Source organism: Pyrus communis, chromosome 2 (genome assembly GCF_041283825.1).
Source record: "Pyrus communis isolate YQ-2024b chromosome 2, ASM4128382v1, whole genome shotgun sequence".
In the NCBI taxonomy this organism is placed as follows: domain Eukaryota; kingdom Viridiplantae; phylum Streptophyta; class Magnoliopsida; order Rosales; family Rosaceae; genus Pyrus; species Pyrus communis.
This window is the reverse complement of record NC_142566.1, coordinates 5,946,123-6,008,454: the sequence shown is the minus strand read 5'-3', so window position 1 is coordinate 6,008,454 and position 62,332 is coordinate 5,946,123. Positions and strand designations below refer to the sequence as shown.

General features: G+C 33.0%; 2 protein-coding genes, 1 long non-coding RNA gene and 1 pseudogene across 4 annotated transcripts; 2 read left to right on the top strand and 2 right to left on the bottom strand.

Annotated features, from left to right (window-relative positions):
- The first annotated feature begins 17,761 nt into the window (after positions 1–17,761).
- On the top strand, positions 17,762–20,200 carry LOC137747975 (transcription factor bHLH91-like). The gene is made up of 3 exons (XM_088683290.1): positions 17,762–19,017; positions 19,226–19,657; positions 19,850–20,200. Exons 1-3 carry the CDS (start codon positions 18,019–18,021, stop codon positions 19,955–19,957), a joined length of 1,539 nt encoding a protein of 512 aa, XP_088539416.1. The 5' UTR covers positions 17,762–18,018; the 3' UTR covers positions 19,958–20,200.
- Positions 20,201–22,111: 1,911 nt separating this feature from the next.
- Positions 22,112–23,186, bottom strand: LOC137747976 (pentatricopeptide repeat-containing protein At1g08070, chloroplastic pseudogene; annotated as a pseudogene).
- A 1,066-nt stretch (positions 23,187–24,252) lies between these two features.
- Positions 24,253–31,092, bottom strand: LOC137747318 (glucosamine inositolphosphorylceramide transferase 1). 2 transcript variants are annotated; one of them, XM_088683281.1, is made up of 4 exons: positions 30,463–31,092; positions 30,019–30,153; positions 26,345–26,512; positions 24,253–26,100 (listed from the first exon to the last, which is right to left on the bottom strand). In XM_088683281.1, the coding sequence occupies exons 1-4, from the start codon at positions 30,805–30,807 to the stop codon at positions 24,418–24,420; spliced, it is 2,331 nt and encodes a 776-aa protein (XP_088539407.1). In that variant the 5' UTR covers positions 30,808–31,092; the 3' UTR covers positions 24,253–24,417. The 2 variants fall into 2 exon arrangements, with proteins under 2 accessions (XP_088539407.1, XP_068343511.2); XM_068487410.2 differs by having other exon boundaries at positions 30,019–30,141.
- Positions 31,093–37,605: 6,513 nt separating this feature from the next.
- Positions 37,606–38,574, top strand: LOC148698417 (uncharacterized). Its single transcript, XR_015967052.1, has 2 exons — positions 37,606–37,762; positions 37,878–38,574. It is a non-coding gene; the product is annotated as an uncharacterized LOC148698417 (long non-coding RNA).
- The last annotated feature ends 23,758 nt before the right edge of the window (positions 38,575–62,332 follow it).

Below are 62,332 nucleotides of genomic sequence, written 5' to 3'. Positions count from 1 at the left end.
TTGTCTCCCTCTGTTTTGGCCTCAAGAAACTTTATGCCACTTGAAAAAGGTTTCTTTCTTCCTTTTTAATTTCCCTTTGTTTCTTTGCATCCTTTTCTCTTTCTTCATTTTATGATACCTAAAAAAAAAGATTATGACAACGTTAATATTTGATTTGATTAGTATTTTCATTTATACAAGTGACGACGGAGAGGGAGGAAGAGATCGAACATAAAATTTTGGGTGCAAAGGTGAATAATTCTTAACTACTTAAGGCTTAAGTTATACATTCTTTGAAAATTTTATCAGTGTTTTGACGGGTAAAGAGACATAATAAGGTGTAACCCAATTATTGTTAGACAAATGATAAACATACACCATTTTTAGCCTTTTATAAGCATCTGTTCAATCATGTTTGTTGCTTTTGTTTAATTTAATCAGCTCGATGACTAGAATTAAAGACAAGTCTGTAAGAAATTAAAAAAATTGTGTGTGAGATTCACTTCCATTTTATTATTGAAGAATTTAGATAATGTACCAAAGTTTATGCAAGGTTCACGCAAATTGTGGTTAGTCTTTAAGGAGAGAGTTTAGGTAGGAGCTGTGTTTTTTATACAAATTGTAATTACCGATTGCGTGAAGAACCCCACCTCTATTCTCTTCCATGCGAACCGTCAGCCCAAACTTACTATTCCAACCGTTTAGCATTTAACCAAGAACATTGGGAAGAATTTTTATTTCGTTTTCATGGATCCCTTATTTAACTTTAGCTTTCATAGTGAAAGAAAACACCACCATCTTCTATTGTGAGATGCAATTTTGAGAATTAAAAACTATATTTACATCTCATTTTATATCTTTAGGAGACACATATTTAACCTCTCTGTCAATCACCGTCTAATTAGACATTAAGTGTTGGTGTGCCATAGACTTGACTCACATTTTAAGCACTCTTTGACTACTAATTTCAATGTTTAGTACTTTACTCTTTTAACCTTTTATGAAATTGGCAGTTAACTTCTGCATAAAATATTAAAATGTCAGCTTAGTGTATGCCACAACTGTCAACACTCAAAATTAAGAGGTCAACTTTAGATGGTCGCGGGTTAGCGATCATCAATCGTAGTTAACTTAGAAGATATGATCAAGATTAATAGTAGGATGAACACAAAGATATATAGGGATCACCTATAGACAGGACTACATCCACTGTAGTCTGTATATATATTTGTGTGAGGTTACAAATGTTACATCAAATGGCTCAAAGCTTTTACTTGGCATGTGGAAAACCCAAGAATAGTAAGTTTTCCCCATTCCATTAGACCTCCTTCTTCTTCATCCTCTTTTCCTTTATAAGGTTTTCCCCATCCCATTAGACCTCCTTCTTCTTAATCCTCTTTCCTTTATATAGACCAATGCTACCTTCCGAACAAATATCCAGTCTTGGTCAATGGATCTTCATTCAATGGTGTCTATTCGTAGAACGCTCTAAAATGTGGTCGTCTGTAGAGCACCTGGGAATGCTGTCGTCTGTAGAGCACTTGGGAATGTGGTTATGAGTAAAGTACCTGGGGAGGTGGTCGTTTGTAGAGCACCTGCAAGGTGGTTGTCTATAAAGCACCTGGAGAGGTGGTCGTCTGTAGAGTACATAGGGAGGTGGACGTGGTGTAATATGCCAAAACTAAAACTTGGTGACTTATTTATACAAATTTTGGGCCATGATTTTCTGGGGCCATGACAGATGGCACCTCGGGTGGCAAGAATGGCTGGAACGCTTATTGCCCCTAGAGAGTAGTTAGATATCCTTAGTCCGGCAGGCTAGGCTTATGGCCTATTAAAGATATTAATTGTCTCTCAAGTAAGGAAACCCTAACTCAAGTCAAATTAGAATATAATGAGAATTAGGCAATTAAATCATAATCAAAGGAGAATTGATATCTCCTAGATAATCTCCCGATTTAATGGAGATTACTTCCCTACAAAGACTCTCAAGATCTATAAATACTCTAGCCTGGGTATTTATCAAGGGACTTGATTCTGGATTCTCTAATCAATCACAGTAGAAGATACAACTCTCTTATATTCTCTTTAAGCCTGATATAGGATCATCCTACATACACGTCACCATCGATGTGTACACATGTCCATGAAGAACTCATCTCCTAAAATGCCCTACCATAGACTATTCGTCAAGAATGGTTCATGATGTTTTGCACATCACACCATTGTTTCTTAGAACTACACCTGTGGTTTAATTCTCCTTCCTAGAGATAAGTAGGCAATCCAATTTGGATTCAACCACACACCCCCACCCATCAACCCCATTCTCTCCTCGTCGGAAATGATGGACAATCGTAATGAATTTGACCTCCATTGACGGGTATGTGCAAATTTGATTCCAACATAAATGATGTTAAAATCTTAGAGTGTAAAGTGTATTTAACATTTTTTAACAGAAAACTTTTTCAATCAATTGCGCTTCTAGAATTATCTTATTTGGAAAAAAAAAAAAAAAAAAAAAAAAAAAGCAATTGAGTATTACTTTTAATCTTCTGCTCCGTACATACACAGGGGCTTTAGCCTTTGCAGACTAGTATAACATTTGGGATTAAAATTATATCTTATTCTCTCGCATTTTTTATTTTGTCTTTGTCGTTTTATATAAAATTAACATATGATGTTAATGTGCCTTAAGAGAAGGAGAAAAAAGAGGAAATATAATCCTACTCCTAACATTTGACCCTTATAAAAAGAGGAGGAAAAAAAAAAAGAAAAAAAAAAGAAAAAAAAAAAAAAAGGGAAGTAAAAAGAACGATGACAAGTATAGCAGAATTACCAGAATAGCACATGCAAAACCTGTGAAAGTTGGAGGGTATGTTTGGCTAAGAATAGTACAAGGTAAACGTTAAAGGGCAGGGAATGACTCAGTCTCCCCTTTCAGAGCCAGTACATTACGTATGAGTCTATGACCTTATCCATGCTGGTTAAACTGTTCACGCCTTTTAATAATTTGAAAAAATGACAAGAAGTTTTCAAATCTCTTTTGATTTTTAAAAATTTTGAATACTCTATTTGCTGTCAATTTTTCTTCTAAATTTTAATTTCAATAATGTGATGTGAAGGCGGTACTCTTCTCGTTGAACTAAGGAAATTGGTAATAAAAGTTTTAACGTCACCATGGATGTTCTTTAAAAACAAAGATATTGCCTTTTTATAATAAATAAAATTCAATTCTACCCATCAAAATGATTGTTCTACCCATGTGTTTGAAAGAACTAGCAAGATATATTTGCTAGAATTAGCCATATGGAGTGCCTTTTAAATGAATTTGTTTGAAATTACTATATGCAAAGAATCATTTCAAATCCATTTATTTCATTCATTTCTTTCTTCTCCAAATCGTAGCAAAGATTGACAGTCTAAACAAACAATTTATCTCATTATGTTACCTGAATTCCTAAATTTGAATCACTCAATCCAAATGTGCTTTTCAGTTTGCATGTTTACTCTTGAGAGAGTGAATTCCAAGCCAACAAGCAAAATGTTATATCTAATTGTTGAAATGATCTTGAAACTTATCAGAGCAAGTTATATCCATGTGTCAAGCCAATAGTCTGCATACTCAAATATCACACTTGGGCTGGAGTATGTTTTAGCTTAGTGCAGAATTTGGAATTAAAACTTTTAACCCATCACTCTTCACTGATCACTCTTTGGCTAATGTAGTCGTACTAGTAATAAAACTGCCATATGTTATAATAATTATAGTTTCCAAAGCTTGTGGTACTCTTTGTAGGAGGCAAATTGAGATAAGTTAATAATTTAATGTCCACAGCCAATTTTACAGGCACCAAACTGTACTCTTTGTAGGAGGCAAGTTAGTTGTGTCGTTTTATATACTTCCTTTCCTCAATTAGGACATGCGTGTACGTCCTAAACAAAAGGATAATGATAGAGAGATTAAATTTTTAAATTAAATTTGCAAACTAAATGACGTGTTACCAATAGAAAATAAGCCGTTAATCAACACTAAAATAATAATCCAATCATTAACAGTTACAAAATTCAGATTAGAAATTTAGTTTTCCTAGCATTATCCTAAACAAAACTCAAGGACCTTAATTAGCTCTCATAAGGTAGCCGACTAGCCATGCTCAACCTTAATATTTTGTAATTTGCACAATCTTGTCCATCTTTCAGTTTCATTATTATGGAATTAGTTAGATTATATATTTATATATATATATATAGAAGAGAGAGAGAGAGTAAACTTACATGCAATAATAGTATTATGTTGATCCATATTAAAAATACAATATCATGCAAAGAGAAATTTATAAATTGTATTATTGGCACGGAACATCACAGTAAAAATGTAACCATGACATGTAAGTTTTTATGAGGGATTTTTTAGTGTACTAGAAACAAAATCTGGTACACAAAGTATAATAATATAATTGGTTAGAAACTTGAAAAAAAAATTCTAACCAATTGTATTATGACACACATTGTACTGAACCGTGTTTTCGGCACACTAAAATATTTCTCCTCCTGTATAAAAGAGAGAGGATTTAAATCTTGGAAAGGGATCCTCTGGATCCCTTCCACCAAATCCTCTCAATCAATCAATTCGAACTCTTGAAATTTGATTCAACGGCTACAAACAGAAAAACCCTTTAAAAGTTATAATAACTATAATTGTTGGATCAAATTTCAAGAATCCAAATTGCTTGATTAATTGAGAGAATTTGGTGAAAGGGATTCAGAGAGGATCCATTTCCATAAATCTTAACTATTCAGGCTAATTATTAGTTAGTTAAACTATTAAAAGAAATAATTTCATTCTTGTTAAAATGTAGGAATGGTTGTCATTTTGTACTACGGTATAATGATATTCATCTTCACTTACTTAAATTCGATTTTCGTTAAAAACAAATTTAAACCACATAATGCTAACCGATTGTGAGGCTACAGTCCCTTAGCGTAGATAATACGGTTAAAAAAAAAAAAAAAAAAAAAAAAAAAAAGTAGGAATGGTTAGTTTGGGATGGCGGTTTTCATGGGAGAATTGAGAAGTGGGGTCCACAAAAACTGTAACTACTTGTTGTATGAAAAAATAGAGCTCATACCTAATCTCACTCTTGGGGAATGACCACAATTTGCGTGAATTTGTATATTCCGATCCTACAGGCTGCAGCCACCAGTTGGTGCTAAAGTTACCACCTGCTCTGCAAAAACTTCGGTACACCTATTCATAATTGCATTTCTACTATCATAAAACCATAAGAAAATTAATGAAAATAGTTTAAAATTTTTGAGTTTTAACAATAAAGACAAAATAAAAGGTAAAGTGAATAGTACCAAGATTGACATTTTAGTGTAAAAATGTGGTTTTTCATTAAAATGAACAGTATCATGAGCTTTTCGTTAAAGTTCCTAAAAACATTGGGTGTACACCTTTATTCATGCATCTATTTCTCCATCTAAAAACGGAAAATGCAATGTATAACTTATAGTTATTTTGCAAGAAAACTTATGGTGCATTTTCTGCAAATCAAAATTTGACGTTTTTGTAGGAATTATTTGTACACGTATCAAACTGTAATTTAAAAAAATAATGAAATGATCTTTTGATAATAATTAAAAATATAATTTTAGTTGAAAGAGACAGAAAGATACAGAGAAACTAAAAATAGGAAAACAAATAAAGAAAACCTTTTTTGAGTTCATTCGAACCAAAACTAGTATGAATCTTAGTGTTGAATTTTGTCCTAACCGACATGTAACAATGGAAAATGATCCTACATGACCATTGAGGATACGTTAGAACAATCAATATTGTAGAGGAGATTCAAATTCAAGATCTAAAATGCAAAAATAAATGTTCTTAACTATTCGAGTTACAAACTCGTTGCATAAACTAAGTTATATGTTTTGGTGTACGGCAAGGAACAAAGTCATCGTCCGTCTCTTTTTGATCGGTAATTTCAAAACAATATCCATGACGTTTCTTCTTTTAAACAAGCCTAAAGAACCCACCCCTTCACTCGGTGTATAAGATATTAGAAAAATTCTTGTAAAAGGCAGATTTAGATATTTTCACATATAAATATTCAAGGTTTTAGTTTATTATAGTAATTTTCATATTCTCATTTTATTTCCTTTATGTATTTCTTAACTTGTTCATCTCTATTGATTTTCTTTTGATTTATTTAATCGAACGACCAAAAGAAATAGAAAGGCACATAAAGAAAAAAAAATGAAAGCGAAAATCACTACTCTTGTAAGTCATCTCCTGCATTATTTTACATCAAACTCGTTATGAACAATTAAACAAATTTTATGACTTTTTCCCGAGTAACGGGAAAAATCCTTTACAGTCCCAAAGAAAATTATTAAGGCAAATCCCAAAATACATGTCATGGGAAGAGTACAAACAGTTACCCACCCTACCACAACATATTCCAAGTTCTCAATGCAAAGTTTTCAAACAATTTCATAACCAATGAGAAAGAAAAAGGCAAATGAAATAGAATGAGAGGGTGAAAGTAGACCTGGCAATTTATTACATAATTCGTTAACACGACACAAAAATAACGAGTTTCGAATCAACATGATAACTAATCGGGTCGTTATCAGGTCACATGTTAAGAACACGTTAATAACGGGTCCCTAACAGGTTTACACAAGAGTGACACGCGGGTAACCCGTTTTGACACGTTAAGAAAAAAAGGTATTCTGATGATTTTTATTTTTTAAACTACTAAAAAAAAAACTTTGACACACCCCAACCAAAATCAAGGCGTGTTGGCCGTCACGTGAGGGTGACGTAGCCATGTACAGTGTGAAAATGATAATGATATAAAGAAATGTGAATAACTAAGAACCAAGCTAACTAATTTACACTAACCAAATAAAAGTGCAATCCTGATATTTAAGTGTGGTTACACAATAATCAGAGCATAGGTAGCCAAAGTGCAGTCCAGCAGGGCAAGTACTAATTATACAATATTAGACGTGGTCCTACATTAATGATAATTTGTCAAAACCGCCGTCAATTCCTTGTAAGCCACCAACAAGCACTCCTACCTAAAACCTGGAGGGACACAAAACAGAAAGCGTCAGTGGGCAAAAACAAAGCTTTTCAAAACCAATTCACTTATCAAAAGTAATAACCCCTCGCTGTAAAACCTGTATAATTTCCTAGAAAATAGAATACATATGTATATCAAAACCATGCTCGAAATAGCAAAATCCACATATATGCCATGTCAAATATCTCAGCATAAAATATGTAAGCCAAGTGATATAAATCAATGCAAATGATATGTCAGCCGGAGTCACTTAATATGACCTGTACGGCTGAATCTATAGCTCATCCATCTAGCCGGGGTCACCTAATATGACATGTACAGCTTAACCAATAGCTCAACAAGTATGTCTGCACACGAGTCAGAACCACCTAAATTGGTCTGTACAACAGGACTGGGTGTAAATAAATACGCTCAAGTGCTACGATCATGTGAAGACTGTGCAAATGATCGCGGGTCACCTATGAGTCAGAACCACTTATAGTGGTCTGTACGATAGGACATGAAGGAAAAATTTTGTCCTAGCTAAGAACATGTAAGAACATTTGAATACATAGGCATACTAATAACACTTTAAAGTAGGCATGCATTAAAAAACAATTCATAAAACCCATGACTTTCAAAGCCTAGTATATGGTGAACCATAAGACTCTTTAACAATATTAAAGAGAATAAGAATTTAGAGATTCTTTACCCTTGAAGCTCATCCTTGATTACACAAGGGATTCACCCAAGTGGAGGGCCTTCAAGTCACCTCCTTGCTCCTTGGATCTTCCTTGTGATTTCCTCCCTTTTAGTGCTCCTTTTCTTCTTTGAGGATTTGAGGATTTGTTCTCCAAAAACACCAAAGGTTTGGTGTCTCTAAGTCTCCACACCAAAGATGTAGTGTGAAGATGAAATGGATGACTTAGGGAAGAAGAAGATTGCTAGATGTTCCTCCCCTAAGTGGCCGGCCTCTATGTAGAAAATGAGAGAATATGTTTCACCCAAATTCCATTAGAAAACCCTAGGTAGAAACAAAGCTATAAAGATGACTTTATACTTCATCTTTTAGGTTAGTGGCAAACTTGCAATTAAGCAAAAATTCCCACTACCCTTGATATGGCCGGCCTCCATTTGTTATTGGGCTTAATTGCCCATTTTGTTTTAGTTGTCATACAACTTAAACATAATGGGCCTTGTGGACCAAAACGTTTTTGTGCCCCGAAGCCCAAAACTAACTTAAACGCCCAATACGAACGTTTCGTATAATTAATTAACTATTTAATTAATCTTGACCATTCTTCAATTAAACCATTTAATTGCTTATCCATTTCATATAATTTCTTCACTTATATCCTTACTCGGTGTACGATCCATTAGGTTCCAATTAGCAAGGTAGTGGGCGATGTTACTCTTAACGATCGATTGTGAATTGAAACCACATTTCAATTCTCCCTTAAAATTAGTGTTTGCTAATCTTTAGGGCTTCCACAAACCATGGGTGACGCCTAGCAGCATGTCATGGTTACCCAAGCTAAGTAGAAGTGGTTGGAGAACCTATCCAGTTACAACTACAATGCAATACGGTCATTCTCTAATACAATACTCTTAATCACATTGTTTAAGTGATAGTTTGTTTCATGTCTACTATCCAATGTGATATTTCTCTATATGATTCAATTGAATAAGATTTGGAACAACCTTCCTTAGTCATATTCATATGCTTTGGCCAAAGACTCTCGAATCATATCTTAGAGTATTCTCCTTCCACCATGGAAGGTTAGAGATCCCTTGTTGTGCATTCATATGCCTACATGACTAGATAGCTTGACCCCAACAATGCCGTGGACACTCCAATGGAATGCCGTTGACATAATCAAAGATCAAGGACCTAACCATTAGACATCAATGATGCCTCAGGTCAAAGGACTACTTTGCATATTGCAACTATTGAGTTCTCACATGACATGTATGTTCGAACTCTCGTTTGATCGTTGTTTAGTGTACTCGATTACTCTTTCGAGCACCTATGTGTTTGCCTTAGTGTCCAACACCAAATGACTTGAGACTAGTTCATACTCACGCTTGAGTCGACATAACACATACTAACCTTAGCGGATTGTCAATGCCCAATTGGCAATCCTATGGCTAGGAACGTTTTAGGAATGAACATAAGAGAAAGGTCTCGTTAATTTAACTAACTTAAATCACTTGTCTCTTAGATCAAATACATTCCTTGGATTCCCTTATTGCTTAAACACAAGATACTATAAATAGTGATTAACAATAAGCTTTGCCCTCTATTAAACATATAAAAGTTTAACACAATAAGTATTCCAAAAAGCTATTACATCAAATGAGTGGCTTTGTGGGCATACTTCCAACAGGACAGTGCTCCTAACTTGGATCCAAGGTGAGCGTATAGTGCAAGAGGTGAACATCACGTGAAGGACTGTGCCCTGACCACGGCTAGGAGCACTAACACCAGGGTGTAGGTTTATGAGCTATAATACATCTCAACATAATCATGCAACTCACATCCATAATCTATAAACTCACCTAGCACTTACCTGAGCTTCTGCAACGTCAAACATAAATATGTGCAACTACTAAATGCATATTCTGAGTATAAAATATTTGGCATGGCATTTCAAAACATAAGTCCATTTAACTGAGTTTCTGGGAAAAATACCAAGCACATATATATATACTGAAAACCAAAAGCCCACTTACTGATATATGGCAGGGTCGTAAACCTCGAACGTCGCCTGACTGCTCTTGTCTTCTGGAAACGTCTCACCTATATGTGAAACAACTATTTTAACGTTATTTTAAGCACATAACCAAAACTAGGTAATAACTTCTCATACGTTGCTCAATTGGGGTATTTGAATAACCATCATGGCCTACTCAACCCCACGAACATCCTTATATTTTTAGAATAATTTTCTAAGTTCCCACGCGCCCTCACAGGTTAGCCAAGGCACGACTACACGCGCCGCCCACCCGCAAACACGTGCCTGGCACACTGACAGATTCCCTAACAGCGTTAAGGAATATTCTGTCAAATAACAGCATATACCGTTAATTTTACCTGACGCCATTAGCATATTCCGTCAAAATTGACGGAATATTCTCCTTCTTCTCCGATCGTTTGCCGGATTCCAGTGACGGCCACCGCTGCACTCGCCTATTTCTGGAAAAACTTAAAACTTGAATATCTTCGCCATTTCTCAACCAAATTTCATGAAATTCGTACCAAAATGAAGCTCTAAACGAGTAGAACTAGTTCTTACCACTTTTATGTCATAAACCCAACGGAAAATGGCCGGAAAAATCCTTGAAAAACCGGTTATTCCTGCAATCCCACAACCAAGCTCACACGTACAAACTTAACCAAAACTAGCCTAACATGCTAAAGAAGATGAATTCTTACCTTCTTAAGTCTTAAATCCAGCTAATATCTTCTCAATCACACAGAAGAAAATTCCACTCCTTGCCGGAGCTCGAGCATCTCGAGTTCTACTAGTCTTTTCCTCGAACCAAAGGCATGGCTCGACTCCAAGACTTGCAAGGAGTTCAAAAACAACCTCTACTAGCTCGATCTGTGAGAGATGAAGTTGGTAGAGAGATTGGAAGTACGGATTGCACGGACGAGGAAGACTCGAGAGAGAGAGAGAGAGAGAGAAGTCTATACGTGTGTGTGCACGTGTGTATGTGTCCGAATTGGGTATCCATATAAAATCCTTAAGCCCTAATAGGCTAAGATTCATCCAAAACAATCCCAAGTTTCAATTGGGTCCATAAAAGTAAGAAATGAAAATAATTAGTCCATTTTCTTAGCCCAATAATACATTCACAACCCAACTCTCAAGGGTAAAATAGTCATTCCATACTATCGAGGATAAAATATATTATATTTTGGGACAGGTTGTCACAAACTTACTATAAAAAACAATAGCTATAGTGTATATGTTGTGGATGCAAATTTCCGTCATCTCTTTCTTTGACGAAAATGCACCTACAAAATAATAACATATTTGATTAAGGCCAATAGCCTCACGTGCCTATGATGAATGGGAGGGGGGCTTTGCCTGAAGAATATCCGATGCCAAAGTTAGAATTCTGAAAAGAATGTATTTAGGAGTTTATGGGTAGCAAATAGCTTAGCATTTTAGTGCGATAAGAAAGGTATTTACAGGAGGGTGACCGATCATATATAGTGTAATTGTGTCAATAATTGCAAGATATTATATGAAATAATATCTTGCAACTAACATGGCAATTATTCCTAAATTAAATAGGAAGTTTTGAGAGTTACCTTTTGAATAAAATCAATAATGGAGTGATGAGAGGGATTTTAATAAATATCATATCGATCACCTTAGACTAGTCGAGATCGCTAGGTGGACAGCGTGAGCGGTTGGGCCACAGAAGTGGGCCGAACCACGTGTGGGGCACGTGGGCACAGTGTAGTCTGGCTTGTTTGGCCTTGGGTCAAGGGTGCATTGGGCTTGCATTGGGTTTAGAGCGCACTGGGCTCATGCTGAGTCGCGACTCTAGCTGCTTCTCAGGCTGCTCGGGCCGGTTCACTATGGGCGTGGCCCCGTGTAGGCTAAACTGGAGTTGGGCACTTCTACCTTGGCCTTGTAGCTTCTGGGTTTGCTGGGGCGCATCGATTTAAGCTGCTTCGCGCTAGGCTGGCTACCTTGTGGCACGAGCCTGGGTCAATTGTTGCAAGGTGGCGTGGGATTGGGCTTGCTACTACATGGCTGCTTACTCACCGTGGGCAGAAAGCTCGCCATGGACTGCCACGGTGGTGCCTTGTACGAGTAATGCCGATTTTCTAGCTATCGTGTTGAGTCTCGTGGATTGTCGTGGTGGGGCTATGCCGCGATCTCCATCACTTGGTCCGGATCTTAAAACATAAGAAGTTTCGTTCGTCATGGTTTTCAAATTTTCTTTCGTTGTACTTTTCTTTTACGTTTACTCAAAGAATTTAATAATTTTAGGAATAAGACCATACAAAAATCTACAAATGAACGAGAAATGAGAAACTTTGAATACGAGAGTCTTCTTCGAGTATGTGAATCAAACTCTCAATGAAAGCACAAATTTGTGGATGCAAATTTCCGCCATCTTTTCCTTTGATGAAAATGCACCTGCAAAATAATAACACCTTCGATCAAGGCCAAAAACCTCACGTGCCCATGATGAATGAGGGGGACTTTGGCCGAAGAATCTTTAATGCCAAAGTTAGAATTCTAAAAAGAATGTATTTAGGAGTTGTGGGTAGCAAATGGCTTAGCATTTTTGTGGGATAAGATAGGCATTTATAGGAGGGTGGTCAACCCTATTTGTGGAGAATGGCCGGCCATATATTGTGTAATTTGATGAATAATTGCAAGATATTATGTGAAATAATATCTTGCAATTAACATGGCAATTATTCCTAAATTAAATAGAAAGTTTTGGGAATTAGCTTTTAATTTAAATCAATAAGGAATTGATGGGGAGTGATGAGAGAGATTTGAATAAATACCATATTGATCACCTTTGACTCTTCCTTGATTGAGCGGTTATTGTCTGTTGCATGTGTGTGGAAATTCCGGTGTACCTCGAGGGTAATCTCGTCTTTCTTGTCCAAAAATCTACGTGTCACCTCCACAATTTTTTGGGATTATTTTTGGCTCTACATATGTATATATGGCATATTAAATATGTATTATTGTATTATTATTCGTTATATAAATTTGAAAATTTTAAGTTTTATTTATTTATTTATTTTTATGGCATACTATAGGTAAAGAGTGAGATTAAAATTATAGGGTAAATTACATTTTACCCCCTCAGGTTTCGGTGTAATTGCAACCTCATACAACATTCTTAAAACAGTTCAATCTCATACATTTATTATTATTTTCATTTCAATTTTATACATCCATTAGAAAATCTATTCAGTTAACCGTTAAGTGACGACATGGCAAATATGAAGTCCTCATTTATGCTGAAGTGGCTACCAAACGTGTACCACATGACATAAACAATTAATAAAAAAATTAAAATCTAATTTGAATATTAACATATTAAAATAATTAATTAAAAAAATAAAAAAAGTACAAATTCTTCATCTTCCCCATCCCTTCTCCCACCACCACCCCTTGCCCACTTTAGCCACCCCTTCTTCCGTAACCAACCCCCAACCCCGTCCCCCATCACCACCCATTCCCCCATCACTTCCACACCAAGCTTCTTCATCCAACAACACCACCATCCCACATCACCACCCCATTCCTCATCACTTCCGCACCAAGCTTCTCCCTTCAGCACCACCATCATCCCCCATCACCACCCATTTCCCCAACACTTCCACACCAAGCTGCTCCCTACAACAGCACCACCACCATCAATTTCTTCATCCGCAAAGCCCTAAGCAACCTAGAGACCCCCAATTTTTCCCCACCTTCATCACCACCTCAAACCCTTGCCTCAATTTCTTCTTCCAACTAGTGCCTTTCACCCTAGCCTCCTATGTCAGCCAGTAGCTTTCGCTCACTCTCTGTCGTCCCTTCGTCATTGTTCTCACACAAGACGACCACCTAAACACCCCCACCTCACCAGACAACTTACCGCCACCATCGACTCAGCTCCAAATGACTTACTCAACTGGGATAAGTTCAGTGACTCCGCTATCACGCAATCCGATAAGGAGCTCGACTCAAGCTCCTAGCACCCAATCTTCAAACCCGACCCCTTCAAGCTTGACCCAGCCATCAACCCTAACATTGCGCCCATGAACGACAACATTTTGGAGATCGAGAAGGTGCACAACTCGGGCTCCGGGCATCTCTAAAGATGACTAGGGCTAGAGATTTCTCTGAGGCCCATCATGCAATTGAATTACTTGGATTTGGGATCTAGGGTTTAATTGCAAATTGGGGAATTTATGATTTTTGGTTAAAGAAGGAGGTGCGGAAATGATGGGGCTATGGGTGGTGATGGGAGAAGGGTGGCTCAGATGGGCAAGGGGGTGGTGGTGGGAGAAGGGGTGGCTCGGGTAGGCAAAGGGGTGGTGGTGGGAAAAGAGGTGGGGAAGATGAAGATTTGTGATTTTTTTAAAATTTTTAATTTTTAATTTTTTTTATTAATTGTTTGGCCATGTGACACATGTTTGGCAGCCACATCAGCATAAATGAGGACCTCATATTTTCCACATCATCACTTAACGGTTAACTTAACAGATTTTCTAACGGATGTATGAAATTGAAATGAAAATAATAATAAATGTATGAGATTGAAATGTTTTAAAGATGTTGTATGAAGTTGCAATTGCATTGAACAATAAAATAATTTAAAAATACCAAACAAATTTAAAAAGAAAATTATACTAATTATTTACAAGTGCGAAAAATGTGAAAAATATGCAAGCACTCGTGATCGCATCATCTATGCTTTGCGGATAGATACATCGTAGTTTGAATTTTTAAAACCATACAAAACCCTCATGAATAGTATTTTTAAGGGAGTTCAAAATAAATAAAATTCATAATCATTAATGTACATATCCTTGAATATTTGGTATTTTGTAGTAATGTACTAATGACTTTACATTAGACTCTTATTTTGAGTATAAAAGTTTATTTTTTTCTTAATGTTTTAAAGTAATATTTATGTGACAATGTGGTACAGTATACTAATCAAGTATTATGCTTTCCATTATTTTTGGGTCGAATTTTGTTTTTCATTTTCATTATTTATTGATTTAAAATATATTTTTTAATGATTAATAGGTCAAGTCATATTACCTGATAATATTAACGGGTCGATTTCAAATCGGATCATATTATTTGTTTACTTTAACGGGTGTTACACAACATAACCCGTTAAGATATCGGGTATGTCATAAAAACGACACGAACATAAAAAAACGACACAAATACCAGATCTAGGTGAAAGTGCAAAATCGCGTGAGCAGAATCAAGAATTTCAGAATAGAGATTGTGGTTGGACCCTACACTGATGCGAATCTCAGTAACAAACTCCCAGCTAGTGCTGCTATGTGGCAAATTGGAAAGAGTTAAAATCTTTTTTGATCACTGTGTTTATGTAGCTAAAATCTATTTTGATCACTATGTTTCCAATTCATCCGATTTGGTCAATGTGTTTATCAGAGTTTGCAATCTTAGTTACTTCCGTTAACTTTCTGTTAAAAATCATATTAAAATATTTCTAATGAATTATAAAATAATAAAAAGTATATAATTGTTTAATTGTATTGTCCTGATAGTTGCAAGTATACTATATCACTCAAGTAGAATTCGAAAACATAGAAATAATACACCTAAATTCCAACTCGACTGACTTTTGCAACATAGCTGTGAACTCCAGTTTATTCCTCCTTGCTCTCGATTTCTCTTTCCCTTATTGTTAACGTTGAAAGTTTACAGTTAAAAATTGAAATAATAAATCTTTGGTGGGCTGGGATATGGACTAAAATGAAAAAGACTAAGAGATTTGAGTAGTTCTCCCTCTAAACGGGACTATACGTCTATTATATTGCTTGAATTGTATTGATTTCAAGACTACAAATAACGCTCGACAATTTACATGAACTCTCGCTTTTCTCAGTTATCCTCTCCCTTACAGGAGGATGCTCTTCAAAATGGCACGTCTTTTCAGAGTGATGTGTATTGAGCGCCTTGCTTGGTCTCGGTTATCCAACAACGTCTCTCTGAACGTCTCCACCACCTTTACGTCTTATCCTAAGCCTCTGATCTTGATTGCGAGTCGTCGCGTGGCCTAATTAACGTCTTAGTAAACTACCCTGAAACCTTACGCTATAAAGTTGTCAGGTTTTCCCGTGCCTCTGGCGGTAAAAAATCACTTTACATAACTGGTCAGGCTACGCTAGTCGGCGGTCTACTTAGCACTAAAGAGTATCATTTTCTAAGCCCCTTGGACCATGCGCTTCTTGATATTCCTTGGGCTTTGATTTTACCTTGAGCTTTTCGTGGTTTTTTTTTCAACCTGCACCATTATGTGGGCATAAAAGTACCCAACATTAACACTTTGTGTGTGTTGTGTTGGAAAAGTCTATCTAATAAGCGTGTAAATAAGATAATATTTAGGTATTCACTAGTGATTACATTATATTCTCATTTTTAATATTTGGTCTAATGATATTTTGACACATATTTTTATTTTTTTTAAAAAGAGTGCATATATATATATATATATTGAACATTTAAAAACAAGAAACACATTTTATTTTTTCACCAAGCCAAATAAAAAATAAGTATATATATAGTACTCACTAGTGAGACCGTAAGTATTATCCTTGAGAATATGGGTTGATGTATGTTGTGCCGTGACTGACACCAGCCCATATACACTATCGGGCAGACTTCACTAATCCAAATCTTCCACATTTTGCATGGGTCCAACACAGCTCACATGCACAATCTTCGGATTTTCTCGATTTTAACCATAAAATCCATGTTATTTTTTTAATTAAATTTTTTGCGCCTAAATTAAGTATGACTTCTTTGTGGCCTCAATTGTTAATTGATATGGCAATTGGCCATTTACCACAATGATAAAAAGAAGTTGAGTCATTGCATAATGACGTAGGTTCGAACCCATCAATAGCTAATGTAACATTTAATCTAATAAAAATTTATTGCTTGAAAAATAAAATTATTAATTAACAAGTATTTATAAACTGTTTTTTTAATTTTTTTTCATAAAATTAATATGTGAAATAACAATTGGAATCACAGAAAAATTACCCCCAATTTGAATGTAGAAAATATATTTTCGCAAACTCGTTATTTTCACATTGTTTTATTTTCCATAAAGTTCGCCCAAAACACATCAAAATCATGACTAGATATTAGATAAAAGAAATAGAAAATATATGTAAAATATCAACCTAACACACTTATTCCAAACAGTTTTAAAATTACAATAATTTAAAGGAAAAACTCGCCGCCACCACCCCGCAGCCCCAACAGAATGCCAACCCCAGAATTCAAGAGGAAACTTGTCAATTTACTCTTTTAAAATATATTCTAAATTTGTTATAATTTTAAATTTGATTAATGAATATTTTAAACAAAATTTAACGTGACTCAAATTGCAAACTTAGAGAAATACAGTGATTAAGGGCTAATTTAGTATTGTTGTGTTTTTTTAAAAAATTGTGTCTCTTATATTGTGAGAATAAACAGCTGTAAAATAAAGTTGTTGATGGCAACTTTTTTTTTTTTTTTCTAAAAGTACTTTTAATTAAAAAATAGTGTCTGAGTGTTTGGTAAATTTTTCTATAAATTGCTTTGAATATGTTAAATAACTTAAAATGATATAATATTTAATGTGATATAATAATTGTCAAGGATAATAATGTAAGGGCAAAGATTGTAATTTTGTAAAACATGTGGTAGTATATTTGTTATTTAAAAATTTCATTAAATGAACAGTAATTACTATGCTTTGAACAAAAAATATTTTTTTTAGAAGCATGGTCTACTTTTATTAATAGCAGTTGTTTTTAAAAAAAAAATTTGTTTTTTATGTTTTACCAAATACATTTAATGCTTCAGATTTTTTAATAAGCTATTTTTTATTGAAAGCACCCAATCTCAAACCAACTCTAAATTAATGAATTGAAAACACAATGATCAAAATAAAGTTTTAATTATAAACACAATGACCAAAAGATTTTTAACGCAATTGAAAAATCTCAGAGAAAAAGGAAGAGAGAGAGCACATAATGACAAAGAAACAATTCTGCCTTTCTCACTCCAGAGAGGAGAGAGGTTTGCAGTTTTAACCAGTCCTTTCTTTCTCCTACCAACACACACTCTCTCTCTCTCTCTCTCTCTTAAATTCCCTCTCTCTATCTTCCCCAGTTCTTGATTTTGTGAACAAATAAAGGAGGAGACACGGTTTTTTACCAAAACCAAAAATGTATCAAGACACAGTAGCATGCGACTTTGACCCAAACTCCATCCCTGAATCTGCAGCAGAGAGCGTGCTCGACCTCAACCCTCTTCCCCCACAACCACCGCCACAACAACCACCACAAGTTCTCATGCCTTCGTTAGACACCACCCACCACCACAACACCACCACCCCCGCCTTTGGTGTCGAAGCAAACATCAGACTCTCCATGGAAGAGCCTTCTTATCATCCTCACCATCACCAATATCATCATTCCTCCATGGAAATCGAGCTCCAAAACGAACTTGGGTTCAGTGTCGATAACTCATACACCACCAATACTGACCATAACAACAACATCAACAATTCCCATTTGGTGTCTTTTGAGCACCCAACAAATTGGGACACCACCAATATTCATGGCGTTCATGATCAGATGCAGCAACAATTCCCAGATGGTACTACTTCTGCTACTTGTACTCTATACCCACAACCACCTGACCTTCTCAACCTTTTCAGCTTACCCAGATGCTCCCCCTCCTCTCTTCTCCAAAACTCATCCATCACCTTCACAAATCCCCTCCCAAAAACCTCGAATTTTCCGAGCTCTTTTGGGCTCCTTGGAGACCTCCCCAGCGCGGTTGACACCCCACAGGGGACGCCTTCTTCCGTCCTCTATGACCCGCTTCTCCACTTGAACCTCCCTCCACAGCCGCCATTATTCAGGGAGTTGCTTCAGTCCCTGCCGCATGGGTACACCTTACCTGGCTCAGGAAACGGGTCGTTGTTCAGTAGCGGCGGCGATGACAGAGACGGAAGCGGAGGAGGAGTTCTGTATGACCCAGATGGGAGTCTTGGGAGGCAGTTTGATAGCGGAGTTTTGAAGTTCTCAAGAGATATGGCTTCTAATGGGATAGGAAGAGATCTCAAAAGGACCAAACACTTTGCTACCGAGCGCCAAAGGAGACAGCAATTGAATGGCAAGTTCGATATCTTGAAGAATTTGGTTCCAAACCCAACAAAGGTACGCACATAAAATTCACAAATTTCACATCCACTGTATCATTGATCAAAGACGTAACGACCAAAAATCCCGGTGCATAGGATACTCCGAACCATACTAGAAAATGCATATCGGTTGTTTTGCAGTTCCTAATTTTTTATGTGTTTTGTTTTCAATAATAATCATACTTTTGCTTAACTTCTTTTTCTGGGGTCAATTAATTGGAAAGAATGATAGAGCATCAATTGTGGGAGATGCAATTGAATACATAAACGAGCTTCTGAGGACAGTGGAAGAGCTTAAACTGCTGGTCGAGAAGAAAAGGTGTGGGAGAGAACGGATCAAGGGGCACAAGACTGAGCGTGATGGCGCTGCCGCCGCTGCAGATGACGAGAGCTGCAACATTCAGCCGCTTGGTGAGCCTCATGACCAGTCCTACAACAATGGCTCTCTGCGGAGCTCGTGGCTGCAAAGGAAATCCAAAGACACCGAGGTTGATATCCGCATTATCGACGATGAAGTTACCATTAAACTGGTGCAGAGGAAGAAGATCAACCTGTTGTTGTTTGTGTCCAGGCTTCTGGATGAGCTGCAGCTTGATCTTCATCATGTTGCTGGTGGCCACATTGGCAATTCCTACAGCTTCTTCTTCAATACCAAGGTTTGTTTTTCTTTCTTTTATGAGATCAATTCAAACCTCGTTAACAAGGATCAAGAACGTACGTAGTACAAACATGTCAAACGTAATCTAATAAGTTACACACATCGAAAAAAACAACACGATTTCACGATTAGTTTCACTTGGTTCAATTTTGGTTTTTAATTAATTAGGGTTTCGGTTTGAATTATGCAGATGTATGAAGGGTCTTGTTTGTATGCAAGTGCAATAGCTGGGAAGCTCATTGAGGTTCTGGACGGACAATATGCAGCGGCAGTTCTTCCACCTACCAACAGTTATTAGGAAGGAGGCATGAAATGAACCTGCATGCTTGGACTGGATTAATACCAATCAACTCTTTTAAAAGAGTAACTTTTTCTTGTGCTGGTTTTACTTTTACTATTTGCTGAATGGTAAACTTGGTGTGACAAAATTCTTGGATTTAAGAGTAAATTTTTATGGTTAGTCACTTTACTCATGTTAAAAGGTAACTAAGTGTTGCTGAAAAACTATCTATAGATGTAATAATAATGTCAATTTTTAATCTCTCCCTTTTTCGTCATGTCGCATATTAAATGAGAATAAAGATAAACATAAAAAGTATATACTTTTTAAATTACGTGACATTTCAAGTGATGAGATTGTGTACTTATTTTAAGAACACTCCCTACACTTATATGTCTCATCATATGTGGCTTGAATTGTTTTATGTTTCGAAGTTTTATGTGTGCAAATATTGAAGGATGAAATCCAACGCATTACCTGACTACACAATGACTAGTTGTGCTCGCGAATCCTTAAACGTTTAATCAAGGCATAAATACAATGTCAAAAGGGTAATATTAGGAAGACCAAATTTTTTTAAACTAAATTGCAAACCAAATGATGTGTCACCAATAAGAAACAAACACGTTAATCGACACTTAATTAATAATCCAATCATCTACAACCACATCATTTAGTTTGCAAATTTGGTTTAAAAAATATGGTATCCCTAACATTACTCATGTCAAAATTCCTACCGTTAGGGTACTAAATTGTTGATGTCACATAGGTCATTGTTCATATCAATTTAAGTATCTATCTAGAAGCTAGGTTAAGGTTTTCAACATCAAATAAAAATAACCTAGAATCCTCGGGTGTGGGATTACTTGCCTAGAGGTGGGGAGCACTACTACTGTTTGCAGGAAAAGCTTCTCAGTAGCGTTCTTATTTAGTATTACCTAAAAATCTAAAAACGAAATAGTTACAAAATGAGTTTTAAGATATCGCTGTTTCGTGTTTGTCTACCACCGTAGATAGTAGACACTCCTCCAAGAACCCAAACACGGTATAACAGACGCTTATGACATGATTTCCTAGATTATTTTAATAAGTGGATGTTTGTTAATTGATATATTATTATGGCTTCCAAAGCTTATGGCAGTTGGCAAAACTGTCGGATAAATTAAATTAATAATAATAATAATGGCCGAATTAGGGCAATTCTACAGGCACCAAACTGTACTCTTTGTAGGAGGCAAACTAATTGTGTGGTTCCATCCACAATTGCCCTCTGCCTTCTTCAACTGTCTTCTCTTTGGCAACTGGGATATGCATGCACGTCATCCAACAATATAAACCCAATGAAATTGGGCCCTTTCTTGCCTGTGGAAAAACTTACGCTGATGAACGTTCGTTTCGGAGCAAATTTGGGAGGGCCAGAATCACTTATGGGAATGAGCACCTCTCGTGTGCTTTACCCCACTCCCAAACGGGTCCTTATTCAACTATGTTTGTGTCATATGATTGTTTCGTGCATTATTTTGCCATATCTAGTTACAAGGAAGCGGCAATTTTTCATTGAGATATATAAGATTGGAGATGATTTTCACTTGCCATTTTTAGCTTTTGACACACATTTATGTATTTTTTGTCATCGGATTGAATAAATCAAACGGAATTTTTGACAAAAAAAAAAAATCAAACAGAATCAACAGACTAAAAAATGACGTATAAGAAGCTAAAAAGGGCGGACGTTTGTCATTTCCTTCTATATTGAAATCAATTCCCATTACCATAAATTCATTAAACTTTATATTCCGGATATAGCTTTCAACAAAGTTCCAGTGTTCTTTAGCTATGGATACCACAAGGACTTGGAAGCAATATCTTAAGCACTAGATGGATGGTATTGTTATGTGTTTGATGCTTTAACCCCCAAGTGCAAAATTTGGAAAACTTGGATGTTGAGAAGAGTGCTTTCTTTTTTTTCACAAACAATATTATCTACACTAATAATGTTGAGAAAAGTGTTAGAAAACAGGATAAAATCGGAACACAAATTTGTTATGTGATGACGTGCATAGAAAACAAAAATGCAGTTTGTGCCTGAACAAAACATAGATCCTAGAACAGCACAATGGACTGATTTACGAAAAATGCAGCACACTATGTGAAATTAAGTGATACCAGTACTGAAACAATTTTGTGAGGATTATGAAGTATAGTTGATAGTTTACAAGATGATCTTTACATGAATTACTCAGTAGGTTTACATGAATTACCTCTCAGAAGATGCAATAGCTCCTGAAAAGCCCATGATTTTGAACCACGGGACCAAATTGATCAAGCCATCCGCAATGTGCCAAACTTCGAACACTTGTTCCTCTCAGTTATGCGTCGATCATCAAAAGAATGAGGTTCAGTGTGCCAAAAGCTCGTGGTTCTTTACGTGGCTCATAATCTCTTCCAGCAATTTGTATATGCCTTTGCTTGTTTTATGTGATTTGTCACCCTCTTTGAATTCATGAACAATACCATCAAGCTCGATTGAACTACACCAGGGAGTTTTCTTCACGTTCTTTCCCTTCATCGCCCATCTCAACTTCACTGCATCCCTCCATCAATTTGCGGAGGAATGAATATTTGACATGAGCACATGTGCGCCATCTCTCTCGCGCTCTACCTTCACTAGTTCCTTCATCACACTTTCAGCAAGCTCTACTTTTCCATGGATCCTACAGGCCCCAAAAGGGCGCCCCAAACAAAGGCATCAGGCTCAGTTGGCATGTTTTCAACAAACTCCTCGGCCTCGTTTATTAACCCGGCACGGCCTAATAGGTCAACTGTGCAGCCATAATGCTCCGTCTGAGGTCTGAGCTTGTACACGCTTGACATCTCCCTAAAATACCTCTGATCCTCTGCGACAAGTCCTCCATGACTACATGCTGCAAGGACTCCAATATATGTCACCTCATCTGGTTCAAGACCCCTTTTTTGCATCCCTCGAAACACGTACAACGCCTCCTTAAATTTCCCTTGATGTGCCAAACCCGATATCATCGAATTCCAGAAAACCACATTTCTCACAGGCATCTCATTGAAAACTTGCAAGGTCGGCATCCCCACACTTCAAGTACATATCGACCAACGCATTGCCTATAAAAACATATCGGCATACCCCATTTTAATAAATGTATCCACCGATCTTCCTACTCAAGCTCAAGTCTCCCAGTTTAGAGCAAGCAGAGAGAACGATGACCGACGTCATCTCATCCGCCCTCCTTTCAGCATCACACATATCGAAAAACACCTCAACGCCTTCTCTCGGAAACCCCATTTTAACATAACCCTGAATAAGCATAGTCCACAAAACCAAGTCCCTCAGAGGACTTTCATCAAACACCATGCGGACACATTTCATAACCCCACAAACAGCATAACCCCTCTAAGAGTGTTATCGACGTACACATTGGACAAAACTAGCCGATCTTCTAGCGTAGGTGTGAATCTGCTACCCCTCTCTCAATGCGTAGGTGTGAATCTGCTACCCCTCTCTCAATGCATGCGACTGCGCGCAAGCTCTGAGAACGAAGGGGGTATATAATTTTACGGATTTAGTATACTGGCGTTCAAAGAGCAGATATAACCGTCAATTGGTGATAGTACCAAGTACTATATACATCTTTCCATTAAGATAAATATTTTACTTCCCATTAAATTGGAAGAGTTTTGGACTCATGATTTGGTCGGACAGTTTCATTTATATTTCGTAACTATATCACAACCATGGTACATCAATGCCATTTATAGAAAAAGACAATAATGCCCTTTTTAGGGAAAAAACCATAAAGGTCAGGATAATTGAGATTTTTCATGCAACGGGAATGATACTGTGATGGTATTTCAAGTCAATTAACGTCGTCTCCAAAAATTAACTTGAAATACATTTATGGCGGTTAAGTTTCTCTCCTATCTTACACAACGTACTCAATTATAGTAATCAACCACATTATACAAACAAGCACCATTATACAATTTCCCTTGATGCTCCAGACCCCTCCACCCAAATTTGTACACACTGCTTATCCCGTTATCCGATTAAACACAAAGCAGTTCACCTTTTTCATGATTCATTCCGGCAATATGCAATCAAAGTATTTGGCAAAACATCATCTCTCAAAGTAGTTTTACCCACATGTAACGCAGTAACGTCACAATGCAAACTTTTCCCCGCGCAGAGGCCATGGGACGTCCAAAATCAAGACGATAAACACACATACTAGATCAATTTCTAGCAAGACATCCAAAAAACACAAAAACAATGCACATCTTACTAATCAAAATTCAAATCTATTGATAACTAAATTCCCCGACAAGAAATTCACAGGGGAGGGGGAGGAGAAGGAGCATAAAAAGGAATTACTAGAAGTTTACTAAAGGATGAGACAAGGATTAACAAATTCAGGAGTTGTAAGCGACTAGCGACCATACCTCCCTCGCTATACGTCCCAACCATCCTTCCGCCCATTGAATTTCCACTTGCGCCCGGCCAAACTTCCGTACATCTCAGAAAATTTCAGGAGGCAGTTGCTCCTTATATGGTAGTGAACTTTGGTATTTCGGCTTATTGCAGCACCAGATAATTTTGATGTATCTATTGCCCATGCTGGTCTCACATACTCCACATTCTTGGATTCACTAGCATTTGCATACAAGTAATTCAGCAGCACGTCCTCGCAGTTGAAATATTTGTCTACCAATTCCCTTGCTTGGCTAGCTTCTTTTCCCCAATACCTCTCGAAAGCTACTTGACTATCAATGAAAGCTGCCCCCGTGAGAATCATGTTATATCCTTTATGGGTCCGGGCATATTTCTCACCTCGATACTTCAACGGGCTCCCATCAATCAGTCGGGGGTAGAAACCCACAATACGGTCTGGGTATTGACGCCATATCCTGAATCCCCGCTCAACATCATTGCAAGTCATCATAATGTCGTCATCAAGCTCCAGAACTGCTCGGGTCTTTATCAAAGAATCCAACTTGAAGCGATTATTCAGTGAGTTTTGTTTCTCTAATCTGATCCTGACTGGCACTGTGGAGTCAAAATCGCTAACTTTAGGTGGTATTCCTTTGTTCCACACCACAACAATTTCTCGCACTGAGGAACATCTGGAATAATGTTTAACATACATTTTCAAATTCCAGAGACGAGCATCATAGGTCATTGTTAATAAGGTGAACTGCGAGTAGTGACCTTTCCATTGGTAAGCTTCTTCTGCACCGCTACCACCATAGATACATTTAACCCCTGTGCACATAGCCGCAACTCCAAATGCCAAAATTATAGCAAGAACCAGTCTTCCAGCACAGGTACTAGGTTTAATCCTACCTCTGAGGAATGAAACTCCTCTGTTCATGCGGCTGCAAAACCGTCTCACTTTGGCTGAAAACAAATGTGACCTTTCCCAGGCCAAGAACGCATCACTCCGCTTCCCGGAGTTGTGAGTGCACCAATTGAGAGGAATCATGCACTTCACAGCTCCAAGTAGAACACCCAGCAATATAATGAGTACAGCAACAACGGCAACTGAAGCACTACCAAAAATAAACCTCCGAACTGAATCCCCAGATGGTACCCGGTCTCCATCCATCACTCCAACCCACTCACCAGTATTTATTTGCTGCACATCTAGATGATGATAGCGAGCACCATTCCAAGCATTGCGACCCTTACTTGGCTCTATCAAGCCCAAGGGAACTTCAACTTCTTTGTAATCATCTTTGGTAAGAACTTCCACCTTAAAGGTGCGCACTCTTCTCCCATATGTTTCACCGCAGTCTTGACCAACACGATAAAGATTTCCGTTGTAGAAAAATGGTCTGCCTCCATTTCGAGCCCCAAAGCTTTTGTCGCCATTATATATAGGATTCTTCTTGTGTGGTTTCCAAGGACCAAGAGGGGAGCTGCTATACCAGATTTCCAATTGTCCATTCTTTGTGGTGCCAAATCCAGTGTTATCTGAACCAAACAACCAATACGCTCCATTATAATTGATTATGAAAGAATCAACAAGAGGCTTTTTCATGATCACTTTCTCCAGAGTCCATTGCAATGGAAAATTGAGTGCTCGGTACAGACGAAGTTCCCCTTTCATGCTACTCTCAGGCATCATATATATCTGTGAGAAACGATAAGAAAGAAGTTATACAACAGATATCAAATTTACCCCAGAAAATTAGGTGATAGGTGCTTTTTTTTTTTTTTTTTTTTCCTGCAATCAATGTGTCCTGTTAAGCTGCAACTTGGCCAAAGATGCATCGAACAATTGTTTAGAAATAATTTGTTACAGTTATTTTCTTTCATTCACGCTGGTGATGGGATCTATTGGACCGGTGTGCACGTAAAAAGAAATGCATTCTTACTTGGCCAAGGTAGTTGAAGACAAACGGGTAAGAGAGATGCCACTCTTCATCCAAGGCAGTGCCCAATTGCTGCCATGTTGCTCCCTTATCAATACTTTTTGAGACTCCAATATCTCCTTGCAAAGTGATTGAATTCTTGGTTTCATAGAACAAGTAAAAAGCATCTCCCTGAAACAAGAAGCAGAGATGTTGAGTAGAATGAACCAAGTAATTCTAAAAACACTGCTACCAGTCCCAAAAGGTCCATGAGCTGGGAGAATCATAGTACAGCTGAATTTAAAAAAAAAATATATATATATATATATATATATAAATAAAAATAAATAAATAAATAAAAACAGAGACAAGGATTCCGGATTTTTGTAAACAACTTGGTCAGCATAATACCAGTTCTTGCCCAAAAGGAAAAAATTGAAAATTGTTAAAACTCGTCGAATAACTTCTGATTTTTGTTCTGGAAGTAATTTTTCCCCACTGGATGACGAGGGAAGGGAGGAGGGCCTGTCTTAAAAAATATATTTCTGTCCTTCATGGTGACAAACAATGAACCAAGCGCAATGGTGTTCTAGGATTCATGTAGCCGACCCCACTTAGTGGGAAAAGGCTTTGTTGTTGTTGTCGTTGTTGTGTATGGTGACAGACAATCACATACTGGTCAAATTGAAAAGATGTAAAACAGCAGTAAATAAAATGGTAATTTTCCTTTTTATCAAAGCCAAACAATAAAAAATTACCCTTTTTCATCAAGGAAATCGTTTTTCTTGGAAGATTTTTCACCCAAAGCAAATGGATCCTTGACTTAAGTTTGAAAATATAAAGGCCTGTTTGGTACTCTACTTGAATCCAACTTTTTAAACTCAAAAACAATTTTCAAGTTTTAGGCCTTAAAAACTTGTTTGGTAGGACTACTTTCAAAAACTGGACTCAAGACTAACTCAAAAATATAGTCTATTCTCTAAAAACATAAAAAGTGAGTTTTTAAACTTAAACTCACTCCTTTCTTTTCTCTCCCTTCTCCCCTCACTCCAAATCTATCTCTCTTTTCTTCTCTCTTTTTTTTTTTTTTTACCTTTTTCGTCTCTCCTCCAATCCGCTCTCTTCATTCTCTCGGTTCTTTCTCTCACTCCTCTTCCTCTCTATCTCGTCCAATCCTCTCTCTTCTTTCTCTTTCCTTCAATTATCTCTTACTTTCCTTCCTCCTCTCTCCTCTTTATCCCTCTCCTGCGACCCCCCCTCTTTTTAGACCTCTTTGACTAGTTTAAGTCGTAAGATTTAAAAATTTTAAATCGCAAACCAATCAAATTTTTTAGTCTCAAAAAAAATTGTTTTCCAGAAATGTTTTGAGAAATGATAAAAATTTTCAAATAGGATACCAAACAAGCCCTAAGGGATCAAACACAAATTAATTACAATGAAAAAATATACTTGACAACTTATAATGGCTGTCCCTTTCAGGGCAACTACACTCTAAGTAGACAACGACATCATGACAATTTTAGTAAGTGGTGGTCCCGGGCAAAGCACTGTCGGAATACAAACAGGGTCTTATATTTTTCAAGTTACTTGAATGTACCAATATCCAATATGATCAGCACCCAGTAAAGTCAGGTGATACCAATATCAAAACAATCTATTAATAAAATGACAAAAGGCAAGTCTTTTTCGCCACAAGAACAATACAGCAAAGAAAAGGAACACCATGTTAGCAACAAAGAGGGACTCTCTTACTACCATTTGGATCCTTTTCAAAATCATGTTTTGCTAGAGAAAGAGGAATCAACCAATCACACCCATAGCACAACGTCAAATGGTGTATGAATGAAGTTTGAAATTATATGACCCATCAATAACCACATCAACCACATCCATCATGCACTTAATGTCCACCACATACCTCTCCTTACTACAACCTGGCTCCATGACACCAACAGATTGAGCCAAGTTTTTAAAAGACAATAAGTGCTAGTCGGGCAGCGGGCTGGGCCCTAGCGCCTAGGCGGCGCCTAAGCGGGCGCCTAGGCGGACTAGGCGGATTTAAGTAAATCTATCATATTTCGTTTAAATAAGTGTGCTTATACTTAAAATATATATAATTTCATCATAAACTACAAAATAGAATGCAATATATTATATAGTATTGGAACATAATGAAAACATGTGAAATAAGAATATCGGTGCTTTCAGAGATGAGAAGAATTATCAGTTTCACATTGAGCACAGAGATGACAAAGAATATCGGTGCTTTCAGAAGATTGAATCTGACAAGAATTATCATTCTACATTAAGTGCGTATGAGTTATGACACAAGAAATACAGGAAGACAAATGTTAACCGAACAGTAGCCAGCATCCAACAATGGGGTGTTTTGACCAAAAGCAGTAGTATTCGCAATGTTCAATAAAATTGCAACCAGCCAGCAATTAGAAAAGGGGAGATGCTTAATATATTCACAGAGACTTAGCACATGAAGATGATTCCAGCAGACAAGTAATAGATCTTAAGTATTCAAGACAAGGATACATTCTCAAAATCTCTATTTCTCAATTTTTTACAAAAGGCGTAATCAGAGAAGTATCAGTTTCCCAAAAAATCATTGCCATATAGCAACATAGTCATAGTATCTTGTGTTGTAATGTAAACTATTACCAATTTTCGGATGGTATATTTAAATCCAACACAAAGGAAACCTCCAAGGCTCCTATCATAAGGGCCACAAAAACTTAAAGTCATCACTAGGCTTTTGAAGCATATTGGATAAACTTCAAACGCAAAACACAGAAACTTCTAGTATAGAGAATAACTACAGAAAATTTATGGCATCCATTATGGTTAATGTCTGAAGTGAAAATACTCATAAGAATTAGATTATTGTAAGGTAAGCAAAATCAATTGAAAATGATAAGGCACAAGATCGAAACATTCACTAGTTCACGGTCACCATCATGTCCATGCTTTCCAAATGCATATAAGTTACCTACTGAAGCATTAATACAGGTTCATTTTCTCAACCGAGAACCAATAAAAATCTTTTTCAATTACTATCAGCCACACAGGGTGTAATGCTCCAGAACTCCCTAATTCCATATTGACAAACAAAATTAGAAGGCCTACAATCAACGTTCGTCAGAACAGCGAGGTAAGGCATAACTCAAAATAATCTGGATTGCCTCTGTCACAATCATGGGCTTCAGAGATGTTAATGCAAAATAATCAAATGAATGCACAACCTAACAATTCAAACTCCATCAACATCACTAATGTCTTTACAAAACGATATCATCTGCTCGCTTAAACTTGTTATCGCTGTTGCTACAAACATGAGAAGAAAAAGTATTGTTGAAACCTTACAACTTAAGTGTACCAAATCCCTATTCCAGCCCTCTACCTTGGACCCAAGGAAAATTGGTTATAACTTGGACCCTACCATATCCATTTAAGCTCTAAGCATGAAATCATTTAATCCTCAGAGTTTTATGAGAAACACGGCCTAAATACACTGCAGTAACCATCACTCAATGTGTAAAATATACAAGCTCACGAAATTTCAAGTTCTGGACAATATTGTACAGTAGATTGGTCTTCGAATTCTACATATCAGTACCAAATTGACATGCGATCAATCATACATTAGAACTGTATAAAAAACCAAAATATTTGAAGGGCAGAGCTAATACCTGGACATAAAGGAAAGGATCAGCAACAAAATTACTTGGGAAACCAGCATCAGAAACAGAAGAACAAGTCACAACAGGGTTTGCCACGGGCCAAGCTGCAGTTTTGTCCCTCCATACATCCATCTGCACCAAAATCTAACCCAGTTTCAAAATTCAAATCTCCAAAAATCCATAATTTAACAAAATATTTGAAAAAACAAAAACAAACTAAAATTAAGATAAAAGAGTTTGCGTGAAGAACTTTTCCTCCCAGAACTAAAAAAATTTAAATAATTTAATACTCAGGAAAAACCCACACTTCCAGCAAGGCCAATTCATAGAAGACCAAATTGAAACTTCCAAGCCAAACCCACATAACCCAAAACCAAACTAAAATTTAAATATTAAAAAATAATCAAAATATACACACCCCATACAGTTAAAAAGAAAAAGAAGAAATCTTACAGCTTCAATGGGCTTGAGGGAAAAAGGAGAGTCTCCGAAGAAAATACCAAGAGACCACGAACCTTCATTGTCCTCCTGACACCCAAGCATGGAGGGAGAGGCCAACGCCGCCGGAGCATAATACGGCGGGAAGGCGAACCAGACATAAACCGTGGCGAATAATCCGAACAACACAAAGCACCCCAAGAAGAACACCAACCCCGACGAGATCAGACACCTCGACCTGCACCTGCGCTTCACGCTCATGTTGCAGCAGGTGCCACCGCTACTACCCCCACCATTCGCACAACCACTTCCCACAGCACCGCCGCCACCGCCGCCGCCCGAGGCCAGACTCAAACCCATTTTTTCCCAGAACCACACCAGACGCGAACGCAGGATGGGGTGCACCGCCGCAGGAAGAACGCCGTAACAACCGCCACCGGCATTTGGGTTTGGTTAATTGTCTGATTAGTAAGCGAGTTTTTACGTGACGATTGGAATTTTGACGTCCTGGGTTTTGGAAAAATGAAAAAGCTGACGGGGCGAGACAGAGATTTACTTTCGAGAATTAAATTGTTTTTTCCACAACTTTTTTGACTTGGTGGTTTTATACAGAAAGCGTTTTAGAGGACAATGCGACACTGTGATGTGTTATGAGAGAAGAAGAGTCTGTTTATATAGAGCGGTCCGCCGGTCAAAACCTTTCTAAATTACTTTTTTTTTTTTTTCGAACGCAACCTTACTAAATTACTTTAGCGCGATGGTAGTATAAAATCCAACTTTACTCTTTTAAAAATATATATTAACTGTTCGAGAATTGTTATTGACATTTTAAAAGTATTTTAAATTTTCTATAATTAGAAGAAAAATACATATATTTATGAAATTTTTAGAGTGTTAATAACAATTCATATTTATTTTTGTTTTTTAATTCTTGCATCAAAACAAAAATTTCTCCTTTTTTTTTAATTATGATGGTGTTTCCAAAATGGACAGCTCTTGTGGAAGTTTGTGACAGCCCGTTTCGGAATTTTCAAACCGTAAGTGTGAAAGGACGATTTTGCCCCTAGTATGATTTTTCGTTGTGTGGTTTTTTTTGGATTGTTGTTGGCTGGTTGTGGACCACACACATTTTCCCACACACACCCTCACCTTTTCGTGCCCTGCACCCTGTCCCGAGCCATTTCCCTCTCCCATTTCCTATCCCATTTGTACGGACATACCCCAAAACCCTCCAAATATTCATAGATCGAGGAAACAAAGTACATATTCATGCTCGTGAGGTCCGTAGAAGTTCAACCATACCCATTTCAGGTAAGGATACCTTCGTTTTCACGTCGAACTCGGGATACCCGATTTTTGTCACTATTCATGCACACGTTAATTCTTGTGTTTTTGGGAATTTCAAGCTTGTAGGAAGCTTGGTGAGGTCCTTAGGAGGCTCGGGGTGGTTCGTTTGAAGGTTTTGGACGTCGGGATCGTGAGTTACAAGGTTGGCCGGAGTTGGTGGTGTTTTCCCGGCGAGATCCCGTGTGTTTTAGCACTTGAAAGCGGTATGAATTTGTTCCTCTCGTTGTAAACTTCATTTTGGTACCAATTTTGTGAAATTTGGTTGAAAAACGAAGAAGATATGAAGATTTGAAGTTTTCATGATTTTCCACCGCCGGAGCCTCGCCGGAGAAGACGACGGAATATTCCGTCAGTTTGGACGGAATATTCCTAACGGCGTTGACGGAATTCGTTAAAGTTAACGGAATATTCCTAACAGCGTTAACTGACGCCGTCAGCGTGCCAGGCACGTGCCTGCGCGTGGCCGGCGCGTGCGACAGTGAAATTTTTTTCTAAATATATGGGAATGTTCCTGAGGTTGAGATCACGTTGGTGTATTCATACACCCCATTTGAGCATTGTTTGAGAAGTTATTTCATAAGGTTGGTTATGTGCTTTAAAATTAACGTTTTTGTAGTTGTTTCGCATATAGGTGAGACCTATCCCGAGGACGAGCGCTGTCACTCGAGGCAAGGGGGTTACGACCCTTCTACATACCAGTGAGTGGGCTTTTGGTTTTCCGTATATACCTATATACTTATGTTTTTCCCAGAAATTGATTTGAAACATTATACGTTATATGCCATGCCTATAGTTTGCTATTTATTTACGCATTATGAGTTGCATATGTTTATATATGTTTGGTGCTGCGGACGCTCAGGTAAGTGCTAGGTGAGTCATGATTTATGTGTATGTTCAGTAGTGACTTGAGATGTATAGAGAGAGCTCATAACCTGCACCCCCGGTGTTAGTGCTCCCGCCTAGATTTGGGCACAGTCTTTCACGTGATGTTCACCTCCCACACCACACGCTCATCTTGGATCCAAGTTAGGTGCACAGTCTTCTCGTATAGACCACTTTAGGTAGTTCCGACTCGTAGGTGACCCGTGATTATTCGCCCAGCCTTCACGTGATCGTGGCACTTAAGCATACTTATATTACACCTAGGCTTGTCGTACAGACCACTTTAGGTGGTTCCGACTCGTGTGCAGGTGTAGTTAGTGAGATGGAGATTTGAGCTCTAGATTCAGCCGTACAGGTCACGTGAGGTGACTCCGGCTGACAGATTACGTGGCATTGATTTGTTATTACCTGAGCACTTGCACTTTACTTCGAGGTTTTGACATGGCATATTTCGGAGCATGATTTATATATATGTATATTATATTTTCTAGGAAGTATACAGGTTTTACGGCGAGGGGTTAGAATTTTGTTTATGAAATGGTTTTTGAAAAGCTTTGTTTTTGCCCACTCACACCTTTGTTTTGCGCCCCTCCAGGTTCTAGTTGGCTAGCACGTTTGGTGGCTTCCCTGAGGATTTCCCCGGCATATCTGACAGACTATTACCAGTGTAGGACCACCTTCGGGTGTGCTTTTGTAGTGTCGTTTTCTCCCGGACTGCATTAGGTCTTCGTGCTCTGACTTTGTTTTCACACTTACGCTTGTACATGTATGTTATTACTTCGTGTAAAGCTGGATTTTATTTATTCGTACTATTTTTTTATTATTATTTTATTAGCTTCCGCACTGTGCACATGGTTACGTCACTTCCACGTGATGGCCAGCATACCCTGATCTCGATCGGGGTGTGTCAAGTTTGTTAACCTAAAGTTTACGATAAAACTTGTGTGGTGCAAATCTATCACTTTAACAATGTTGAGTGACATTATCACGGCAATCTTATCATGTGTTATGGCGGTTATGTCTTAAAAAATATATTATTTTTCTGATTATATTTCAAAATAACGTTAAAACTTGAAGCATAATTTTTGAAAAAAAAAAAAAAAACTAAAATGGTAAACACAAATCACAACCCCAATTCAACCTAACTCCATTACAATAAATTACTTTAGTGAGTGATGATCGTATAAATTACAACTTTAGTCTTTTAAAAAAATATATTACCTGTTCGGGAATTGTTATCGACATTTTAAAAGTACTTCAAATTTTCAATAATTAGAAGAAAAAAACATATATTTATGAAATTTTTAGAGTGTTATTAACAATTGATATTTGTTTTTGTTTTTTAATTATTGCATCAAAACAAAAATGTCTCTTTTTTTTTAATTATGTTGGTGTTTCCAAAAAGGATAGCTCTTGTGTCACATCCGGGATGTGACATCTTGTGGAAGTTGGTTAAGCTCAAGTTTACAATAAAACTTGTGTGGTTTTAGTCTATCACTTGACAATGCTGTTCGGGAATTGTTACCTGTTCGGGAATTGTTATCGACATTTTAAAAGTACTTCAAATTTTCAATAATTAGAAGAAAAAAGCATATATTTATGAAATTTTTAGAGTGTTAATAACAATTCTTATTTGTTTTTGTTTTTTAATTCTTGCATCAAAACAAAAATGTCTCTTTTTTTTTAATTTTATTGGTGTTTGCAAAATGGATAGCTCTTGTGGAACTTTGTGAAGCTCAAATTTACAATAAAACTTGTGTGGTGCTAATCTATCACTTGACAATGCTGAATGACATTATCACGGCAATCTTATCATGTATTATGACGGTTATGTCTTAAAAATTGTATTATTTTTCTAATTTTATTTCAAAATAATGTTAAAACTTGAAGCATAATTTTTGAAAAAAAAACACTAAAATGGTTAACACAAATCACAACCCCTGTTCAACCTAACTCCATCTACAAACCCTCTGATTAAATTACTTTAGTGAGTGATGACCGTATAAAATCCAACTTTACTCTTTTAAAAAAATATATTACCTTTTCTGGAATTGTTATTGACATTTTTAAAAGCACTTCAAAGTTTCTATAATTAGAAGAAAAAAGCATATATTTACCAAAATTTTTAGAGTGTTATTAACAATTGATATTTGTTTTTGTTTTTTAATTCTTGCATCAAAACAAAAATGTCTCTTTTTTTTTTTAATTATGTTGGTGTTTCCAAAATGGAAACCTTTTGTGTCACATCCCAGCCCGGGACTGGTATGTTACATCTTGTGGAAGTTGGTTAAGCTCAAGTTTATGATAAAACTTGTGTGGTTCTAATCTATCACTTGACAATGCTGAGTGACATTATGACGACAATTTTATCATGTGTTATGACGGTTATGTCTTAAAAATTGTATTGTTTTTCTAATTTTATTTCAAAATAACGTTAAAATTTGAGGCATAATTTTTGAAAAAAAACAAAAAACTAAGATGGTAAACACAAATCACGACCCCAGTTCAACCTAACTTCATTTAATAACCCGCTTATTAAATTACTTTAGTGAGTGATGATCGTACAAAATCCAAGTTTACTCTTTTAAAAAATATATATTACCTTTTCGGGAATTGTTATTGACATTTCAAAAGCAATTCAAATTTTCAATAATTAGAAGAAAAGAGCATATATTTATGAAATTTGTAGAGTGTTAATGACAATTCATATTTGTTTTTGTTTTTTAATTCTTGCATCAAAATAAAAATGTCTCTTTTTTATTTATTATGTTGGTGTTTCCAAAATGGACAGCTCTGGTGGAAGTTGGGTGAGCTTAAGTTTACAATAAAACTTGTGTGGTGCTAATCTATCACTTGATAATTTTGAGTGACATTATCCTGGCAATCTTATCATGTGGTTTGACGGTTATGTCTTAAAAATTATATTATTTTTCTAATTTTATTTCAAAATAACGTTAAAACTTGAAGCATAATTTTTGAAGAAAAAAAAAAACTAAGTTGGTAAACACAAATTACGACCCCAGTTCAACCTAACTTCACTTTAAAAAAAAAATATATATATATATATATATATATATATATATATATATATATATATATATATATATTACCCTATCGGGAATTGTTATTGACATTTTAAAGGCACTTCAAATTTTCTATAATTAGAAACAAAAAAGCATATATTTATGAAATTTTTAAAGTGTTAATAACAATTCATATTTGTTTTTGTTTTTTAATTCTTGCATCAAAACAAAAATGTCTCCTTTTTTTTTAATTTTGTTGGTGTTTGCAAAATGGATAGCTCTTGTGGAAGTTTTGAAGCTCAAATTTACGATAAAACTTGTGTCGTGCTAATTTATCACTTGACAATGATGAGTGACACTATCACGACAATCTTATCATGTGTTATGACGGTTATGTCTTAAAATTTGTATTATTTTTCTAATTTTATTTCAAAATAATGTTAAAACTTGAAGTATAATTTTTGAAAAAAAAAAAAAAAAAAACTAAGATGGTAAACACAGATCACGACCCTAGTTCAACCTAACTTCATTTAATAACCCACTTATTAAATTACTTTAGTCAGTGATGATTGTATAAAATCAAAGTTTACTCTTTTAAAAAATATATATTACCTTTTCGGGAATTGTTATTGACATTTCAAAAGCACTTCAAATTTTCTATAATTAGTAGAAAAGAGCATATATTTATGAAATTTGTAGAGTGTTAATAATAATTCATATTTGTTTTTGTTTATTAATTCTTGCATCAAAACAAAAATGTCTCTTTTTTATTTATTATGTTGGTGTTTCCAAAATGGACATCTCTGGTGGAAGTTGGGTAAGCTTAAGTTTACAATAAAACTTGTGTGGTGCTAATCTATCACTTGATAATTTTGAGTGACATTATCCTGGCAATCTTATCATGTGTTTTGACGGTTATGTCTTAAAAATTGTATTATTTTTCTAATTTTATTTCAAAATAACGTTATAACTTGAAGCATAATTTTTGAAAAAAAAGAAACTAAGATGGTAAACACAAATCACGACCCCACTTCAGCCTAACTTCTCCTTTAAAAAAATATATATATTGCCCTTTCGGGAATTGTTATTGACATTTTAAAGGCACTTCAAATTTTCTATAATTAGAAGAAAAAAGCATATATTTATGAAATTTTTAGAGTGTTAATAACAATTCTTATTTATTTTTGTTTTTTAATTCTTGCATCAAAACAAAAATGTCTCCTTTTTTTTAATTTTATTGGTGTTTGCAAAATGGATAGCTCTTGTGGAACTTGGTGAAGCTCAAATTTACGATAAAACTTGTGTGGTGCTAATCTATCACTTGACAATGCTGAGTGACATTATCACGGCAATCTTATCATGTATTATGACGGTTATGTCTTAAAAATTGTATTATTTTTCTAATTTTATTTCAAAATAATGTTAAAACTTCAAGCATAATATTTGAAAAAAAAACACTAAAACGGTAAACACAAATCACAACCCCTGTTCAACCTAACTTCATCTACAAACCCGCTGATTAAATTACTTTAGTGAGTGATGATCGTATAAAATCCAACTTTACTCTTTTAGAAAAATATATTACCTTTTCTAGAATTGTTATTGACATTTTTAAAAGCACTTCAAAGTTTCTATAATTAGAAGAAAAAAGCATATATTTACGAAATTTTTAGAGTGTTATTAACAATTGATATTTGTTTTTGTTTTTTAATTCTTGCATCAAAACAAAAATGTAACATCCCGTCCCAAATTTCATTTTAACGTACGTGTGAATTTACGATTTTACCCCCTAATTCGTTTTTATCACATTAGTGTTGTGTGGTGTGGTGTTGTAGGACCACACACACTCATACCCTTTCTTTTCTCCCGGGATTCCCTCCCTCTTTCCCTCACTTTCTGTCACTCTGTCTCTCTCTCTCTCTCTCCCCGAGTCCATCTTCTTCTTCTTCCTTCTGCAAACACACGGACACACATACAAACATACCCAAACCTTCACAAATCAAGAAACCAAGACCATCATCGTGTTCGTGGGGCTGAGAGGAGTCCAGTGGTACCATTTTCAGGTAAGGATATAGTTGTTTTCACGTCGATATCGCCATGTCCGTTTTAGTTACTGTTCATGCAAGATTAATCTAGATTGTTTTAGGAGATTCTAAGCTTGTAGATGTGTTTGTGAAGTTCCCAGGAGTTTGGGAGTAGTTCGTTGGACGAGTTTTGACGTCGGGAAGGCTAAGTTCGAAGTTGGCCGAACTTAGATCGTTGTTGCAGGTGAGATTCCATGGTTTTTAGGCCTCAAAACTTGTTGGGACATATTCTACTAGTTCTAGGGTTGATTTTGGTGCAAGAAACGTGGAAAAAGGTAGAAAAACAAGCGAGAAAATGTGAATTGCAGGTTTTCCGGCGACGGCCACGACGCCGGCGTCGGGGACTAATTGGAGAAGGAGACGGAATATTCCGTCAAAGTTGACGGAATATTCCTGACGCCGTTAACGGCATCTGGTTAGATTTAACGGAATATTCCGTTAGTTGACGGAATATTCCTGACGGCGTCTGTTGACACCGTCAGTGTGCAGTGCACGTGGCCGCACGTGGGGGGCGCGTAGGTCCGTGCCTAGGACGGCGCGTGGGGGCGCGTGCGGGGTCCAAAAATTATTTTAAAAATATGGGTGTGTCAAAAATGTCTCTTTTTTTTTTTTTAATTATGTTGGTGTTTCCAAAATGGACAGCTTTTGTGTCACATCCCAGCCCGGGACTGGGATGTGACATCTTGTGGAAGTTGGTTAAGCTCAAGTTTATGATAAAACTTGTGTGGTTCGAATCTAGCACTTGACGATGCTGAGTGACATTATGATGACAATTTTATCATGTGTTATGACGGTTATGTCTTAAAAATTGTCTTATTTTTCTAATTTTATTTCAAAATAACGTTAAAATTTGAGGCATAATTTTTGAAAAAAAAAAAAACTAAGATGGTAAACACAAATCACAACCCCAGTTCAACCTCACTTCATTTAATAACCCGCTTATTAAATTACTTTAGTGAGTGATGATCGTATAAAATCCAAGTTTACTCTTTTAAAAAATATATATTACCTTTTCGGGAATTGTTATTGACATTTCAAAAGCAATTCAAATTTTCTATAATTAGAAGAAAAGAGTATATATGTATGAAATTTGTAGAGTGTTAATAACAATTCATATTTGTTTTTGTTTTTTAATTCTTGCATCAAAACAAAAATGTCTCTTTCTTATTTATTATGTTGGTGTTTCCAAAATGGACAGCTCTGGTGGAAGTTGGGTGATGTTAAGTTTACAATAAAACTTGTGTGGTCCTAATCTATCACATGATAATTTTGAGTGACATTATTCTGGCAATCTTATCATGTGGTTTGACGGTTATGTTTTAAAAATTATATTATTTTTCTAATTTTATTTCAAAATAACGTTAAAACTTGAAGCATAATTTTTGAAAAAGAAAAAGAAAAACTACGATGGTAAACACAAATTACGAACCCAGTTCAACCTAACTTCTCTTTATATATATATATATATATATATATATATATATATATATATATTAACCTTTCGGGAATTGTTATTGACATTTTAAAGGCACTTCAAATTTTCTATAATTAGAAGAAAAAAAAGCATATATTTATCAAATTTTTATAGTGTTAATAACAATTCATATTTGTTTTTGTTGTTTAATTCTTGCATCAAAAGAAAAATGTCTTCTTTTTTTTTATTTTGTTGGTGTTTGCAAAATGGATAGCTCTTGTGGAAGTTCGTGAAGCTCAAATTTACGATAAAACTTGTGTGGTGCTAATCTATCACTTGACAATGCTGAGTGACATTATCACGGCAATCTTATCATGTATTATGACGGTTATGTCTTAAAAATTGTATTATTTTTCTAATTTTATTTCAAAATAATGTTAAAACTTCAAGCATAATATTTGAAAAAAAAACACTAAAACGGTAAACACAAATCACAACCCCTGTTCAACCTAACTTCATCTACAAACCCGCTGATTAAATTACTTTAGTGAGTGATGATCGTATAAAATCCAACTTTACTCTTTTAGAAAAATATATTACCTTTTCTAGAATTGTTATTGACATTTTTAAAAGCACTTCAAAGTTTCTATAATTAGAAGAAAAAAGCATATATTTACGAAATTTTTAGAGTGTTATTAACAATTGATATTTGTTTTTGTTTTTTAATTCTTGCATCAAAATAAAAATGTCTCTTTTTTTTTTTAATTATGTTGGTGTTTCCAAAATGGACAGCTTTTGTGTCACATCCCAGCCCGGGACTGGGATGTGACATCTTGTGGAAGTTGGTTAAGCTCAAGTTTATGATAAAACTTGTGTGGTTCTAATCTAGCACTTGACGATGCTGAGTGACATTATGACGACAATTTTATCCTGTGTTATGACGGTTATGTCTTAAAAATTGTCTTATTTTTCTAATTTTATTTCAAAATAACGTTAAAATTTGAGGCATAATTTTTGAAAAAAAAAAAAACTAAGATGGTAAACACAAATCACAACCCCAGTTCAACCTCACTTCATTTAATAACCCGCTTATTAAATTACTTTAGTGAGTGATGATCGTATAAAATCCAAGTTTACTCTTTTAAAAAATATATATTACCTTTTCGGGAATTGTTATTGACATTTCAAAAGCAATTCAAATTTTCTATAATTAGAAGAAAAGAGTATATATGTATGAAATTTGTAGAGTGTTAATAACAATTCATATTTGTTTTTGTTTTTTAATTCTTGCATCAAAACAAAAATGTCTCTTTCTTATTTATTATGTTGGTGTTTCCAAAATGGACAGCTCTGGTGGAAGTTGGGTGATGTTAAGTTTACAATAAAACTTGTGTGGTCCTAATCTATCACATGATAATTTTGAGTGACATTATTCTGGCAATCTTATCATGTGGTTTGACGGTTATGTTTTAAAAATTATATTATTTTTCTAATTTTATTTCAAAATAACGTTAAAACTTGAAGCATAATTTTTGAAAAAGAAAAAGAAAAACTACGATGGTAAACACAAATTACGAACCCAGTTCAACCTAACTTCTCTTTTTATATATATATATACATATATATATATATATATATATATTAACCTTTCGGGAATTGTTATTGACATTTTAAAGGCACTTCAAATTTTCTATAATTAGAAGAAAAAAAAGCATATATTTATCAAATTTTTATAGTGTTAATAATAATTCATATTTGTTTTTGTTGTTTAATTCTTGCATCAAAAGAAAAATGTCTTTTTTTTTTTTATTTTGTTGGTGTTTGCAAAATGGATAGCTCTTGTGGAAGTTCGTGAAGCTCAAATTTACGATAAAACTTGTGTGGTGCTAATCTATCACTTGACAATGCTGAGTGACATTATCACGGCAATCTTATCATGTATTATGACGGTTATGTCTTAAAAATTGTATTATTTTTCTAATTTTATTTCAAAATAATGTTAAAACTTCAAGCATAATATTTGAAAAAAAAACACTAAAACGGTAAACACAAATCACAACCCCTGTTCAACCTAACTTCATCTACAAACCCGCTGATTAAATTACTTTAGCGAGTGATGATCGTATAAAATCCAACTTTACTCTTTTAGAAAAATATATTACCTTTTCTAGAATTGTTATTGACATTTTTAAAAGCACTTCAAAGTTTCTATAATTAGAAGAAAAAAGCATATATTTACGAAATTTTTAGAGTGTTATTAACAATTGATATTTGTTTTTGTTTTTTAATTCTTGCATCAAAATAAAAATGTCTCTTTTTTTTTTTTAATTATGTTGGTGTTTCCAAAATGGACAGCTTTTGTGTCACATCCCAGCCCGGGACTGGGATGTGACATCTTGTGGAAGTTGGTTAAGCTCAAGTTTATGATAAAACTTGTGTGGTTCTAATCTAACACTTGACGATGCTGAGTGACATTATGACGACAATTTTATCATGTGTTATGACGGTTATGTCTTAAAAATTGTCTTATTTTTCTAATTTTATTTCAAAATAACGTTAAAATTTGAGGCATAATTTTTGAAAAAAAAAAAAACTAAGATGGTAAACACAAATCACAACCCCAGTTCAACCTCACTTCATTTAATAACCCGCTTATTAAATTACTTTAGTGAGTGATGATCGTATAAAATCCAAGTTTACTCTTTTAAAAAATATATATTACCTTTTCGGGAATTGTTATTGACATTTCAAAAGCAATTCAAATTTTCTATAATTAGAAGAAAAGAGTATATATGTATGAAATTTGTAGAATGTTAATAACAATTCATATTTGTTTTTGTTTTTTAATTCTTGCATCAAAACAAAAATGTCTCTTTCTTATTTATTATGTTGGTGTTTCCAAAATGGACAGCTCTGGTGGAAGTTGGGTGATGTTAAGTTTACAATAAAACTTGTGTGGTCCTAATCTATCACATGATAATTTTGAGTGACATTATTCTGGCAATCTTATCATGTGGTTTGACGGTTATGTTTTAAAAATTATATTATTTTTCTAATTTTATTTCAAAATAACGTTAAAACTTGAAGCATAATTTTTGAAAAAGAAAAAGAAAAACTACGATGGTAAACACAAATTACGACCGCAGTTCAACCTAACTTCTCTTTATATATATATATTAACCTTTCGGGAATTGTTATTGACATTTTAAAGGCACTTCAAATTTTCTATAATTAGAAGAAAAAAAAGCATATATTTATCAAATTTTTATAGTGTTAATAACAATTCATATTTGTTTTTGTTGTTTAATTCTTGCATTAAAAGAAAAATGTCTTCTTTTTTTTTATTTTGTTGGTGTTTGCAAAATGGATAGCTCTTGTGGAAGTTCGTGAAGCTCAAATTTACGATAAAACTTGTGTGGTGCTAATCTATCACTTGACAATGCTGAGTGACATTATCACGGCAATCTTATCATGTATTATGACGGTTATGTCTTAAAAATTGTATTATTTTTCTAATTTTATTTCAAAATAATGTTAAAACTTCAAGCATAATATTTGAAAAAAAAACACTAAAACGGTAAACACAAATCACAACCCCTGTTCAACCTAACTTCATCTACAAACCCGCTGATTAAATTACTTTAGTGAGTGATGATCGTATAAAATCCAACTTTACTCTTTTAGAAAAATATATTACCTTTTCTAGAATTGTTATTGACATTTTTAAAAGCACTTCAAAGTTTCTATAATTAGAAGAAAAAAGCATATATTTACGAAATTTTTAGAGTGTTATTAACAATTGATATTTGTTTTTGTTTTTTAATTCTTGCATCAAAATAAAAATGTCTCTTTTTTTTTTTAATTATGTTGGTGTTTCCAAAATGGACAGCTTTTGTGTCACATCCCAGCCCGGGACTGGGATGTGACATCTTGTGGAAGTTGGTTAAGCTCAAGTTTATGATAAAACTTGTGTGGTTCTAATCTAGCACTTGACGATGCTGAGTGACATTATGACGACAATTTTATCATGTGTTATGACGGTTATGTCTTAAAAATTGTCTTATTTTTCTAATTTTATTTCAAAATAACGTTAAAATTTGAGGCATAATTTTTGAAAAAAAAAAAAACTAAGATGGTAAACACAAATCACAACCCCAGTTCAACCTCACTTCATTTAATAACCCGCTTATTAAATTACTTTAGTGAGTGATGATCGTATAAAATCCAAGTTTACTCTTTTAAAAAATATATATTACCTTTTCGGGAATTGTTATTGACATTTCAAAAGCAATTCAAATTTTCTATAATTAGAAGAAAAGAGTATATATGTATGAAATTTGTAGAGTGTTAATAACAATTCATATTTGTTTTTGTTTTTTAATTCTTGCATCAAAACAAAAATGTCTCTTTCTTATTTATTATGTTGGTGTTTCCAAAATGGACAGCTCTGGTGGAAGTTGGGTGATGTTAAGTTTACAATAAAACTTGTGTGGTCCTAATCTATCACATGATAATTTTGAGTGACATTATTCTGGCAATCTTATCATGTGGTTTGACGGTTATGTTTTAAAAATTATATTATTTTTCTAATTTTATTTCAAAATAACGTTAAAACTTGAAGCATAATTTTTGAAAAAGAAAAAGAAAAACTACGATGGTAAACACAAATTACGACCCCAGTTCAACCTAACTTCTCTTTTTATATATATATATATATATATATATATATATATATATATATATATATATATATATATATATATATTAACCTTTCGGGAATTGTTATTGACATTTTAAAGGCACTTCAAATTTTCTATAATTAGAAGAAAAAAAAGCATATATTTATCAAATTTTTATAGTGTTAATAACAATTCATATTTGTTTTTGTTGTTTAATTCTTGCATCAAAAGAAAAATGTCTTCTTTTTTTTTATTTTGTTGGTGTTTGCAAAATGGATAGCTCTTGTGGAAGTTCGTGAAGCTCAAATTTACAATAAAACTTGTGTGGTGCTAATCTATCACTTGACAATGCTGAGTGACATTATCACGGCAATCTTATCATGTATTATGACGGTTATGTCTTAAAAATTGTATTATTTTTCTAATTTTATTTCAAAATAATGTTAAAACTTCAAGCATAATATTTGAAAAAAAAACACTAAAACGGTAAACACAAATCACAACCCCTGTTCAACCTAACTTCATCTACAAACCCGCTGATTAAATTACTTTAGTGAGTGATGATCGTATAAAATCCAACTTTACTCTTTTAGAAAAATATATTACCTTTTCTAGAATTGTTATTGACATTTTTAAAAGCACTTCAAAGTTTCTATAATTAGAAGAAAAAAGCATATATTTACGAAATTTTTAGAGTGTTATTAACAATTGATATTTGTTTTTGTTTTTTAATTCTTGCATCAAAATAAAAATGTCTCTTTTTTTTTTTAATTATGTTGGTGTTTCCAAAATGGACAGCTTTTGTGTCACATCCCAGCCCGGGACTGGGATGTGACATCTTGTGGAAGTTGGTTAAGCTCAAGTTTATGATAAAACTTGTGTGGTTCTAATCTAGCACTTGACGATGCTGAGTGACATTATGACGACAATTTTATCATGTGTTATGACGGTTATGTCTTAAAAATTGTCTTATTTTTCTAATTTTATTTCAAAATAACGTTAAAATTTGAGGCATAATTTTTGAAAAAAAAAAAAACTAAGATGGTAAACACAAATCACAACCCCAGTTCAACCTCACTTCATTTAATAACCCGCTTATTAAATTACTTTAGTGAGTGATGATCGTATAAAATCCAAGTTTACTCTTTTAAAAAATATATATTACCTTTTCGGGAATTGTTATTGACATTTCAAAAGCAATTCAAATTTTCTATAATTAGAAGAAAAGAGTATATATGTATGAAATTTGTAGAGTGTTAATAACAATTCATATTTGTTTTTGTTTTTTAATTCTTGCATCAAAACAAAAATGTCTCTTTCTTATTTATTATGTTGGTGTTTCCAAAATGGACAGCTCTGGTGGAAGTTGGGTGATGTTAAGTTTACAATAAAACTTGTGTGGTCCTAATCTATCACATGATAATTTTGAGTGACATTATTCTGGCAATCTTATCATGTGGTTTGACGGTTATGTTTTAAAAATTATATTATTTTTCTAATTTTATTTCAAAATAACGTTAAAACTTGAAGCATAATTTTTGAAAAAGAAAAAGAAAAACTACGATGGTAAACACAAATTACGACCCCAGTTCAACCTAACTTCTCTTTTTATATATATATATATATATATATATATATATATATATATATATATTAACCTTTCGGGAATTGTTATTGACATTTTAAAGGCACTTCAAATTTTCTATAATTAGAAGAAAAAAAAGCATATATTTATCAAATTTTTATAGTGTTAATAACAATTCATATTTGTTTTTGTTGTTTAATTCTTGCATCAAAAGAAAAATGTCTTCTTTTTTTTTATTTTGTTGGTGTTTGCAAAATGGATAGCTCTTGTGGAAGTTCGTGAAGCTCAAATTTACGATAAAACTTGTGTGGTGCTAATCTATCACTTGACAATGCTGAGTGACATTATCACGGCAATCTTATCATGTATTATGACGGTTATGTCTTAAAAATTGTATTATTTTTCTAATTTTATTTCAAAATAATGTTAAAACTTCAAGCATAATATTTGAAAAAAAAACACTAAAACGGTAAACACAAATCACAACCCCTGTTCAACCTAACTTCATCTACAAACCCGCTGATTAAATTACTTTAGTGAGTGATGATCGTATAAAATCCAACTTTACTCTTTTAGAAAAATATATTACCTTTTCTAGAATTGTTATTGACATTTTTAAAAGCACTTCAAAGTTTCTATAATTAGAAGAAAAAAGCATATATTTACGAAATTTTTAGAGTGTTATTAACAATTGATATTTGTTTTTGTTTTTTAATTCTTGCATCAAAATAAAAATGTCTCTGTTTTTTTTTAATTATGTTGGTGTTTCCAAAATGGACAGCTTTTGTGTCACATCCCAGCCCGGGACTGGGATGTGACATCTTGTGGAAGTTGGTTAAGCTCAAGTTTATGATAAAACTTGTGTGGTTTTAATCTAGCACTTGACGATGCTGAGTGACATTATGACGACAATTTTATCATGTGTTATGACGGTTATGTCTTAAAAATTGTCTTATTTTTCTAATTTTATTTCAAAATAACGTTAAAATTTGAGGCATAATTTTTGAAAAAAAAAAAAACTAAGATGGTAAACACAAATCACAACCCCAGTTCAACCTCACTTCATTTAATAACCCGCTTATTAAATTACTTTAGTGAGTGATGATCGTATAAAATCCAAGTTTACTCTTTTAAAAAATATATATTACCTTTTCGGGAATTGTTATTGACATTTCAAAAGCAATTCAAATTTTCTATAATTAGAAGAAAAGAGTATATATGTATGAAATTTGTAGAGTGTTAATAACAATTCATATTTGTTTTTGTTTTTTAATTCTTGCATCAAAACAAAAATGTCTCTTTCTTATTTATTATGTTGGTGTTTCCAAAATGGACAGCTCTGGTGGAAGTTGGGTGATGTTAAGTTTACAATAAAACTTGTGTGGTCCTAATCTATCACATGATAATTTTGAGTGACATTATTCTGGCAATCTTATCATGTGGTTTGACGGTTATGTTTTAAAAATTATATTATTTTTCTAATTTTATTTCAAAATAACGTTAAAACTTGAAGCATAATTTTTGAAAAAGAAAAAGAAAAACTACGATGGTAAACACAAATTACGACCCCAGTTCAACCTAACTTCTCTTTTTATATATATATATATATATATATATATATATATATATATATATATATATATATATTAACCTTTCGGGAATTGTTATTGACATTTTAAAGGCACTTCAAATTTTCTATAATTAGAAGAAAAAAAAGCATATATTTATCAAATTTTTATAGTGTTAATAACAATTCATATTTGTTTTTGTTGTTTAATTCTTGCATCAAAAGAAAAATGTCTTTTTTTTTTTTTTTATTTTGTTAGTGTTTGCAAAATGGATAGCTCTTCTGGAAGTTCGTGAAGCTCAAATTTATGATAAAACTTGTGTGGTGCTAATCTATCACTTGACAATGCTGAGTGACATTATCACGACAATCTTATCATGTATTATGACGGTTATGTCTTAAAAATTGTATTATTTTTCTAATTTTATTTCAAAATAATGTTAAAACTTCAAGCATAATATTTGAAAAAAAAACACTAAAACGGTAAACACAAATCACAACCCCTGTTCAACCTAACTTCATCTACAAACCCGCTGATTAAATTACTTTAGTGAGTGATGATCGTATAAAATCCAACTTTACTCTTTTAGAAAAATATATTACCTTTTCTAGAATTGTTATTGACATTTTTAAAAGCACTTCAAAGTTTCTATAATTAGAAGAAAAAAGCATATATTTACGAAATTTTTAGAGTGTTATTAACAATTGATATTTGTTTTTGTTTTTTAATTCTTGCATCAAAATAAAAATGTCTCTTTTTCTTTATAATTATGTTGGTGTTTCCAAAATGGACAGCTTTTGTGTCACATCCCAGCCCGGGACTGGGATGTGACATCTTGTGGAAGTTGGTTAAGCTCAAGTTTATGATAAAACTTGTGTGGTTCTAATCTAGCACTTGACGATGCTGAGTGACATTATGACGACAATTTTATCATGTGTTATGACGGTTATGTCTTAAAAATTGTCTTATTTTTCTAATTTTATTTCAAAATAACGTTAAAATTTGAGGCATAATTTTTGAAAAAAAAAAAAACTAAGATGGTAAACACAAATCACAACCCCAGTTCAACCTCACTTCATTTAATAACCCGCTTATTAAATTACTTTAGTGAGTGATGATCGTGTAAAATCCAAGTTTACTCTTTTAAAAAATATATATTACCTTTTCGGGAATTGTTATTGACATTTCAAAAGCAATTCAAATTTTCTATAATTAGAAGAAAAGAGTATATATGTATGAAATTTGTAGAGTGTTAATAACAATTCATATTTGTTTTTGTTTTTTAATTCTTGCATCAAAACAAAAATGGTAAAATGGTAAACACAAATCACAACCCATGTTCAACCTAACTCCATCTACAAACCCACTTATTAATTTACTTTAGTGAGTGATGATCGTATAAAATCCAACTTTACTCTTTTAAAAAAATATATTACCTTTTCTGGAATTGTTAGTTACATTTTTAAAAGCACTTCAAAGTTTCTATAATTAGAAGAAAAAAACATATATTTATGAAAATTTTAGAGTGTTATTGACAATTGATATTTATTTTTGTTTGTTAATTCTTGCATCAAAACAAAAATGTCTCCTTTTTTTTTCATTATGTTGGTGTTTCCAAAATGGACAGCTTTTGTGACATATCCCGGCCTGGGACCGGGATGTGACATCTTGTGGAAGTTGGTTAAGCTCAAGTTTACGATAAAACTTGTGTGATTCTAATCGACAATTTTATCATGTGTTATGACGGTTATGCCTTAAAAATTGTATTATTTTTCTAATTTTATTTCAAAATAACGTTAAAACTTGAAGCATAATTTTTGAAAAAAAGAAAAACTAAGATGGTAAACACAAATCACGACCCCAGTTCAACCTAACTTCATTTAATAACCCGCTTATTAAATTACTTTAGTGTGTGATGATCGTATAAAATTCAAGCTTACTCTTTTAAAAAATATATATTACCTTTTCGGGAATTGTTATTGACATTTTAAAAGCACTTCAAATTTTCTATAATTAGAAGAAAAGAGCATATATTTATGAAATTTGTAGAGTGTTAATAGCAATTGATATTTGTTTTTGTTTTTTTAATTCTTGCATCAAAGCAAAAATGTCTCTTTTTTATTTACTATGTTGGTGTTTCCAAAATGGACAACTCTGGTGGAAGTTGGGTGAGCTTAAGTTTACAATAAAACTTGTGTGGTGCTAATCTATCACTTGATAATTTTGAGTGACATGATCCTGGCAATCTTATCATGTGGTTTAACAGTTATGTCTTAAAAATTATATTATTTTTCTAATTTTATTTCAAAATAACGTTAAAACTTGAAGCATAATTTTTGAAAAAAAAAAAAAAACTAAAATGGTAAACACAAATTACGACCCTAGTTCAACCTAACTTCTCTTTTAAAATATATATATATATATATATATATATATATATATATATTACCCTTTCGGGAATTGTTATTGAGATTTTAAAGGCACTTCAAATTTTCTATAATTAGAAGAAAAAAAGCATATATTTATGAAATTTTTAGAGTGTTAATAACAATTCGTATTTGTTTTTGTTTTTTAATTCTTGCATCAAAATAAAAATGTGTCTTTTTTTTTTTAATTATGTTGGTGTTTCCAAAATGGACAGCTTTTGTGTCACATCCCAGCCCGGGACTGGGATGTGACATCTTGTGGAAGTTGGTTATGCTCAAGTTTATGATAAAACTTGTGTGGTTCTAATCTAGCACTTGACGATGCTGAGTGACATTATGACGACAATTTTATCCTGTGTTATGACGGTTATGTCTTAAAAATTGTCTTATTTTTCTAATTTTATTTCAAAATAACGTTAAAATTTGAGGCATAATTTTTGAAAAAAAAAAAAACTAAGATGGTAAACACAAATCACAACCCCAGTTCAACCTCACTTCATTTAATAACCCGCTTATTAAATTACTTTAGTGAGTGATGATCGTATAAAATCCAAGTTTACTCTTTTAAAAAATATATATTACCTTTTCGGGAATTGTTATTGACATTTCAAAAGCAATTCAAATTTTCTATAATTAGAAGAAAAGAGTATATATGTATGAAATTTGTAGAGTGTTAATAACAATTCATATTTGTTTTTGTTTTTTAATTCTTGCATCAAAACAAAAATGTCTCTTTCTTATTTATTATGTTGGTGTTTCCAAAATGGACAGCTCTGGTGGAAGTTGGGTGATGTTAAGTTTACAATAAAACTTGTGTGGTCCTAATCTATCACATGATAATTTTGAGTGAAATTATTCTGGCAATCTTATCATGTGGTTTGACGGTTATGTTTTAAAAATTATATTATTTTTCTAATTTTATTTCAAAATAACATTAAAACTTGAAGCATAATTTTTGAAAAAGAAAAAGAAAAACTACGATGGTAAACACAAATTACGAACCCAGTTCAACCTAACTTCTCTTTATATATATATATATATATATATATATATATATATATATATATATATATATATATTAACCTTTCGGGAATTGTTATTGACATTTTAAAGGCACTTCAAATTTTCTATAATTAGAAGAAAAAAAAGCATATATTTATCAAATTTTTATAGTGTTAATAACAATTCATATTTGTTTTTGTTGTTTAATTCTTGCATCAAAAGAAAAATGTCTTTTTTTTTTTATTTTGTTGGTGTTTGCAAAATGGATAGCTCTTGTGGAAGTTCGTGAAGCTCAAATTTACGATAAAACTTGTGTGGTACTAATCTATCACTTGACAATGCTGAGTGACATTGTCACGGCAATCTTATCATGTATTATGACGGTTATGTCTTAAAAATTGTATTATTTTTCTAATTTTATTTCAAAATAATGTTAAAACTTCAAGCATAATATTTGAAAAAAAAACACTAAAACGGTAAACACAAATCACAACCCCTGTTCAACCTAACTTCATCTACAAACCCGCTGATTAAATTACTTTAGTGAGTGATGATCGTATAAAATCCAACTTTACTCTTTTAGAAAAATATATTACCTTTTCTAGAATTGTTATTGACATTTTTAAAAGCACTTCAAAGTTTCTATAATTAGAAGAAAAAATCATATATTTACGAAATTTTTAGAGTGTTATTAACAATTGATATTTGTTTTTGTTTTTTAATTCTTGCATCAAAATAAAAATGTCTCTTTTTTTTTTTAATTATGTTGGTGTTTCCAAAATGGACAGCTTTTGTGTCACATCCCAGCCCGGGACTGGGATGTGACATCTTGTGGAAGTTGGTTAAGCTCAAGTTTATGATAAAACTTGTGTGGTTCTAATCTAGCACTTGACGATGCTGAGTGACATTATGACGACAATTTTATCCTGTGTTATGACGGTTATGTCTTAAAAATTGTCTTATTTTTCTAATTTTATTTCAAAATAACGTTAAAATTTGAGGCATAATTTTTGAAAAAAAAAAAAACTAAGATGGTAAACACAAATCACAACCCCAGTTCAACCTCACTTCATTTAATAACCCGCTTATTAAATTACTTTAGTGAGTGATGATCGTATAAAATCCAAGTTTACTCTTTTAAAAAATATATATTACCTTTTCGGGAATTGTTATTGACATTTCAAAAGCAATTCAAATTTTCTATAATTAGAAGAAAAGAGTATATATGTATGAAATTTGTAGAGTGTTAATAACAATTCATATTTGTTTTTGTTTTTTAATTCTTGCATCAAAACAAAAATGTCTCTTTCTTATTTATTATGTTGGTGTTTCCAAAATGGACAGCTCTGGTGGAAGTTGGGTGATGTTAAGTTTACAATAAAACTTGTGTGGTCCTAATCTATCACATGATAATTTTGAGTGACATTATTCTGGCAATCTTATCATGTGGTTTGACGGTTATGTTTTAAAAATTATATTATTTTTCTAATTTTATTTCAAAATAACGTTAAAACTTGAAGCATAATTTTTGAAAAAGAAAAAGAAAAACTACGATGGTAAACACAAATTACGAACCCAGTTCAACCTAACTTCTCTTTATATATATATATATATATATATATATATATATATACATATATATATATATATATATTAACCTTTCGGGAATTGTTATTGACATTTTAAAGGCACTTCAAATTTTCTATAATTAGAAGAAAAAAAAGCATATATTTATCAAATTTTTATAGTGTTAATAACAATTCATATTTGTTTTTGTTGTTTAATTCTTGCATCAAAAGAAAAATGTCTTCTTTTTTTTTATTTTGTTGGTGTTTGCAAAATGGATAGCTCTTGTGGAAGTTATGTTGGTGTTTCCAAAATGGACAGCTTTTGTGTCATATCCCGGCCTGGGACCGGGATGTGACATCTTGTGGAAGTTGGTTAAGCTCAAGTTTACGATAAAACTTGTGTGATTCTAATCGACAATTTTATCATGTGTTATGACGGTTATGCCTTAAAAATTGTATTATTTTTCTAATTTTATTTCAAAATAACGTTAAAACTTGAAGCATAATTTTTGAAAAAAAGTAAAACTAAGATGGTAAACACAAATCACGACCCCAGTTCAACCTAACTTCATTTAATAACCCGCTTATTAAATTACTTTAGTGTGTGATGATCGTATAAAATTCAAGCTTACTCTTTTAAAAAATATATATTACCTTTTCGGGAATTGTTATTGACATTTTAAAAGCACTTCAAATTTTCTATAATTAGAAGAAAAGAGCATAGATTTATGAAATTTGTAGAGTGTTAATAGCAATTGATATTTGTTTTTGTTTTTTTAATTCTTGCATCATAGCAAAAATGTCTCTTTTTTATTTATTATGTTGGTGTTTCCAAAATGGACAACTCTGGTGGAAGTTGGGTGAGCTTAAGTTTACAATAAAACTTGTGTGGTGCTAATCTATCACTTGATAATTTTGAGTGACATGATCCTGGCAATCTTATCATGTGGTTTAACAGTTATGTCTTAAAAATTATATTATTTTTCTAATTTTATTTCAAAATAACGTTAAAACTTGAAGCATAATTTTTGAAAAAAAAAAAAAAAACTAAAATGGTAAACACAAATTACGACCCTAGTTCAACCTAACTTCTCTTTTAAAAAATATATATATATATTACCCTTTCGGGAATTGTTATTGAGATTTTAAAGGCACTTCAAATTTTCTATAATTAGAAGAAAAAAAGCATATATTTATGAAATTTTTAGAGTGTTAATAACAATTCGTATTTGTTTTTGTATTTTAATTCTTGCATCAAAACAAAAATGTCTCCTTTTTTTTTAATTTTGTGTCTGTTTGCAAAATGGATAGCTCTTGTGGAAGTTCGTGAAACTCAAATTTACGATAAAACTTGTGTGGTGCTAGTTTATCACTTGACAATGATGAGTGACATTATCACGACAATCTTATCATGTGTTATGACAGTTATGTCTTAAATTTTGTATTATTTTTCAAATTTTATTTCAAAATAACGTTAAAACTTGAAGTATAATTTTTGAAAAAAAAAAAAAAAACTAAGATGGTAAACACAAATCACGACCCTAGTTCAACCTAACTTCATTTAATAACCCACTTATTAAATTACTTTAGTCAGTGTTGATCGTATAAAATCCAAGTTTACTCTTTTAAAAAATATATATTACCTTTTCGGGAATTGTTATTGACATTTCAAAAGCACTTCAAATTTTCTATAATTAGTAGAAAAGAGCATATATTTATGAAATTTTTAGAGTGTTAATAATAATTCATATTTGTTTTTGTTTTTTAATTCTTGCATAAAAAAAAAATGTCTCTTTTTTATTTATTATGTTGGTGTTTCCAAAATGGACATCTCTGGTGGAAGTTGGGTAAGCTTAAGTTTACAATAAAACTTGTGTGGTGCTAATCTATCACTTGATAATTTTGAGTGACATTATCCTGGCAATCTTATCATGTGTTTTGACGGTTATGTCTTAAAAATTGTATTATTTTTCTAATTTTATTTCAAAATAACGTTAAAACTTGAAGCATAATTTTTGAAAAAAAAAAGAAACTAAGATGGTAAACACAAATCACGACCCCAGTTCAACCTAACTTCTCCTTTAAAAAAATATATATATTGCCCTTTTGGGAATTGTTATTGACATTTTAAAGGCACTTCAAATTTTCTATAATTAGAAGAAAAAAGCATATATTTATGAAATTTTTATAGTGTTAATAACAATTCATATTTGTTTTTGTTGTTTAATTCTTGCATCAAAATAAATATGTCTTTTTTTTTTTAATTTTGTTGGTGTTTGCAAAATGGATAGCTCTTGTGGAAGTTCGTGAAACCCAAATTTACGATAAAACTTGTGTGGTGCTAATCTATCACTTGACAATGATGAGTGATATTATCACGGCAATCTTATCATCTATTATGAATGTTATGTCTTAAAAATCGTATTATTTTTCTAATTTTATTTCAAAGTATCGTTAAAACTTAAAGCATAATTTTTGAAAAAAAAACACTAAAATGGTAAACACAAATCACAACCCATGTTCAACCTAACTCCATCTACAAACCCACTTATTAATTTACTTTAGTGAGTGATGATCGTATAAAATCAAACTTTACTCTTTTAAAAAAATATATTACCTTTTCTGGAATTGTTAATTACATTTTTAAAAGCACTTCAAAGTTTCTATAATTAGAAGAAAAAAGCATATATTTATGAAATTTTTAGAGTGTTATTGACAATTGATATTTTTTTTTGTTTTTTAATTCTTGCATCAAAACAAAAATGCCTCGTTTTTTTTTTTAATTATGTTGGTGTTTCCAAAATGGACAGCTTTTGTGTCATACCGGCCCGAGACCGGGATGTGACATCTTGTGGAAGTTGGTTAAGCTCAAGTTTACGATAAAACTTGTGTGGTTCTAATCGACAATTTTATCATGTGTTATGACGGTTATGTCTTAAAAATTGTATTATTTTTCTAATTTTATTTCAAAATAACGTTAAAACTTGAAGCATAATTTTTGAAAAAAAAAAAAACTAAGATAGTAAACACAAATCACGACCCCAGTTCAACCTAACTTCATTTAATAACCCGCTTATTAAATTACTTTAGTGTGTGATTATCGTATAAAATTCAACTTTACTCTTTTAAAAAATATATGTTACCTTTTCGGGAATTGTTATTGACATTTTAAAAGCACTTCAAATTTTCTATAATTAGAAGAAAAGAGCATATATTTATGAAATTTGTAGAGTGTTAATAGCAATTGATATTTGTTTTTGTTTTTTTAATTCTTGCATCAAAGCAAAAATGTCTCTTTTTTATTTATTATGTTGGTGTTTCCAAAATGGACAACTTTGGTGGAAGTTGGGTGAGCTTAAGTTTACAATAAAACTTGTGTGGTGCTAACCTATCACTTGATAATTTTGAGTGACATTATCCTGGCAATCTTATCATGTGGTTTAACGGTTATGTCTTAAAAATTATATTATTTTTCTAATTTTATTTCAAAATAACGTTAAAACTTGAAGCATAATTTTTGAAAAAAAAAAAAAAAACTAAAATGGTAAACACAAATTACGACCCCAGTTCAACCTAACTTCTCTTTTAAAAAATATATATATATTACCCTTTCGGGAATTGTTATTGACATTTTAAAGGCACTTCAAATTTTCTATAATTAGAAGGAAAAAAGCATATATTTATGAAATTTTTAGAGTATTAATAACAATTCGTATTTGTTTTTGTTTTTTAATTCTTGCATCAAAACAAAAATGTCTCCTTTTTTTTTAATTTTGTGTCTGTTTGCAAAATGGATAGCTCTTGTGGAAGTTCGTGAAACTCAAATTTACGATAAAACTTGTGTGGTGCTAATTTATCACTTGACAATGATGAGTGACATTATCACGACAATCTTATCATGTGTTATGACGGTTATGTCTTAAATTTTGTATTATTTTTCAAATTTTATTTCAAAATAACGTTAAAACTTGAAGTATAATTTTTGAAAAAAAAAAAAAAAACTAAGATGGTAAACACAAATCACGACCCTAGTTCAACCTAACTTCATTTAATAACCCACTTATTAAATTACTTTAGTCAGTGATGATCGTATAAAATCCAAGTTTACTCTTTTAAAAAATATATATTACCTTTTCGGGAATTGTTATTGACATTTCAAAAGCACTTCAAATTTTCTATAATTAGTAGAAACGAGCATATATTTATGAAATTTGTAGAGTGTTAATAATAATTCGTATTTGTTTTTGTTTTTTAATTCTTGCATCAAAACAAAAATGTCTCTTTTTTATTTATTATGTTGGTGTTTCCAAAATGGACATCTCTGGTGGAAGTTGGGTAAGCTTAAGTTTACAATAAAACTTGTGTGGTGCTAATCTATCACTTGATAATTTTGAGTGACATTATCCTGGCAATCTTATCATGTGTTTTGACGGTTATGTCTTAAAAATTGTATTATTTTTCTAATTTTATTTCAAAATAACGTTAAAACTTGTAGCATAATTTTTGAAAAAAAAAAAAGAAACTAAGATGGTAAACACAAATCATGACCCCAGTTCAACCTAACTTCTCCTTTAAAAATATATATATATTGCCCTTTCGGGAATTGTTATTGACATTTTAAAGGCTCTTCAAATTTTCTATAATTAGAAGAAAAAAGCATATATTAATGAAATTTTTATAGTGTTAATAACAATTCATATTTGTTTTTGTTGTTTAATTCTTGCATCAAAATAAAAATGTCTTTTTTATTTTAATTTTGTTGGTGTTTGCAAAATGGATAGCTCTTGTGGAAGTTCGTGAAGCCCAAATTTACGATAAAACTTGTGTGGTGCTAATCTATCACTTGACAATGATGAGTGATATTATCACGGCAATCTTATCATCTGTTATGAATGTTATGTCTTAAAAATCGTATTATTTTTCTAATTTTATTTCAAAGTAACGTTAAAACTTGAAGCATAATTTTTGAAAAAAAAACACTAAAATGGTAAACACAAATCACAACCCATGTTCAACCTAACTCCATCTACAAACCCACTTATTAATTTACTTTAGTGAGTGATGATCGTATAAAATCCAACTTTACTCTTTTAAAAAAATATATTACCTTTTCTGGAATTGTTAATTACATTTTTAAAAGCACTTCAAAGTTTCTATAATTAGAAGAAAAAAGCATATATTTATGAAATTTTTAGAGTGTTATTGACAATTGATATTTGTTTTTGTTTTTTAATTCTTGCAGCAAAACAAAAATGCCTCCTTTTTTTTATAATTATGTTGGTGTTTCCAAAATGGACAGCTTTTGTGTCATATCCCGGCCCGAGACCGGGATGTGACATCTTGTGGAAGTTGGTTAAGCTCAAGTTTACGATAAAACTTGTGTGGTTCTAATCGACAATTTTATCATGTGTTATGACGGTTTTGTCTTAAAAATTGAATTATTTTTCTAATTTTATTTCAAAATAACGTTAAAACTTGAAGCATAATTTTTGAAAAAAAAAAAAAAACTAAGATGGTAAACACAAATCAGGACCCCAGTTCAACCTAACTTCATTTAATAACCCGCTTATTAAATTACTTTAGTGAGTGATGATCGTATAAAATCCAACTTTACTCTTTTAAAAAATATATATTACCTTTTCGGGAATTGTTATTGACCTTTTAAAAGCACTTTAAATTTTCTATAATTAGAAGAAAAGAGCATATATTTATGAAATTTGTAGAGTGTTAATAACAATTCATATTTGTTTTTGTTTTTTTAATTCTTGCATCAAAACAAAAATGTCTCTTTTTTATTTATTATGTTGGTGTTTCCAAAATGGATAGCTTTTGTGTCACATCCCAGCCCGGGACTGGGATGTGACATCTTGTGGAAGTTGGTTAAGCTCAAGTTTATGATAAAACTTGTGTGGTTCTAATCTAGCACTTGACGATGCTGAGTGACATTATGACGACAATTTTATCATGTGTTATGACGGTTATGTCTTAAAAATTGTCTTATTTTTCTAATTTTATTTCAAAATAACGTTAAAATTTGAGGCATAATTTTTGAAAAAAAAAAAAACTAAGATGGTAAACACAAATCACGACCCCAGTTCAACCTCACTTCATTTAATAACCCGCTTATTAAATTACTTTAGTGAGTGATGATCGTATAAAATCCAAGTTTACTCTTTTAAAAAATATATATTACCTTTTCGGGAATTGTTATTGACATTTCAAAAGAAATTCAAATTTTCTATAATTAGAAGAAAAGAGTATATATTTATGAAATTTGTAGAGTGTTAATAACAATTCATATTTGTTTTTGTTTTTTAATTCTTGCATCAAAACAAAAATGTCTCTTTCTTATTTATTATGTTGGTGTTTCCAAAATGGACAACTCTGGTGGAAGTTGGGTGAGCTTAAGTTTACAATAAAACTTGTGTGGTGCTAATCTATCACTTGATAATTTTGAGTGACATTATCCTGGCAATCTTATCATGTGGTTTGACGGTTATGTCTTAAAAATTATATTATTTTTCTAATTTTATTTCAAAATAACGTTAAAACTTGAAGCATAATTTTTGAAAAAAAAGAAAAAAGAAAAACTAAGTTGGTAAACACAAATTACGACCCCAGTTCAACCTAACTTCTCTTTTAAAATATATATATATATATATATATATATATATATATATATTACCCATTCGGGAATTGTTATTGACATTTGAAAGGCACTTCAAATTTTCTATAATTAGAAGAAAAAAAGCATATATTTATGAAATTTTTAGAGTGTTAATAACAATTCATATATTTATGAAATTTGTAGAGTGTTAATAACAATTCATATTTGTTTTTGTTTTTTAATTCTTGCATCAAAACAAAAATGTCTCTTTTTTATTTATTATGTTGGTGTTTCCAAAATGGACATCTCTTGTGGAAGTTGGGTAAGCTTAAGTTTACAATAAAACTTGTGTGATGCTAATCTATCACTTGATAATTTTGAGTGACATTATCCTGGCAATCTTATCATGTGTTTTGACGGTTATGTCTTAAAAATTGTATTATTTTTCTAATTTTATTTCAAAATAACGTTAAAACTTGAAGCATAATTTTTTGAAAAAAAGAAACTAAGATGGTAAACACAAATCACAACCCAACCTAACTTCTCCTTTAAATATATATATATATATATATATATATATATATATATATATATATTGCCCTTTCGGGAATTGTTATTGACATTTTAAAGGCACTTCAAATTTTCTATAATTAGAAGAAAAAAGCATATATTTATGAAATTTTTAGAGTGTTAATAACAATTCATATTTGTTTTTGTTGTTTAATTCTTGCATCAAAACAAAAATATCTTTTTTTTTTAATTTTATTGGTGTTTGCAAAATGGATAGCTCTTGTGGAAGTTCGTGAAGCTCAAATTTACGATAAAACTTGTGTGGTGCTAATCTATCACTTGACAATGCTGAGTGATATTATAACGGCAATCTTATCATCTGTTATGAATGTTATGTCTTAAAAATTGTATTATTTTTCTAATTTTATTTCAAAATAACGTTAAAACTTGAAGCATTATTTTTGAAAAAAAAAACACTAAAATGGTAAACACAAATCACAACCCATGTTCAACCTAACTCCATCTACAAACCCACTTATTAATTTACTTTAGTGAGTGATGATCGTATAAAATCCAACTTTACTCTTTTAAAAAAATATATTACCTTTTCTGGAATTGTTAATTACATTTTTAAAAGCACTTCAAAGTTTCTGTAATTAGAAGAAAAAAGCATATATTTATGAAATTTTTAGAGTGTTATTGACAATTGATATTTGTTTTTTTTTTTTTAATTCTTGCATCAAAACAAAAATGTCTCCTTTTTTTTTTAATTATGTTGGTGTTTCCAAAATGGACAGCTTTTGTGGCATATCTTGGCCCGGGACCGGGATGTGAAATCTTGTGGAAGTTGGTTAAGCTCAAGTTTACGATAAAACTTGTGTGTCTACTAACACCGGCAATACCCCTCCCCATTCATCAGCCTCTCGCTTTCCTAAGTCATGCACGCTCTTATATCTTATTCTCTTATTTCTCTCTTGTTTCCTTATAACTGATTCAATTTTACACCAATATTATATTTTGAAAATGCAACTAGACATTCGTTGAAAAGCAACAAAATTGCAGAAGCTCAGAAGCTTAGATAAACACAATTCAATTTTGAAAAAGTTGGAAACTTAAAATCAATATTTAAAAACTAAAAGCTAAATTTTGAAAACTTAGAAAATAAAAATAAAAATTGAAATATTTAATGAAACTAATTTTTAATTTAGAATAAAAAGTGTAATCACGAACTCCTCCTCCCCCCTTAATGTAAAAATATTAATGTGCTAAAAAAGTCCTAAATTAACAAAAAAAAAAAAAAAAAACGTATATGGCAATGTCTCAATGTTCCAATTTCTTTTTTTTGACTTCAAAGATGTCCTTCAATGCCTGCAAAATAATTTTTGTTCGAAGGCTCTCTTCCTTGATCATTTTGATTAGCGTCTTGTGTTTTGTGGCACTTGCTGGTTCATTTAGCACTCGTGAAATAAAAGTATTTTTTAAGGCACCCAAGTGATCCCAAAATCATTATTCTCTTTTATTGTCACAAAGAGCTACAAGTAAATATTATTACTTCTCACAAGGCACCCACAACTCTTGCTTTTCTTGATTGGGAATTGCCTCCAAAAGGGTGGTTTAAACTCAATGTGGATGGTTGCAGAAAAGGCCCTCTTAATTTTATTGGAGCAGGTGGTGTTTCAAGGAGCTTGGGATGTTGGGGTTTTGTGTTAATCTTGGGCGTGGAGAGATTCTCAACGCTAAAATTTGGGGCATTTTTTGAGATTACAACTTCCTTGGAATAAAGGGGTTCAGCGGCGGTGGAGTTTGATTCCCAAATTGTGGTCCAGTTGATATTACACGGTGCCACTGATAATCATCCTATTAGTGAATTGATTTAAGCTTGTCGTACGATGTTACTGCGTGACTGGGAATGTAATATTCAGCATATCTATCGTGAGATGAGTTTTGTTGCTGATGAGTTAGCCAACCTGAGACTCTGTCAATCTTTGGGTCCGACCTATTTGAGCAAGCTTCATCTTCTTGTAAGCAGTTATTATTCCCTATTATTTTTGGAGTCTTTCGACCTCGCAATATTATTGTTTAATTTCTCTTTATCGGACTACTAGCCTCTTCATTTAACCACAAAAAAAAGAAAAAAAAAAGGCAAATATAGTAAAAGTAAAACAATAATTAACAATCATTTTAAATAAAGAGTTAAAACTTTGTTTATATCCAAAATTTATTTGGTCACCGTGTTTTTAGTTTAGCCAATTTATTACATAGTTTGCAGTGTCAGTCACTTTCGTTAATTTTATGTTAAATAATTATTAAGTTATTCATTTACTACTTAAAATTAATAAACTAAATATATTTATTTTAAAATTCATTTCAACAACAAAAAAATGAAACCCCAAGCCTCGCCTCCCGTCTTCCCTCTGCAACCACCCATCAGCCCCATCAGCCCCGTGCCGTCGAATTGCAGTTCCAAACATAGCAATTCACAAATATCCATTTCCTAACACAAACTTCAATCAATCTAAATCAACTTATAATTTCAAATAGATAAGTTTCCAGCAATAATTAAATTGTTAGCTGCTCTGGTCTAGAGAGAAGACAATCTATATTCACAAAATTCAAATCAATATAAAAAGTAGGGGATGGGGGATTTGATGGATATAGTTGTAACAAATATTAGTAATTTAATGAAATTAAGCACCTGATTTCTTAGCTCTTAGACCATCTCCGACAATGATTTAAAACCTAAAATTTCTCTTTCCCCCCCCCCCCCCCCCCCAAAATCTACTCCAACCCATGACCTAAAATTAACCTAAAACCTAAAACTTATTCTGAGGCCAAATACCAGCCCAATTTTAGGCCACAAAGTAAAATGGGTCCCACCAACTGAGACTGAAACAAGGGCTGTGAAGCCCACTGCCCAGCTTCTACTCGCCCAGACAGAGAGGTCATGCCTGCACGCACCAGAGAATGACACAAGCCGGGCCCACCCACGTGGGGTTGTCCCCCGGGTGTCAGCCGACTGTGTAGCCCAATGGCTACTTTTTTCAATCCAACGGCTGGATTTAAATGGGCCATTGGTTAATCCAACGGTCCAGGTTCAAATTATTATTTTTTTAGTTTTATATTTATATATTTATTGAATCCAACGGCTTAGATCGAATATAATCAAATCTAACGGTAAAAAAAAAGATCT

What these genes read in the sequence shown, in the direction of transcription:
- LOC137747975 (XM_088683290.1), top strand. Translation starts at nt 18,019, where the DNA reads ATGTATCAAGACACAGTAGCATGCGACTTTGACCCAAACTCCATCCCT. An exon ending in TGGTTCCAAACCCAACAAAG is followed by an intron (nt 19,018 to 19,225) that starts GTACGCACATAA and finishes TTAATTGGAAAG; the next exon opens with AATGATAGAGCATCAATTGT. An exon ending in GCTTCTTCTTCAATACCAAG is followed by an intron (nt 19,658 to 19,849) that starts GTTTGTTTTTCT and finishes TGAATTATGCAG; the next exon opens with ATGTATGAAGGGTCTTGTTT.
- LOC137747318 (XM_088683281.1), bottom strand. Translation starts at nt 30,807, where the DNA reads ATGGGTTTGAGTCTGGCCTCGGGCGGCGGCGGTGGCGGCGGTGCTGTG. An exon ending in CCCTCAAGCCCATTGAAGCT is followed by an intron (nt 30,154 to 30,462) that starts GTAAGATTTCTT and finishes AAACTGGGTTAG; the next exon opens with ATTTTGGTGCAGATGGATGT. An exon ending in TCTTCAACTACCTTGGCCAA is followed by an intron (nt 26,101 to 26,344) that starts GTAAGAATGCAT and finishes CGTTTCTCACAG; the next exon opens with ATATATATGATGCCTGAGAG.